General features: G+C 47.4%; 1 non-coding gene across 1 annotated transcript; it reads right to left on the bottom strand.

Annotated features, from left to right (window-relative positions):
- Nucleotides 1–46,241: 46,241 nt before the first annotated feature.
- Nucleotides 46,242–46,379, bottom strand: LOC119932741. Its single transcript, XR_005452480.1, has one exon. It is a non-coding gene; the product is annotated as a small nucleolar RNA SNORA7 (small nucleolar RNA).
- Between the last annotated feature and the right edge of the window lie 25,710 nt (nucleotides 46,380–72,089).

Here is a 72,089-nt window from a genome sequence, read left to right as displayed (position 1 = left end):
AATCTAAGTGGGACCAAACCGATTCATTGATCTACTTGTTCAAACAAGATGGCTTAACCCAACACCACCCAGCACTACCCAATCAATGACTGGTATTCACTGAGCACTTACTGTGTGCAGAGCGCTCTACTATTCATACATTCAGTCAGTCATATTTATTGAGCAATTACTGTGTGCAGAGCACTGTACTAAGCACTTAGAAAGTACAAGTCAGCAACATATAGAGATGGTCCATACTGAACAACAGGCTCACAGTCTAGAAGGGGGAGACAGACAACAAAACAATACATGTAGACAGGTGTCAAAATCGTCAAAACAAATAGAATTATAGCTATATGCACATCATTAACAAAATAAATTGAATAGTTAATGTGTACAAGTAAAATGAATAGAGTGATAAATCTGTACAAATATATGCACGTGCTGTGGGGAGGGGAAGGAGGCAGGGTGGGGGGAGGGAGAGGAAGAGAGGAAAAAGGGGGCTCAGTCTGGGAAGGCCTCCTGGATGAGGTGAGTTCTCAATAAGGCTTTGAAGGGAGGAAGAGAGCTAGTTTGGAGGATGTGTGGAGGGAAGACATTCCAGGCCAGGGAAAGGACGTGGGCAGGGGGTCGATGGCCGGACAGGCAAGAACGAGGCCCAGTGAGGAGGTTAGTGGCAGAGGAGCAGAGGGTGCGGGCTGAGCTGCAGAAGGAGAGAGGGGAGGGGAGGTAGGAGGCGGTGAGGTGATGGAGAGCCTTGAAGCCGAGAGTGAGGAGTTTTTGCTTGATTCGTAGGTTGACAGGCAACCACTGGAGATTTTTGAGGAGGGGAGTGACATGCCCAGAGCATTTCTGTACAAAGATAATCCAGGCAGCAGAGTGAAGAATAGACTGAAGCGTGGAGAGACGGGGGATGGGAGATCGGAGTGGAGGCCGATGCAGTAATCCAGTCAGGATAGGATGAGAGATTGAACCAGCAAGGGAGCGGTTTGGATGCGGAGGAAAGGGTGGATCTTGGCTGTTTTCTGGAGGTGAGATCGGCAGGTTCTGGTGATGGATTGGATGTGCGGAGTGAACAAAGAGAGCAGAGTCGAGGATTCATTCATTCATTCATTCAATCGTATTTATTACACACTTCCTGTGTGCAGAGCACTGTACTAAGCACTTGGGAAGTACAAGTTGGCAACATATAGAGATGGTCCGTACCCAACAATGGGCTCACAGTCTAGTTGGGGGAGACAGACAACAAAACAAAACATGTGGACAGGTGTCAAGTCATCAGAACAAATAGAATTAAAGTTAAATGCATATCATTAACACAATAATGATGGCTTTTAAGTGCTTACTATGTGCAAAGCACTATTCTAAGCGTTGGGGAGGTTACAAAGTGATCAGGTGGTCCCACAGGGGGCTCACAGTTTTAATCCCCATTTTCATAGATGAGGTAACTGAGGCACAGAGAAATTAAGTGACTTGCCCAAAGTCACACAGCTGACAAGTGGCGGAGCTGGGATTTGAACCCATGATCTCTGACTCCAAAGCCCGGGCTCTTTCCACTGAGCCACACTGCATCTCTGACACCAAGGATGACACCAAGTTTGCAGGCTTGTGAGCCAGGAAGGATGGTAATGCCATCTACAGTGACGGGAAAGTCAAGGAGAGGACAGGGTTTGGGAGGGAAGATAAGGATTTCAGTCTTGAACATATTGAGTTTTAGATGGCGGGCAGACATCCAGATGGAGATGTCCTGAAGGCAGGAGGAGATACGAGCCTGGAGGAAGGGAGAGACAGCAGGGGTGGAGATTTGGATGTAAATTTGGGTCCAAAAGCGGTTTCCAACTTTAAAACTTTAGCTATTTCTCACACACAGCTCCAGTGGTAGTGCAGAGTTGTTGGCTTGTGTGCACGTGTGTGCCAGGCTGATCCCTATAAAGTTCTGGGAATAAAAGATTATGGGCCTCCTCTTTGAGACAAAAGTAGGTACAACTTCAGCTCTCTTCACACACTCAATGGTGACTTGATAGATGTGCTGATCTCCTAATCCCTCAGCCTCAGCTGAATGCCTGGAATGATTTTATCTTGTTATAAGGCAACTCTTGTCTTCTATCCCCAGCTCTCACTGACTTCATGAATCCTGATTCAGAGGAGAAGTTGAAGATTTTATCCCGTCCTTACCAAACCAGCCCCTAGCTACAAGAAGCAAGATATCATTCAAACCTATTACTTCCGGTGTTGAAATGAAATGTCACCCTATGTTACTTTTAATATGTGAAGATGCACAACCTCTGACTCAAATTTTTATTTTAGAAGTGAGCAAATTTTCACAACCAAAGCAGGCAGCAGCATAACAGAAGACATTTGGAAAATTATTCTGGGAGCTGATAGTGATCAGGTGATAAATTTGGGGATATTTATATGGATGGGGCAGCCTTGCTATTCAGGAGGAAGATAGAGAGCTACTCTATCCATTCATTAAATTGTATTTATTGAGCACTTGCTGTGTACTAAGCACTTGGGAGAGTACAATATAACATCAAACACATTCCCTTCCCACAACATGCTCACAGTCTAGAGGGGGAGACAGACATTAATATAAATCAATCAATCAAAAGATGAATAAATTACAGACATATGGAGTGGGGAAGGGAGGGAGGATGAATGAGGAAGCGAGTTTGAGCAGTGCATAGGGTAGTGGGAAAAGAGGAGAGGAGGGCTCATTCAGTGAAGGCTTTCTGGAGGAGATGTGTCTTCAATAAGACTTTGAATTGAGGGAGAGCAATTATCTGTCTGATGTGAGGAGGGAGGGCATACCAGGCCAGAGACAGGATGTGGGTGAGAGAGGTTGGCAGCGAGATAGACAAGATCGAGGTACAATGAGAAAGCTAGCACCAGAGGAAGGAAGTAATTAAGAATCTATTTCGATAGCTTGTAAAGCCTGGAAGGATTGTCATTTATTCATTAATTTATTCAATCGTATTTATTGAGCACTTACTGTGTGCAAAGCACTATACTAAACACTTGAGAGAGTACTATATAACTATAAGCAGACACATTCCCTGTCCACAAGGAACTCACAGTCTAGAGCAGGAGACAAACATTAATATAAATATAAATGGATAAATTACTGTTACATAAGTGCTTTGGGGCTGGGAGGGGGATGAATAAAGGGAGCACATTAGGGTGACACAGAAGGGAATGGGAGAAGAGGAAAGGAGGGCTTAGACAGGAAAGGCCTCTTGGTGAAAGGAAGCTTGATAAAAGCAATTCCATTTGTGGCTTAATAACAGAAGAGTAATAATCACCTACACCATGACAGACAAGTATAGTTTACAGGTAGGACAGATTTTCCAAAACTCAGGAATGATCAAAAAGACATTCTGGGAATATTTGGTATGTCATGGACTAATTTACCAACTTTTCTGTGGCTGCAGTAGGCTTGGGAATTCATCACAAAACACATATTTTATTGGGGTAGGTCAATCGTATTTACTGAGTGCTCACTGTGTGCAGAACACTGTACTACACTTAGGTGAGTACAATAAAACAGATACATTCTCTGCCCATTACGAGCGAACAGTCTAAAGGGGTGGGGCAATGGAGAAACTGGGAACAGAGGAGGTGACTTCAAGGCTTCTCTTCCATCCCCAAGACACCCTGCTAGCTCATGCCGTAGTTGAACGTGCCAGAGCTCCTCTGATCTCAGAAGCTAATCAGGGTCCGGCCTGGTTGCTACTTGGATGAGAGACAGCCCGGGAATACCGGGTGCTGTAGGCTTTATATTAAAGGAAATAGCGTGGCTTAGTGGAAAGAGTCTGGGCTTGGGAGTCAGAGGTTATGGGTTCTAATCCCACCCTTGCCACTTGTCAGCTGTGTGACTTTGGGCAGGTCACTTAACTTCTCTGTTCCTCAGTTACATTGTAAAATGGGGATGAAAACTATGAGCCCCACGTGGGACAACCTGAATACCTTGTATCTACCCCAGCACTTACAGCAGTGCTTGGCACATAGTAAGCGCTTAATAAATACCATCATTATTATTATTACTGACTGGAGGGTAGTGTTTCTCAAGACAGCACCAACATGATAGACCACTCTTCCCTTGCTCCCTCCAGGCAGGAGCCTGGGGGTTGTCATAGAGCCTGCAGATCATACTCATGTTCCCAGGACATAGACAGCCATGACGTCTTTGCTTATAACCAGCTCCTGCAGCTAGCTCTGGCTGCCTCTGTGTAGAATGGTTTGCATCTAATAACCTTGGATCTACCTCAGAGCTTAGAACAGTACTTGGCACATAGTAAGCCCTTAAATACCATCATTATCATTGTTATTATTTATGCAAGAAGCAGCATGGCTTAGTAGGCAGAGTACGGGCTTAGGAGTCAGAGGCTGTGTGTTCTTATCCCGGCTCCGCCACCTGTCTGCTGTGTCACCTTGGGCAAGTCACTTTACTTCTCTCGGCCTCAGTTCCATCGTTTGTAAAATGGGGATTAAGAATGTGAGTCCTATGTGGGACAACCTGATTACCTTGTAGCTACCTCAGCTCTTAGAACAATGCTTGGCACTTAACAAATACCACAAGTATTATTATTATTACTAATGGAGGTAGTAGTAGCAGTAAAAGTCACTTGTCTACTAGTTTTGTGTCATTGTCTGTCTCCCCCTTCTAGACTGAGACCATTGTTGGGTAGGGACCGTCTCTCTATGTTGCTAACTTGTACTTCCCAAGCACTTAGTACAGTATTCTGCACACAGTAAGTGCTCAATAAATATGATTGAATGAATGAATGAACCATAGTAGTAGTATTCGTTGAGCAAGCAACCCTGGAAATTAGGCACAGGACTAAACACTTGCAAAAAGTAAAACAAGAAGGTGAACATTTTCTCTACCCACAGGGACCTTACATTCTAATAGGGGAGAGACAGGCAGAGAAATATGTGCAAGTAAAGTGGAAATAAATACTTTAGTGTACAACTGAATAAACACAATAACCAAGAGTTATCCACAGCTGAACAAAGTCAGTGCCGAAAACAGGCCTCCTGAAAGTGAGTCCATAGATGCCCCCACCATTGATCCTGGCATAAATCATTCTAGAAAGCATTTCACATTTCATCATTTCCCCAATTTTAAATTTATCAGTGTGGATATCTGGTTTTTTGACTTTTCTAAGTTCACTGGTGAAACCCCATCTAGTGCGGAGAAAATTACTGTGGTATTTTTTGTTTTGGCTTTCACAGGTCACAAAGTCCTTGTCGGAACTGAATTATTGTCTGAGAGAATGGAATATGAAGCTTGACTTTGGAATGATTTAGCCTCACATCTCTAGAACTAAGGATGAGTCCAACTAGCAGATGGAAGGCATTTAGCCGCTAATTTCTAGTGAGTATTGACATGCCGCACTTTCACTGTTTTAATTTCTCATTCCTCTCTCATTTTGCCCTTTCTCATGAAAATTTAAAAACTCTAATAGAGGAGGGGGGATGAGAATGGTTTGACTAGGGATCATGAAATTTTAATTGACAATAACAAATATAGGTTGGAAAAAAGTATGAAAATACGAACTTCTAATAATGTTTACCAAGTCTCTTAGTGTTTTCTGTGACATGAATAACAAATTTTCTGTCCCATTAAAGGTATGTTGCTTGGATAAAAATGGAAAGATCACCTGTGTCTTCAAAGCTTTGACTGAAGTATTCTGCTCCAGAAACCTGGGGAATCATTTGAAATTATATTGGCCATTCATTTGTTATTGGTTTGTGAGTCTTCCATTGGTAGAGGCTTTAGTGATGCAGATGCTGCTGATCTGTAGTTCTTGATGGGGTCTCATCTCTTTCATAAACTATTCATTTGGGATTTAAGCTCCTTTCCCCAAAGCTGAGATGAACTTTTGGCCTTATGGTGCAAAGTCCCTATAGCATTGATAAAGGAGACTGCACATGCTTTGCAAGTGCAACCCCAGACTGAGCCTCCCTTTTCCTCTGCTCCTCCTCCCCTCCCCATCACCCCTACTCCCTCCCTCTGCTCTACCCACTTCCTGCCCCACTGCAGCACTTGGGTATATTTGTACATATTTATTATTCTATTTATTTTATTAATGATGTGTATCTATAATTCCATTTATCTACTTCGATGCTATTGATGCCCATCTACTTGTTTTGTTTCGTTGTCTGTCTCCCCCTCCTAGCTTGTGAGCCCGTTTTTGGTACAGATTGTCTCCCTCTGTTGCCAAACTGTACTTTCCAAGCTCTTAGTACAGTGCTCTGCACACAGTAAGTGCTCAATAAATACGATTGACTGAATTAAGTTATACTGATTTTCAAATGTATATAAGGACAATGCAGCGTGGCTCAACAGAAAGAGCACGGGCTTAGGAGTCAGCAGTCATGGGTTCAAATCCCAGCTCCGCCAATTGTCAGCTGTGTGACTTTGGGCAAGTCACTTAACTTCTCTGGGCTCAGTTACCTCATCTGTAAAATGGGTATGAAGACTGTGAGCCCCACGTGGGACAATCTGATCACCTGGTATTCTCCCCAGTGCTTAGAACAGTGCTTTGCACATATAAGTGCTTAACAAATGCCATCATCATCATCATCATCATCCCATTACTGGTTTGGACCAATGATCCCAAAAGTCCAAAATGTTCAAGTACTTAATATGTGCCTATCACTGTACTAAGCACTGGGGTAGATACAAGTTAGTCAGGTTGGACACAGTCCCTGTCCCACATAGGGCTCACACTCTTAACCCCCATTTTACAGATGAGGGAACTGAGGCACAGAGAAGTAAAGTGACTTGCCCAAGGTCACATAACAGACAAGTGTTGGAGTAACAATTAGATCCCAAGTCCTTCTGACTCCCAAGACTGTGCTCTACCCATTAGGCCATTCTGGTTCCTCTTTGCTAAGCACTTACTCTGTGTCAAACTCTGTTGTACGTGCTGAGATAGGCACAACATAATTAGGATAGACACGGTCCCTATCGCGCATGGGGCTCACAGACTAAGTAGGAGGGAGAACAGGTATCATCATTTTACAGTTGAGGAAACAGAGGCACGGATAAGTGACATGACTTGCCTAAGGTCACACGGCAAGCAATGGGCAGAGCAGGGATTAGAATCCAGGTCCTTGCAACTCCTAGGCCTGTGTGCTGCCTCTCAGGGCAGTGAGGGTGGATGGGAGGGGAAGGGAAGCACTTGTTATGGATGTTACCCCATGAGTAAATTGCCAAATATATCCAAGGCTCAGATTATTTGAGTAGCACTGGGGTTCATTTCCAGAATAAGCAGGTGTGTGTGTGTGTGTGTGTGTGTGTGTGGTGGGGGGGATGTGTTTGTGTATTTTCCATATAAAAATCACAGTCCTGGAACACTCAACCTTTTCAAGCTTGGGGGTGAAATTAGGAGTGGACTATCAGATTCCTACTTACTTTTGGGCTTAGAAACTGGATATGGAGAAAGAACACTTGTTTGGAGGTGGCAAGGAAAACTTTGAGTGTCTTTTCCCTTCTATCCCAGGGATGTCCTATCTTTTCCTTGGTTATGGCCTGTGAATAGACCTTGCTGACCTCCCTGCTTCCTGTCTCTCCCCTTTCGGTCCATGCTTCACTTTGCTGCATGGATCGTTTTTCTGAAAAACCTTTCAGGTCATGTCCCCCAGCTCCTCAGAAACGGCTGACGATTGCCTATCCACCTTCATGTCAAACAGAAAGTCCTTACTTTAAGGCAATCAATCAGCTCTCTCCCTCCTACCTAACCTGGCAGATCTCTACTACAACCCAGTCGGCACACTCCCTTCCTTTCTGCATCCACTAGGCACTTGTCTGTGTACGCCTTGAGTGTTCTGATACTCATCCTAGTCCCACAGCATTTTTGTACATCTCCTTATACTCTCCCATTTCCCGTATTCTAAAAAATATCTAGCTCCCCTGTCTACTGTGAACCCCTTGTGGGAAGGTAGTGTGCCTTCCAACTCTCAGGTGTTGCACTTTTCCAAGGGCTCAGTACGGTTTTCTGCACCCAGTAAAGACTTAATAAATATCATTGATTGATTAGTTGATAGAGGAGCAGGGTTTCATTCTCCATGTGGCTCAAGTCCAAAAGCAACAGCCTTCCCAGGGTTCTAAGGTTAATAATACTAATTATAATTAATTAAGAGAGTTAAGTGCTTTGTGTCAAACTTTTAACTGCTGGGGTAGATACAAGGTAATCAGGTTGGACACAGTCCCTGTCCCACACTGGGCTCACAGTCTTAATCCCCATTTTACATATGAGGCAACTGAGGCACAGAGAAGCAAAGTGATCTGACCATGGTTACACAGCAGACAGGTGGATGTACTAGGATTAGAACCCATGACCTTCTGACTCCCAAGCCCGTGCTCTATCCACTAGGCCACGTTGAGAGGGTGGGTTCGGTTCTCATATTCATTGCTCGCTTCCCTGCACATCCAGTGATTGAAAGAGTTTCTCTGACACAGCTGAGTTGCCTCTCCTATCATTTAATACATTAAACAGTAATATAAACAATTATGATAATAATGCGAGAGGCCACACAAAATTACAAGCTGAATCATAATGTAAAAGATTATTTAAATCACAGTACTGTAATAATAAGAATAATGGCATTTATTAAGTGCTTACTATGTGCAAAGCACTGTTTTAAGTGCTGGGGAGGTTACAGGGTGATCAGGTTGTCCCACGGGGGGCTCACAGTCTTCATCCCCATTTTACAGATGAGGGAACTGAGGCCCAGAGAAGTTAAGTGACTTGCCCAAAGTCACACAGCTGACAATTGGTGGAGCTGGGATTTGAACCCGTGACCTCTGACTCCAAAGCCCGGGCTCTTTCCACTGAGCCACGCTACTTCTCAGCTACTAACCTTTAGTAGCTGAACCTATGGCAATCCATTGATTTTTGCATAATAATAGCAAATTTGTAGGACGATATATTCTAGAGAAAAAGTGAAAGAACTTCAGGCACGGATAAGGCCATTTGAAACTGTCTACATAATGAAGGCTTCATACTGGTAATGACAGCAGGATAATGAGATGTTAATCCACCCAACATTTAATAGATTTACTTTAAAAATGAGTAAGATTTGACAGTTTTAACAAATAGAAAACCGTAGCAGGCTTTTGACAGCTGTACAGATGGAAGGTTGGAGTAAGAACTGAAACTCCACTTTAGAATTTTTCTTCCAGACCAGTGGACAGCTCGAATAGCTGTCCTGAAACTCCCTGATATTTTTAGCTCTGCATGAAATGAGGAGAATCTTCATGGCAGATGTGTGAGGAGAAACAAGGTTGAAACTGTTTTTCAGGTGGATTGATAATGTGATGAGAAAGCTAAATGGCATTTGATAAAGGTGGGCTCTAGCAGCTTTGTTGACAAGCTCAAACATAATAATAATAATTGTGGTATTTGTCAAATGCTTTCTAGTGCCAGGCACTGTACTAAGCACTGGGGTAGCTACAAGCTCATCGGGTTGGACACAGTCCCTGGGCCACACGGGACTCCCAAGTCTTATACCTAGTTTATAGATGAGGTAACAGGCGCAGAGAAGTGAAGTGATTTGCTCAAAGTCCCACAGCAGGCAAGTGATGGAACCAGGATTGAACCCAGGTCTTTCAGATTAGCAGGGCCTGTTCTATCCATCAGGTCACAATGCATCTCTACCACATCTGCCACAAACCTTGATACCAACTTTTTTGGCAACTCCCAGCCCTGTACCTCTTTCTAAAGTCCCAGTGATGTCTCTCATTGGACCAAAGCTACAGTCTGAGGGTGCACTTTCATTTCAATTCAACTTTAACATGGCCACCACTTGATATTCTTCCAGTGTGCTCCAACTATTTTTAGGTCTGGGTTGACAGGACACTGCAGGTCTGCATGGAGAGTTGCTTTAAGTCAGGGAAAATGGTCTATGAATAATCGGAATGACTACCAAATTTAGCAATGGCGTTTGATGGGGAATATCCAGGCTCCATCACTAGTCTGTTTTATAACCTTAGGCAAGTCACTTAAATTTTCTGGGCCTCAGTAACCTCATCTACAAAAATGGGGATTCAGTACTCATTATCCCTCCTACTCAGCCTATGAGCCCCATATGGGACCTGGTTTTCTTGTATCCACCCCAGCGCTTAGAGCAGTGTTTGGCCCATATTGGGGGCTTAATGAATACCACAGTTGTCTCCCCCTTCTAGACTGTGAGCCCACTGTTGGGTAGGGACTGTCTCTATATGTTGCCAACTTGTACTTCCCAAGCGCTTAGTACAGTGCTCTGCACACAGTAAGCGCTCAATAAATACGATTGATGATGATGATGATGATGAAAGAGCCCAGGCTTGGGGGCCAGAGTTCATGAGTTCTAATCCCGGGTCCACCATTTGTCAGTTGTGGGACTTTGAGCAAGTCAATTCAGTTCTCTGGGACTCAGTTACCTCATCTGTAAAATGGGGATTAAGACTGTGAGCCCCATGTGGGATAACCTGATTACCATGTATCTATCCCAGTACTTAGAACAGTGCTTGGCACATAGTAAGCGCTTAAAAAACACTACCATTATTATTATTATTTTAAATAAATTGACCTACTGTCGATTGGGTATAAAATAGGCTATCCAACTGTTTTTAGGAACCAAGCCCATTATAATTATCATTATCCTTATTATTGTCATTGTTATCATCATTACTCTGATTACATTTTTTCAGAGCTTACTATGTGTCAAATAATAATTATAATAATAACTGAATTCATTAAGTGCTTACTATGTGCAAAGTACTGTTCTAAGCGCTGGGGAGCTTACAAGGTGATCAGGTTGTCCCATGGGGGGCTCACAGTCTTAATCCCCATTTTACAGATGAGGTAACTGAGGCCTGGATTAAGTGACTTGCCCAAAGTCACACAGCTGACAATTGGTAGAGTTGGGATTTGAACCTATGACCTCTGACTCCAAAGCCCATGCTCTTTCCACTGAGCCACACGCTGGGGTAGAATCATGTTAATCACGTTGGACCTAATCCCTGCCCCACATGGAGCTCACAGTCTTAGTATGAGGGGGAATGAACAGGTATTTAATCCCCATTTTACAGTTGAAGGAACTGAGACATAGAGAAGTGAAGTGACTTGCCCAGTGACACACAGCAGGCAACTGGCAAAGCAAGGATTAGAACCTAGGTTCTCTGAGCCCACTGTTGGGTAGGGACCGTCTATATATGTTGCATATTTGTATTTCCCAAGTGCTTAGTACAGCGCTCCGCACACAGTAAGCATTCAATAAATACAACTGAATGAGTGAACAAATGATTCCCAGGACCACGATCTTTTCACTAAGCCATGCTGCTTCTCTTCTTATGAGAAAATAGAAAGCAGTATGTCATACTGGATAGAGCACAGAGGACGAGACAGAGGGATCTGGGTTCTAATCCTAGCTCCACTTCTTGTCTTTTGTGTGTTCTTGGGCAAATCAATTCACTACCTGGGCCTCAGTTACAACATCTGTAAGGCTGGGAGTCCCATGTGAGACAGGGACTGTGTCCAACCTGATGAGCTTGAACCTACTTCAGTGCATAGTAGAGTACTTGACACTTAGTAAGAACTTAACAAATTACATTAAAAAAACCATTTCAACTTAAAATGCAGTTTTCAGTGACCAGTGTGTCAAAAACCAGGGATCATATATACTAACTCTACTGTATTCTCCCAAGAGATTAGTATAGATTTTGGCACAAAATAGTCACCCAATAAATATTACTAATTGATTGGCACATGCTACATGCTTCATAAAAGAATGACATAATGCCCTGGAGGTAACAGCACAGTAAAAGACAATCTTTACATTCATACTATTTGGAAGAGACTTTTAATGCATTATTATTTTTAGCTACACCTGGAAAAATTAATAATAATGAAAAGTAATAATAATGACATTTTTTAATATGCTTACTATGTCCTAAGCAGTGGAGTAGATTCACAATAATGAGATCAGATGTGGTCCCTGGTTCAGAGGGGACTCATAGTCTAAAAGCAGCAAAGAAGCAGAAGAGAAACAGCGTGACTCAATGTAAAGAGCCCAGGCTTGGGTGTCAGAGGTCATAGGTTCTAATCCTGGCTCTGTCATGTGTCTGCTGTGTAACGCTGGGCAAGTTACTTCACTTCTCTGAGCCTCAGTTCCCTCATCTGTAAAATGGGGATTAAGACTGTGAGCCTCATATGGGAGAACCTGATCACCTTGTATCCCTCCCAGTGCTTAGAACAGCATCTAACAAATGCCACCATTATTATTATTATTTAAAAGGTTGGAGAACAGGTATTTTACCCCCATTTTGCAGATGAGAAAACTGAGGCACAAATGAAATACGTGAATTGTCCATGGTCTCACAGAAGGCAAATATGCGAGCCAGGACTAGAACCTGAGTCTTTTGACCCCTGGGTTTGGGCTCTTTGTGCCGGGCCACAATGAGTTCATTTATTCATTCACTCAATCGTATTTAGTGAGCGCTTACTGTGTGCACAACACTGCCTGGGGTGAAAGATTGCTCAGACCCAAGAATAACATTGTATTTTCATGTTCTTTGGAATTTGCTAACAACTAGAAGGAGAATACACCAAGTAAACCATGAACGGAAAATATGGTTATCTCTACATGCTTAAGCAGTAACTGGTAAAATAGAAGATAAGAGAATGAGGCCCGGGCTTACCTAGAGCCATGAGGAGAACATAGCAGTAAGACATGACCTTATCTATTCTCAATAGATAAGAATCTGTAAATACACCTACCCACTTGATAACTATAGGTTATTTGGTGCTGGTTACATTACCACAATCTGTGATTAGAATCAAATTTTTAATATGAAGTGGCAAATTAACTGCAGTTGCCCAGGATACAGAAGCCCTTACTCTGACAATTAACAAAAATAAAACAAGAAAGACAAGAGTTGGTGGGTGAGAAGTGTGAACCCCAGACCTCCGTCTTGAAGGGACCTCCATTTTCAAGGTGAATTTCCTTTATTTCAGTGGCATTCGTTCATTCAATCATATTTACTGAGCACTTAATGTGTGCAGAGCACTGTACTTGGAACTGTACTTGTACTGTACTGTGCTTGGAAAGTAAAATTTTGGAAACAAATAGAGACAATCCCTACTTAACAATGGGCTCACAATCTAGAAGTGGGGAGGCAGATAACAAAATAAAACAAGTAGACAGTCATCAATAGCATCAGTAAAAATGAATAGAAATGGTTCAGTGGAAAGAGCATGGGCTTGCAAGTCCGAGGTTATGGGTTCGAATAACAGCTCCACCACTTGTCAGCTGTATGACCTTGGACAAGCCACTTCCCTTCTCTGTGCCTCAGTTACCTCTTCTGTAAAATGGGGATTAAGACTGTGAGCCCCACATGGGACAACCTCATCACCTGGTATCCCCCAGCGCTTAGAACAGTGCTTCACACATAGTAAGCGCTTAACAAATGCCATAATTACTATTAATACAGATAAATACACATCATTAATAAAATGAATAGAATAATAAAATAATAAATATGTACATATATACACAAGTGCTGTGGGGCAGGGAGAGGGGTAGAGCAGAGGGAGGGAGTAGAGGTGATGGGGAGGGGAAGATGAGCAAAGGAAAAGGGGGGATCAGACTGGGAAGGCCTCCTGGGGGAGGTGAGCTCTCAGTAGGGCTTTGAAGGGAGGAAGTGTGCTAGTTTGGCAGATTTGAGGAGGGAGGGCATTCCACGCTAGAGATAGGATGTGGGCCAGGTGTCGATGGAAGGACAAGTGAGAACGAGGCACAGTGAAGAGGTTAGAGGCAGGAGAGCGGAGTGTGCAGGCTGGGCTGTAGAAGGAGGGAAAGGAGGTGAGGTAGGAGAGGGCTAGGTGATAGAAAGTTTTGAAGCCAATAGTGAGGAATTTTTGATTGATATATGCAACTGCACAGACTATAATAATAATAATAATAATAATGGCATTTGTTAAGCGCTTACTATGTGCAAAGCACTGTTCTAAGCGCTGGGAAGGATACAAAGTGATCAGGTTGTCCCACTTAGGGTTCACAGTCTTAATCCCCAACTAGGCCCCATCTTCAAATTCCTCCCTAAACCCACCTTGTCCAACAAACAGACTAGTAATCTGACTGCTTAATTTGTAAATATTCTTATGCTTGTCTCCCTCAGTAGAGTGTAAATTCCTTGTGGGTAGAGGAAGTGTCTCCTGTATCTATTGGACTTTCCCAAGCACTAAACACAATGCATTACACCCAGTTGGTGTTCCATAAATAGTGGATTTTAAGCTTGTTGTTGGCAAGGAATGTGTCTGTTATAGTGTTGTGTTCATTCATTCATTCAATCGTATTTATTGAGCACTTATTGTATGCAAAGCACTGTTCTAAGCACTTGGGATAGTACAGTATAACAACAGACATATTCCTGCTCACATTAAGCTTAAAGTCTTGTGGGGGGGAGGGGAGACAGCATTATTATGAATAAATAAGTACATAAATACATGAATTGCAGATGTACAGCTCACCTCCTCCAGGAGGCCTTCCCAGACTGAGCCCCCTCCTTTTTCTCCCTGTCCTCCCCCTCTCCATCCCCCCACCTTACCTCCTTCCCTTCCCCACAGCACCTATATATATGTATATATGTTTGTACATATTTATTACTCTATTTATTTTACTTGTACATACTTATTCTACTTATTTTATTTTGTTAATATGTTTTGCTTTGTTCTCTGTCTCCCCCTTCTAGACTGTGAGCCCACTGTTGGGTAGGGACCGTCTCTATGTGTTGCCAACTTGTACTTCCCAAGCGCTTAATACAGTGCTCTGCACACAGTAAGCGCTCAGTAAATACGATTGAATGTATACTTATGTGCTTTGGGGAGGGAAGGGAGAATGAATGAAGGAGCAAGTAAGAGCAGCACAGAAAGGAATGGGAGAGGAGGGGAGGAGCATTTAGTCAGGGGAGGCTTCTTGGGGGAGATGTGCCTTCAATAAGCTTTTGAAGTCGCGGCGAGCAATTATCTGCCTGAAATGAGGAGGGAGGGGGTTCCAGGCCAGAGGTAGCATATGGGCGAAAAGTCGGTGGTAAAATAGATGAGATCTAGGTACAGTGAGAAGGTTAGTTTGTGGTGTGTTGTATTGTACTCTTCCAAGCGCTTAGTACTGTGCTCTGTGGACTAAATGCTCAATAAATATGACTGATTGAAGTAGTAGTAGCATTCTTTGACTGCCCACTTGAGATGGTGGATGTTACTAGGAGCATGGAAGTACAGCACAAGAAAGTGCTATGTACCTTTCTGTCAAAATGATTTCACGATAATGAGGGAGGCAAACGTAAAATGATTTATGACAGTTAATAAACATAAATCAAACAGACATAGGGACATAATAATAATAATAATGATAATAATAATAATGATAGCACTATAATTAATGCCAAATGGCTCCCAAACCCATGCTCTTTTCGCTGAGCCACACTGCTTCTCATGAATGTCAATTGTTAAGAGCTAGAGTTGACTGAAGGATGATATGGCTCAAGGTACAGGGAATTCTTCTGGAGAAGGTTTGTTGGACAAGGTGGGTTTAGGGAGGAATTTGAAGATGGGGAGAGCTCTCACACAGCAATCCTTTGAACACCAGCCTGTTCACTGTACCTTCATCTCACCTACCTCAACACCAACCCCTTGCCCACATCATCTATTTCCTTCATATTTGAGAGACTACCGCTCTCCTCACCTTCAAAGCCCCACAAACATCACACCTCCTCTAGGAAGCCTTCTCTGATTTAGGCCTTCATTTCTATTCTCCCTCCTCCTTAGACTGTGAGCCCCATGTGGGATAGAGATTATGTCCTACTTGGTTGGCTTGCATCTATCCCAGAGCTTAATACATTGCCTAGGACATAGTAAACACTTAGCAAGCACCATAAGTAATATAATAATAATAATAATAATAATGTCATTTATTAAGCACTGACTATGTTCAAAGCACTGTTCTAAGCACTGGGGAGGTTACAAGGTGATCAGGTTGTCTCATGTGGGGCTCACAGTCCTAATCCCCATTTTACAAATGAGGGAACTGAGGTACAGGGAAGTAAAATGACTTGCCCAAAGTCACACAGCTAACAAGTGGCAGAGCCAGGGTTTGAACCCATGACCTCTGACTCCAAAGCCCGGGCTCTTTCCACTGAGCCACGCTGCTTATTAAGTGGTCTACAAGTCATTTTCCTGCATGTATTCCTGAATGTGTTCCCAATAGAAAAAAAGTTGTCCTCTTCCAAGAAATGCATCATCATCATTATCATTATTATCATCATCACCATTTTTATATATTTGCGAAGTACTTTGTGTCAAGCACTGTTCTAAAGCCCTGGGGTTGAAACAAGTTAATACAGTTGCACACAGTCCCAGTCCCAGGAGCTAAATAGGAGGGAGAATTTAATCCCCATTTTACAATTGAGGATTGTGGCTAGACACCCAGGCAAGCACTTGGAGACTCAAAGCCTCTCTTCCAGCTGTTATGTTGGATCCCTCCAGTTCTGGCCTCTCTCCCTTCTCTTCTGACCTGACCCCATTGTAGACTTTACCCTGGAGAAAAGGTATTTTCTTCTTTTTGTCCTAGACTAATATAAAGGCACAATAGAAATATAGAATTCTAACTAAATTTACGAGTGGACTAAAGTGCTCAATATCCCCTTGTGTGAAAGAACATTGCTGTTATTTCAGCAATCTCATTTCATGTACCCACTAAATATAAAATATGCCTGAGATCCTTTAGGCTAGTCAGTTCTCATTTATTATGGACACACCACCTTCTTTGAATGTGTGTGTTTTATGCCTGGGATATTTTTTCATTCACCACTTCTTGTTTTTTTTAATTGACTGAACCATTGAAGATTTGACTAATTAGCATGCCATTTCTCAGGATGTCAAAAATGAAAATGCTCCATCACCTGTTGCGCTTCTGGCAGTACCACATCTGCTGCAGTCTCACCCCAAGTCTCCGGATGGGATGAGTTACTTGCCGGTCTAAAAAGAGTAATATCCAGCACTTCCTTCTCTGGTCTGAAACTTGGTCCTGAGTCCCACCATGTGCCCATGATTCACTTCCACCCAACCTCTAGCATTGCCCCTGGTGGGCGTTAAATAAAGGCTATTTCTCCTTCGACTACGTACGTGCCTTGACCCATTCATTTCTCAACACATTTTGATAATTACTGTTTCATTTGTGGACCTTTACACTGAAGGTGTTTTTGCTGTTTTGTTTCATGGTATTTTTTAAGCATTACTATGTGTCAGGACTGTTCTAAGTGCTGGGGTAGATGCATTTTTATCATGTTGACACAATCCAGACTGAGCCCCCCTTTCCCTCTCCTCCTCCCCATCCCCCCCACCCTACCTCCTTCCCCTCTCCACAGCACCTGTACATGTGTTTGTACAGATTTACTACTCTATTTATTTTACTTGCACATATTTACTATTCCATTTTGTTAATTAATGATGTACAACTAGCTTTAATTCTATTTGTTCTGATGACTTGACACCTGACCACATGTTTTGTTTTGTTGTCTGTCTCCCCCTTCTAGACTGTGAGCCCGTTGTTGGGTAGCGACCGTCTCTATACTTTGCCGACTTGTACTTCCCAAGCACTTAGTACAGTACTCTGCACACAGTAAGCGATCAATAAATATGATTGAATGAATGCATGAATCCCTCTCCCATATAGGGCTCACGGTCAGAGTTGCCTCGTCCATTACTTTTAGTCCTAGGGGTTAGGATTCCTAGAGCCTGGGACTGTGGCCGACCTGATTATCTTGTATCTACCTAGCTGCTTAGTACAGTGCTTGACACATAGTAAGCGCCCGGCTTAGTGGATAGAGCATGGGCCTGGGAATCAGAAGGACCTGGGCTCTAATCCCAGCTCTGCCACATGTCTGTTGTGTGACTGGATAAGTCACATCACGTCTCTGGGCCTCAGTTATCTGGTGTGATCCGCCAAGCTAGCTCTCTTCCTCCCTTCAAAGCCCTACTGAGAGCTCAACTCCTCCAGGAGGCCTTCCCAGACTGAGCCCCTTTTTTTCCTCTCCTCCTCCTCATCCCCTCGCCCTACCTCCTTCCCCTCCCCACAGCACTTGTATATACTTGTACAGATTTATTTCTCTATTTATTTTACTTGTACATATTTACTATCCTATTTATTTTGTTAATGATGTGCATATAGCTATAATTCTATTTTTTCTGAAGGTTTTGACCCATGTCTACCTGTTTTGTTGTCTGTCTTCCCCTTCTTGACTGTGAGTCCCTTGTTTGGTAGGGACCGTTTCTATATGTTACCAACTTGTACTTCCCAAGCGCTTAGTACAATTCTCTGCACACAGTAAGTACCCAATAAATACGATTGAATGAATGACTGTGAGCCCCATATAGGACAAGGACTGTGTTTAACCTGATTAGCTTGTATCTACCGCAATGCTTAGAACAGTGCTTGGCACCTACTAAGGGCTTAGCCATTATTATTATAGTTAAATACTGCTATTATTGGTAGACTGATTATTAATGTTTATGTCCCCCTTCTAGACTGTGAGCCCGCTGTTGGCTAGGGACCGTCTCTATATGTTGCCAACTTGTACTTCCCAAGCACTTAGTAAGTGCTCAATAAATACAACTGAATGAATGACTGAATCGTTATTCATAATTAGGTTGTAAAGAATGGACACTGCTGTAAAGTAATGAAGGTGATTTGGAAAAGAAGCCAAAAAGAGAATGGATGTGGGAAATCTTATCTTTCTGAGGCAAGCAGGGAAAACTGAAAAAGACAACTTGAAAATATTCATTATAGCAAAAGGTGATAATGAATTATGTTCCCCTTCACTGAGGGAGTTAGTTTAGTGAAAAGAGCATAAAGGTGGAAGTAAGGAGGCCTGAGTTCTAGTGCCAGTTGTGTCACTGGCCTGTCGTGTGAGTCTAGGCAAGACACTTAAATTCTTTGGGCCTTAGGCTTCTCAGGTGTACAATGGGGATAAAATGCTTGCCCCCCTTACCTCAAAGATTGGAAACCCAGAACTGCGTCCAATCTGATTATTTTAGAAATACTGCAGTACATAGCAGAGTGGCCTGTCATGTGACCAGCATTTAAATCATCATCATCACTGTGATTCTTGGTGAGCACATACCATTCACCATGTACTGAGCATTGGGGTTGAATCAAGATAATCGGGTCAGATTCAGTCACTGTCCCACATGAAACTCATTGTCGAAGTGGGAGAAAGAACAGGTGGTCTTATCCCCATATTGCAGATGCAAAGACTTAGGCACAGAGAAGTGCCCAGGGACATTCAACAGACAAGTAGTAGATACATGCTCTTTTCACTAGACCATGGTATCCAAGTTTTGAATGGTCCAGGCTTGGAAAGAGGAGTCATGGAGACACAGATACATATACACACACACACACACACACACAGAGTGATGTCCAGATTAGGAAAAAAATTGGCAGTAATGAATCTCATTTTATGTGGAATGATGGTCCTTAAAAATGATTGGATGAACCCCTGTCATTTCACATAGTTTATCGCCAACTGGCAAGTCATCAACTGCCCTTTTGATATGTGTGTTGTCAGAGAATATTAATTGTTTGGGGCATATTTGCTAGGCTTTAAATTAGAAAAAAAGGTGCATTTTTACCCTAGTCTTTTCTTACGAATTCCCTGGGTAAGTGAGAAGGAGGAGCAAGAAAGGGTCCTAGCAAAAAAACCTCCAAAGAACTTTAATCTGAATGTGGGATATGTTATAGGGTAATCTTCCTTTCTGAATACTTTAAGGAATAGAATAAAAGTTTCTACTCCAACCTGCCTCAAGGCAGAGCCCAACTGGAAAAGAGACTAAAGGCTCATTTAATCTGAGACGATTATGCAATTTTTATAGTCACTGCTATGGACTGGAGGGGCTGAGGAAGGTGTTTAAAGCTGAACTGGTGTAATAGAGTTTAGAAAAAATAGTCTGGAACAGGGATGGCCCCAAATATCAGTTTTGACTACATTAAAACAACATCGAAGCAGCTAGGGAATGCTGCTTAGACAGCTCCAGCTAATGAGGACAGTGATATCTTAAATCATTTTTAAAGACTTCAGAAGCATAGTTAGGACTGTGGATCTGGCCACCGGAAGCAATATGGTGACAAGTGTTTTCACAAAAGTGGAATTCCTTCCAGGAAAATAAGTTGAGCCTTCATTGACTGTGGCCATTGTATTCTCACTGTGGAGAGGTTCTTGGGATTTTTGACTGACACACTATTTGAGGGAAGCGGCAATCACTGGGAATAATTTTCACAATAATTTCCATCTGGGTCAGGCATCATGGGGAAATCATTATCATCATCATCATCCATGTTACTTATTGAGCACTTACTGTTGCCAAGCACTATACTAAGAGCTTGGGAGATTAAGGTACAACAGAGTTGATAGATATGTTCCCTGCCCAGAGTGGGCTCATAGCCTAAAGTGGGAGACATATATTCAGATAAATAAATCGTCTATAGATTGATACATAAGTTTTGGGGCGCTGAGGGTGGGGTGAATAAAGGGTACCCCTTCCAAATACTGTAAGGGAATAGAATAAAAGCCCAACTTTGACCTTCCTCTGGGCAATGGGGAAAATCTTTTCCTGTGAATTTGCCAGTACTTGATAATGCTTTACTGATTAATGATGCTCCCATTTTTATGGTATTTGTTGAGTGACCTCCTGCTTGCCAAATCCAACGGCTCATATTCTGTCCTAATCCTCCTCGACCTCTCAGCTGCCTTTGACACTGTGGACCACCCCCTTCTCCTCAACACGCTATCTGACCTTGGCTTCACAGACTCCGTCCTCTCCTGGTTCTCCTCTTATCTCTCCAGTCGTTCTTTCTCAGTCTCTTTTGCAGGCTCCTCCTCCCCCTCCCATCCTCTTACTGTGGGGGTTCCCCAAGGTTCAGTGCTTGGTCCTCTTCTGTTCTCAATCTACACTCACTCCCTTGGTGACCTCATTCGCTCCCACGGCTTCAACTAGCATCTCTACGCTGATGACACCCAGATCTACATCTCTGCCCCTGCTCTCTCCCCCTCCCTCCAGGCTCGCATCTCCTCCTGCCTTCAGGACATCTCCATCTGGATGTCCGCCCGCCACCTAAACCTCAACATGTCGAAGACTGAGCTCCTTGTCTTCCCTCCCAAACCTTGTCCTCTCCCTGACTTTCCCATCTCTGTTGACGGCACTACCATCCTTCCCGTCTCACAAGCCCGCAACCTTAGTGTCATCCTCGACTCCGCTCTCTCATTCACCCCTCACATTCAAGCCGTCACCAAAACCTGCCGGTCTCAGCTCCGCAACATTGCCAAGATCCGCCCTTTCCTCTCCATCCAAACCGCTACCCTGCTCATTCAAGCTCTCATCCTATCCCGTCTGGACTACTGCACCAGCCTTCTCTCTGATCTCCCAACCTCGTGTCTCTCTTCACTTCAATCCATACTTCATGCTGCTGCCCGGATTATCTTTGTCCAGAAACGCTCTGGGCATATTACTCCCCTCCTCAAAAACCTCCAACGGCTACCAATCAATCTGCGCATCAGGCAGAAACTCCTCACCCTGGGCTTCAAGGCTCTCCATCACCTCGCCCCCTCCTACCTCACCTCCCTTCTCTCCTTCTACAGCCCACCCCACACCCTACGCTCCTCTGCCGCTAATCTCACCGTGCCTCGTTCTCGCCTGTCCCGCCATCGACCCCCCGGCCCACGTCATCCCCCGGGCCTGGAATGCCCTCCCTCTGCCAATCCGCCAAGCTAGCTCTCTTCCTCCCTTCAAAGCCCTACTGAGAGCTCACCTCCTCCAGGAGGCCTTCCCAGACTGAGCCCCTTCCTTCCTCTCCCCCTCGTCCCCCTCTCCATCCCCCCATCTTACCTCCCCACAGCACCTGTATATATGTATTTATGTTTGTACATATTTATTACTCTATTTATTTAGTTATCTTACTTGTACATATCTATTCTATTTATTTTATTTTGTTAGTACGTTTGGTTTTGTTCTCTGTTTTTGTTCCCTTTTAGACTGTGAGCCCACTGTTGGGTAGGGACTGTCTCCATATGTTGCCAACTTGTACTTCCCAAGCGCTTAGTACAGTGCTCTGCACACAGTAAGCGCTCAATAAATACGATTGATTGATTGATTCCTCTCTACCCAATCTTGATGATCAGATTACTGCTCTCAACTCTACCCTCTCTACTCAGCTCAACTCGCTCACTCCCCTTCCCCTTCGCTGCTCTTGTACCACTAACCCACAGCACCTGTATATATGTTTGTACAGATTTATTACTGAATTTATTTTACTTGTACGTATTTACTATTCCATTTATTTTGTCAATCATGTGCATCTAGCTTTACTTCTTTTATTCTGATGACTTGACACCTGACCACATGTTTTGTTTTGTTGTCTGTCTCCCCCTTCTAGACTGTGAGACCGTTGTTGGGTAGGGACTGTCTCTAGATGTTGCCATCTTGTACTTCCCAAATGCTTAGTACAGTGCTCTGTATACAGTAAGCGCTCAATAAATAGGATTGAAGGCATGAATAGGGCAGATACAAGATAAACATGTCCCACATGGGTCTCACAGTCTAAGAAGGAGGGCCAACAGGTATGGAATCCCCATTGTGCAGTTGAGGGAATTGAGGCACAGAGGAGTGAAGAGACTTGCCCAAGGTCACTCAGTGGGCAGGTGGTGGGATCAGGATGAGAACACAGGTCCTTCTGACTCCCAGGCCAGGGCAGTCTGCACTCTGCCAGACAGAACCCACCTTGGCTCCAGTGGCACTGAGTTGACAAAGACCTGGCGATTCCCTAAATAATAATAATAATAATAATGATGGCATTTGTTAAGCGCTTACTATGTGCAAAGCACTGTTCTAAGCGCTGGGGGGATACAAGGTGATCAGGTTGTCCCACGTGGGGCTCACAGTCTTAATCCCCATTTTACAGATGAGGTAACTGAGGCTCAGAGAAGTTAAGTGACTTGCCCAAGGTCACACAGCAGACATGTGGCGGAGCCGGGATTCGAACCCATGACCTCTGACTCCAAAGCCCGGGCTCTTTCCACAGAGCCACGCTGCTGCTAAATGAGTCGGGTACCACTTTACTGAGAAGCAGGTATTCTGAGGGAGCGTGTGAGAGTGTTGTCAAAGATAAGAAAAGGATATTGGACCCACCCTTCAACATTAATCAATCCATCAATCAATGCAATTTTTTAAGCGCTAACTGGATGCAGAGCCCTGAATTCAGCACTCAGGTGAGTACCATACAACAGAGTGGGTTAAGACATTCCCTGCCCACGTTGAGCTTACAGTACAGAAGGGGAGACGGACATTAAAATAATGGAGTTATGGATAAGCCATCAGCAAGTACAAATCAGGGCACATTACTGTTTCACTTCCAGGTGAAATGATGAATGGCACAGCTGCCAAAGGCTTTGGAAATCAAGAAAGGGCTAGAGAAATTAAAAACCCGAACAGTCCTCTAGGTGGCCCGCTCCCGCAATCCACACAAGCACTCAGCATACACCATTGAATGCTTGATTGAGTACCACATGGTGTAGTGGATAGAGCACGGGTCTTGGAGTCAGAAGGTCATGGGTTCTAATCCCTGTTCTGCCACTCGTCTGCTGTGTGACCTTGGGCGAGTCTCTTCACTTCTTTGGGCCTCAGTTACCTCATCTGTAAAATGGGAATTAAGACTGTGAACCCGACATGGGACAGACACTGTGTCCAACTGGATTTGTTTGTATCCTTCCCAGAGCTCAGTACACTGACTACAGGCTTAGTGGATAATGCATGGGCCTGGTATACACCACAGTGCTTAGTTCAGCGCCTAGCACATAGTGAACGCTTAACAAATACCAGAATTATCATTATTACCACTACTACTGATGTTACTGCTATGGCTACCTCTATTACTACTGCTACTACTACTACTACTATGACAACTATTTATCAATCAAATTTATTGAACACATTGTGTGCAGACCATTGTATAAAAGAGCTTGGGAGAGTACCATCCAACAGAGTTGGTAGACACACTTCTGGCCAACAAGGAGCTGAAGTCTAGAGAAGATAGACAATATAACAATAAATGATGGTCTTGTACATAAGTGCTGTGAGGCTGGGGTGAATATCAAGTGCTACTACTAATACTTTTACCGTTATCACTGTCTTCTGTTCCTTCTCCTCCTCCTCCCTCTTCTCCATCTTCTTCTCCTCTACCTGTTTCTCTTCCTTCTTCTTCCTCTTCTTCTCCTCCTCCACCTTCTTCTTCTCTTGCTCTCCTCTTACTCTTCTTCATCCTGGTTCTCCTTCTCCTCCTCTTCATCTTCCTTCTCCCCCGTTACTCTTCTTTCTGTTTCTTCTCCTCCTCCTCCTCTTCCTCCTCCTTCACAGGCTGGATATTTTGCCAATATCACCTCTTGTGGAAAAGAGAAAGAAAAATTCAGATCTCTGGAGTGCCCAAAGGAAGGAGAATTAAGAAGCAAGATTCCAGGGCCATCTTACCCTATCCCACTGCTAGTAGTAGCCATGGTAATAATAATAATAATAATAATAATGCTATTTATTAAGTGCTTACTATGTGCCAAGCACTGTTATAAGCCCAGTAATAAGTATGGTACCTGGTTAGCGCTTACTATGTGCCAGGCACTGTAGAAGGCACTGGGGTGGCTACAAGCAAATCAGGTTGGACACAGTTCTTGACCCAAGTGGGACTCACAGGCTTATTTCTCATTTTACAGATGAGGTAACTGAGGCACAGAGAAGTGAAGTGACTTGCCTAAGGTCACACAGCAAACAAGTGGCGGACCTGGAATTAGGACCCATGACCTTCTGAGTCCCAGGCCTGGGCTCTATCACTATGCCATTCTGCTTCCAGTAGAAGTTATAATAGCAGTAGTAGTAGCTGCAATAGTAATCGGGGCAGCAGTAGTAGCAGCAGGGGATTGATTGACTGGTGTTACTCCTCTGGCTAACTTGGATTGTAAGTCTAGTGGAATACACTCATTACTGGGTACCTTATTGAGCTAATGGCACTCAAAGGTTAAATAACTACTTTAGATGTTGCTCGTTTTGTTTTTTTAATAGTCCTATATAATAGAACATCATATGTTGTTTATATAGCATCAGCCAAATCAAACCTTTGTGGCCCAGACACCTACACATGCTTATTCTTTCTGTCTCCTCAGAATTAAGGCCTTCCGAGGAGGCCTTCCCAGGCTGAGCCCCCTCCTTCCTCTTCCCCTCCTCTCCATACCCCCTCCCGCCTTACCTCCTTCCCTTCCCCACAGCACCTGTATATATGTTTGTACGTATTTATTACTCAATTTATTTATTTTACTTGTACATATGTATTCTATTTATTTTATTCTGTTAATATGTTTTGTTTTGTTCTTTGTCTCCCCCTTCTAGACAGTGAGCCCCCTGTTGGGTAGGGACCGTCTCTATATGTTGCCAACTTGTACCTCCCAAGCGCTTAGTACAGTGCTCTGCACACAGTAAGTGCTCAATAAATACGATTGAATGAATGAATGAATGAAATGAGTAGTAGCATTCATTTATTCAATCATCTTTATTCAGCCCTTATCGTGTGCAAAGCACTACACTAAGTGCTTGGAAAGTACAATTTAGCCACAAATAGAGACATTCCCTGCCCACAAAAGGCTCACAGTCTAGAAAGGGGGAGACAGGCATCACAACGAGTAAACTGGAATCGATAGCCCAATATAAATAGAATTATAGATGAATACACATCATTAATATACATAATTCCAGTTAAAATGATGGCATTTGTTAAGCTCTTACTGTGTGCCAAGCAGGACTCTCTCCTCGACCCCCTCCAGTCTGGCTTCCGTCCCCTATATTCCACGGAAGCGCATGCGCAGCGCTCTGCAGAGCGGGTCCCCCTTCTCCCCCTGCTCGGGCTCCGACTGCGCATGCGCCGGGCCCTCCAGGACGGGCCTCCCCCCGCCCCCTCCGAGGCGCGCTCCGACTGCGCATGCTCCGCCCTCTCCAGGGCGGGGGCCCCCTCCTCCCCTCGCCGAGGCTCCGACTGCGCATGCGCCCCGCGCCGAGCTCCCTGCCTTCTCCCTGTTTCCCGGGCTCCGACTGCGCATGCGCCGCAATCTCCAGGGCTGAAGATAGAGGTATGGGGACTGTATCGTTCATTCATTCATTCAATCAATCGTATTTATTTATTGAGCGATTACTGTGTGCAGAGCACTGTACTAAGCGCTTGGGAATAGGATAGTATATAGTATATTACAGTATAACGAAGAAGTGTGGTTCAGTGGCAAGAGCCCGGGCTTTGTCAGAGTCAGAGTTCAGGGGTTCAAATCCCGGCTCCACCACTTGTCAGCTGTGTGACCTTGGCAAGCGGGCCGGGCCTTGGTGGGCCGCCGGGGTCAGAGGGCAGAAGTGGATCTGGCAGATCCTGAAGGGTGCCTCGTTGTACCTAGAGAGTGGGCAGATTTGATGCTGGGGGTCCTGGGGAGCTCAGGTTCCGGGAAGACCACGCTGCTGGACACGCTGTCGGGGCGGCTGAGGCAGCAGGGGACACTGGTGGGTGGGAGAAATGTATGTGAACGGCCACCAGCCGCGCCCCGACCAGTTTCAGGATTGCATCTCCTACGCCCTGCAGGAGGACACTTTTCTGGGCTACCTCACCATCCGGGAAACCCTGACGTACACAGCGCGGCTGACCATCGGCACCAGCTCCCCTGACTTCTGCAGGAAGGTAGAATCGGGGATGGTGCAGCCGAGCCTCAGCCAGGTGGTGGACACGCTGATCGGGAGCCGTGTGACCGGAGACATTTCTGATGGCGAAAGGCGTCGTGTGTCCATCGCAGCCCAACTCCTCCGGGATCCAGGTTCCAGGAAGACCACGCTGCTGGACATGCTGTCGGGGCGGCTGAGGCAGCAGGGGACACTGGTGGGAGACCTGTGTGTGAATGGCCACCAGCCGCGCCCCAACCAGTTTCAGGATTGCATCTCCTATGCCCTGCAGGAGGACGCTTTTCTGGGCTACCTCACCATCCGGGAGACCCTGACGTACACAGCGCAGCTGGCCATCGGCACCAGCTCCCCTGACTTCTGCAGGAAGGTAGAATCGGGGATGGTGGAGCTGAGCCTCGGCCACGTGGTGGACACGCTGATCGGGAGGAGGCAGAAACTCCTCACCCTGGGCTTCAAGGCTCTCCATCATCTCGCCCCCTCCTACCTCACCTCTCTTCTCTCCTTCTACAGCCCAGCCCGCACCCTCCGCTCCTCCGCCGCTAATCTCCTCACCGTACCTCGTTCTCGCCTGTCCCGCCATCGACCCCCGGCCCACGTCATCCCCCGGGCCTGGAATGCCCTCCCTCTGCCCATCCGCCAAGCTAGCTCTCTTCCTCCCTTCAAGGCCCTGCTGAGAGCTCACCTCCTCCAGGAGGCCTTCCCAGATTGAGCCCCTTCCTTCCTCTCCCCCTCGTCCCCCCTCCATCCCCCCCATCTTTCCTCCTTCCCTTCCCCACAGCACCTGTATATATGTATATATGTTTGTACATATTTATTACTCTATTTATTAATTTATTTATTTTACTTGTACATATCTATTCTATTTATTTTATTTTGTTAGTATGTTTGGTTTTGTTCTCTGTCTCCCCCTTTTAGACTGTGAGCCCAATGTTGGGTAGGGATTGTCTCTATATGTTGCCAATTTGTACTTCCCAAGCGCTTAGTACAGTGCTCTGCACATAGTAAGCGCTCAATAAATATGATTGATTGATTGATTGATTTCTGATGGCGAAGGGCGTCGTGTGTTCATCGCGGCCCAACTCCTCCGGGATCCAGCCCAGCCCACACCCTCCGCTCCTCTTCCGCTAATCTCCTCACCCCTTGCCTCATTCTCGCCTGTCCCGCCGTCAACCCCCGGCCCACGTCATCCCCCTGGCCTGGAATGCCCTCCCTCCGCACATCCGCCAAGCTAGCTCTCTTCCTCCCTTTAAGGCCCTACTGAGAGCTCACCTCCTCCAGGAGGCCTTCCCAGACTGAGCCCCCTCCTTCCTCTCCCCCTCCTCCTCCTCTCCATCCCCCCCGCCTTACCTCCTTCCCCTCCCCACAGCACCTGTATATATGTACATATGTTTGTATGTACAAACATTACAAATATTACTCTATTTTATTTGTACATATTTATTTATTTTATTTTGTTAATATGTTTGGTTTTGTTCTCTGTCTCCCCCTTCTAGACTGTGAGCCCACTGTTGGGTAGGGACCGTCTCGATATGTTGCCAACTTGTACTTCCCAAGCGCTTAGTACAGTGCTCTGCACACAGTAAGCGCTCAATAAATACGATTGAATGAATAAATCCTCGACTCCGCTCTCTCATTCACCCCTCACATCCAAGCCATCACCAAAGCCTGCCGGTCTCAGCTCCGCAACATTGCCAGGATCTGCCCTTTCCTCTCCATCCAAACCGCTACCCTCCTCGTACAAGCTCTCAACCTATCCTGTCTGGACTACTGCATCAGCCTCCTCTCTGATCTCCCATCCTCGTGTCTCTCCCCACTTCAATCCATACTTCACGCCGCTGCCCAGATTGTCTTTATCCAGAAACGCTCTGGGCATGTTACTCCCCTCCTCAAAACTCTCCAGTGGCTACCAATCAATCTGTGCATCAGGCAGAAACTCCTCACCCTTGGCTTCAAGGCTCTCCATCACCGCGCCCCCGCCTACCTCACCTCCCTTCTCTCCTTCTACACCCCAGCCCGCACCCTCCGCTCCTCTGCCGCTAATCAATCGATCGTATTTATTGAGCGCTTATTGTGTGCAAAGCATTGTACTAAGCGCTTGGGAAGTACAAGTTGGCAACATATACAGTCCCTACCCAACAGTGGGCTCACAGTCTATCTCCTCACCGTGCTTCGTTCTCGCCTGTCCCGCCGTCGACCCCTGGCCCACGTCCTCCCCCGGGCCTGGAATACCCTCCCTCCCAACATCCGCCAAGCTAGCTCTCTCCCTCCCTTCAAGGCCCTACTGGGAGCTCACTTCCTCCAGGAGGCCTTCCCAGACACTGAGCCCCCTCCTTCCTCTCCCCCTTGTCCCCCTCTCCATCCCCCCGTCTTACCTCCTTCCCTTCCCCACAGCACCTGTATATATGTATATATGTTTGTATATATTTATTACTCTATTTATTTTACTTGTATATATCTATTCTATTTATTTTATTTTGTTAGTATGTTTGGTTTTGTTCTCTGTCTCCCCCCTCTAGGCTGCGAGCCCACCGTTGTGTAGGGACTGTCTCTATATGTTGCCAACTTGTACTTCCCAAGCGCTTAGTACAGTGCTCTGCACACAGTAAGCACTCAATAAATATGATTGACTGATTGATTGATTGATTGCTCTAAGCACTGGGGGAGATACAAGGTAATTAGGTTGTCCCACGTGGGGCACACAGCCTTCATCCCCATTTTACAGGTGAGGTAACTGAGGCCCAGAGAAGTTAAGTAACTTGCCCAAAGTCACAAAGCTGACAAGCAGTGGAGACGGGATTAGAGCCCATGACCTCTGACTCCCAAATCCTTGCTATTTTAGCTAAACCACGCTACTTCTCTAATCTTGAAGATTTCGCCTGATAGGTCGTAGTTCAAAATGGGATAATCCTTAATGGAACAGTGAACCCCATATTATTGAAAAGCAGCATGGTTTAGTGGATAGAGCCCTGGCCTGGCAGCCAGAAGGACTGGAGTTCTAATCCCGGCTCTGCCAGTTGTCTACCGTGTGGCCTTTAGTAAGTCACTTAGCTTCCCTGTGCCTCAGTTACTTCAGGTGTAAATGGGGATTAAGATTGTGAGCCCCATGTTGGACGGGGACTATGTCCACCCTGATTTCCTGTATCTATCCCTGTTCTAAGAGCAGTTCCAGACACGTAGTAAGCATTTAACAAATGCCACAATTATTATTTTTATTATTATTATGAGAAGCAGCATGGCTCAGTGGAAAGAGCCCAGGCTTTGGAGTCAGAGGTTCAAATCCCGCCACTTGTCTATATCTGCTGTGTGCCTTTGGGCAAGTCACTTAACTTCTCTGTGCCTCAGTTCCCTCATCTGTAAAATGAGGATTAAGACTGAGCCCCCCATGGGACAACCAGATCATCTTGTAACCTCCCCAGCGCTTAGAACAGTACTCTGCACATGATAAGCGCTTAATAAATGTTATCATTATCATTGTTATTATTACCTGTCCTAGCACTTTTAGTGCAGTGTTTGGCACACTGTCAAACCTTACCAAATGCCATAGATATAATAATAATAATAATAATGACATTTATTAAGTGCTTACTATGTGCAAAGCACTGTTCTAAGCGCTGGGGAGGTTAAAGGTGATCAGGTTGTCCCACAGGGGGCTCACAGTCTTAATCCCCATTTTGCAGATGAGGTAACTGAGGCACAGAGAAGTTATGTGACTTGCCCTAAGTTACACAGCTGACAATTGGCGGAGCCGGGATCTGAACCCATGACCTATGACTCCAAAGCCCGGGCTCTATCCACTGAGCCAAGCTGCTTCTTTAAAGAGTGTAAGCTCTTTGTGGGCAGGGAAGGTGTCACTTCATTATTCTGTACTTCCCAAGAACTTAGGACGGTGCACTGACTGTAAGCTTGTTGTGGGCAGGGATTGTGTCTGTTTATTGTTGTGTCATGCTCTCCCAAGCACTTAGTACACTGCTCTGCACACAATAAGCGCTCAATAAATATGATGTAGTGGATAGAGCACGGGCCTGGAAGTCAGAAATTCATGGGTTCATTCATTCAATCATTCATTCAATCGTATTTATTGAGCGCTTACTGTGTGCAGAGCATTGTACTAAGCGCTTGGGAAGTACAAGTCGGCAACACAAGTCGGTTCTAATCCCAGCTCTGCCACTTGCCTGCTGTGTGACCTTGGGTAAGTTACTTCACTTCTCTGGGCCTCAGTTACCTCATCTGCAAAATGAGGAATTGAAACTGTGAGCTCCCCATGGGACAGGGACTATGTCCATCCTAATTTGCTTGTATCCACCCCAGTGCTTAGAACAGTGCCTAACACAGAGTATGCACTTAACAGATACCATCATTATTATTATTAAGACTGAATGAATGAAAGTGGCTACCCAATAAATTGTTACTACTACTGTAGCACTTTACTCCTGGAAATTACAAAACATATCATAAACATCATCAGGTGGCAAATATTAACAGCAGAAAATTATCCAGAGGGAGTTATGCTATAACTTATAGACAGCAAATGACAAGCCAGGGGAAAAAAATCCCAAGCAAATTAGATTTTTCTTCTTTTGTGGGCTGACCATTCAGATCAACAGGCAATTGCAGAATCATGTGTTGGAGAGGTGTGGGCCCTCCAGGAAATATACCTCATGTCTAGTTCTCAAAAGTTCAAGTTTATAGTCTGTAAGCATGAGTTCCTTTTATATTCAGAACTGCGGATACAATAGTGAAAGAAAGAGATGAATTGTTCGGCAGCTCCAAGCCAGGACTGTCTCTATAGATTACAATCAACACTCTGAATTGAATTATAATCAGAAGCAATTTGGAAACACAGCAGCTAAAGGTGCATGGGCCTAAACAGCTTCATACACCTGATTACACTTGAAAAATTAGAGTGCTTCACGAATGTTATGAGGATGTTGAAAACGCGGGAACAAACTAACATCCTATCATCTAGCTGTGCCCAGCTGCCTGGTCAAACTAAATTTCCCCCTGTTATTTTTTCCTTTTCAGCCACCAGGAAATGTTAATGTTTATATCTATTACATATGTATATGTATACATACACATACATATGCACATGTTTATGGTATATCCAAATCAAAGAACTTGTGATCCTGGGAGGAGAGCTATAGTGTTGATCCCAAGCCCTGCCCACCATGTAGACTAGTATGGCATAGTGGATAGAGCACGGGCCTGGGAGTGAGAAGGTCATGGGTTCATATCCCAGCTTTGCCACCTGTCTGCTGTGTGACCTTGGACAATTATAAAAATTATAAGAATTGTTTGGTGCTTTGATCTTTTCTGTATTCCGAGCAGTGGGTGTGGATGGGAGGTTGGGGAGAGAAGCACAGCATGACATAATGGATAGAGCACAGGCCTAGGAGTCAGAATGACCTGGCTTCCATGCCTAGCTCTGCCACTTGCCCTCTGTGTCACCTGAGGCAAGTCACTTCACTTCTCTGTGCCTCAGATTCCTCATCTGTAAAATGGGTTTTAAGACTGTGATCCCCGCTTGAGACTGTGTCCAACCTGATCAGCTTGTAGCTACCGCAGTGCTTAGAACACTGCCTGCCACAGAGTAATAGCTTAAAAATACCATCAAAAGGAAGAGAGAGGACAAAGGGACCAGACGGGAATTCAACGGTCTCCTCACAGACCCCTGAGTGGGTGATGGCCATGGTCCTTTCCCAGGTCCCACGAGCCTGAGGCCATGCACTCCAGACAAGCTCTACCCCTTTAGAGTATCTCTTCCACGCCCCCGCCCCCCACGCCTCAGCAACCTTCTACCTCAACAGTCATCTCCATGGCAACGGAGATCCCTACATTGGCCGCTCCCCCCAGGGACGCTGTCTGACCCCGAGGACTGACCAGACAAGAGTTTGTTCTCCAGGCCACACCGGTTTGAATCGGCCAAACCTGCGTGAGACATCTCAAATTCTCTCAGAGAGTCTGTGACCCGTTGCTGCGCTGGGTGAGGGCAGTCTCTGAGGGCTTGTGGACAGGGGTATCCCTCAGGGAGAAGGGGGCCTCGGGGAGGCTGGAAATGGAGGATGCAAGCTCAGGGAAGGGTCCCAGAGGCCAGACCTGCCCTGCAAAGGTGGGGGAGGGGGATGGTCTCGTTCCCTGCCACTCTGGCATGTGGTTTCCCAAGACCAGTGATCCCACTACTGGAGTGGCAGGATGGGGAGGGCATTGACTGAGCACTTCCTGTGGACAGAGCACTGTACTGAGTTCTGGGAGAGCTCTCCCAGCTGGGAATCAGGTCCAGCAATCTCCCCTCAGGATCTCCTTGTCGACAGCATGTCAGTGCGGGGAGGTCCTGGGGCAGAAACAGCAGGAGCAACAAAATGATAAAACACAACACGGGCAGCCCGGAGGGGGCCGATGTTGAGGGGGCTGGGGGTATGGGCACGGGGGACGGACGAAAGTGGAGGAGACTGAGGGGTCGCCGCCCTCCCCACTGATGGCAGATTTTCCTGCCCAGTGGTTTTCTTCTCAGAGCCACCATGGCAGACTTGGAGGAGGCAGCCCCTCACCCAGAGGCAAATCCTTAAGGCTCTGCAGAGAGTAACGTAACTATGAGGGGCAAGAGAAGGAAGACCTGGGACTGGCAGCTGGGAGGGAAGGAGGTGGCTGGGAGAGGAGGGGGGAAAGAGACAGTCAAAGGGAATGGTCTTACTTTCTTCCCTTTTATTCATTCATTCAATCATATTGATCGAGCATTTACTATTCTCAGAACACTGTACTAAGCGCTTAGGAAAGTTTGATACAGCAATAAAGAGAGACAGTCCCTGCTCACAGCGAGCTCACAGTCTAGAGTGGGGCAGGTAGATGACAATACAAGCAAACAGACCTCAATAAAAATAATAAAAGCAGTGTAACTTAGTGGATAAAACATGGGCCTGGGAGTCAGAGGACCCAGTTCCACTCCCAGCTCTGCCAGTTGTCTGCTGTTTGACTTTGGGAAAGTCACTTACCTTCTCTGGGCCTCAGTTATGTTATCTGCAAAATGGGGATTAAGGCTATGCGTCCCATGGACTGTGTCCAACCGATTAATTTGCATCTAATCCCAGTGCTCAGTACAGTGACTGGCACATAGTAAACGCTTATCAAACACAGTGAAATATATATATATTTATAGTATATATAAATATACTCACACACTCATACAGAGAGAGAGAGAGAGAGAGAGAGGGAGAGAGGGAGAGAGAAGCAGCATGGCATAGTGGATAGAGCACGGGCCTGGGAGTCAGAAGGTTATTCATTCATTCATTCAATCATATTTATTGAGCCCTTACTGTGAGCAGAGCAGTGTACCATGCGCTTGGGAAGTATACGTTGGCAACGTATAGAGACAGTCCCTACACAATATAGGGCTCAAAGTCTAGGAAGAGGAGACAGACAACAAAACAAAACATATAAACAAAATAAATAGAATAGTAGATACGTACAAGTAAAATAGAGTAATAAATACGTCCAAAGGTCATGGGTTCTAATTCCAGCTTGGCCACTTGTTTGCTGTGTGACCTGGGGCAGGTCACTTCATTTCTCTGGGCTTCAGTTACCTCGTCTGTAAAATGAGGATTGAGACTGTGAGCCAGCCCCACATGGGACAGGGACTGTGTCCAACACGATTTCCTTGTATCAACCCCAGTGCTTAGTGCAGTGCCTGGCACATAGTTAAGCGCTTAACAAATACCATCATTATTATATGTTGAGCAAATACTGACTGCAGAGCACTGTTCTGAGCACTTGCCCACTTCCTGGGGGCCTCAGCTGGGAGGGCTCTGAGGGGAGAGTCAGTCTGCAGGAAAGAATCCGACGACGGGGAGAATCACTTGGAGTGGGAGTGGACCAGGAGGGGACTGGGCCAGAGAGGGAGTGGGCTGGAAGGGAAGAGGGCCAGAGGGCATTTGGTCTGGCAGGGAGGATCGACAGGGGAGGTCTGGGCTTAACAATAATAATAATAATGTTGGTATTTGTTAAACCCTTAGTATGTGCAAAGCACTGTTCTAAGCGCTGAGGGCAAACAGGACCTAGCCAGCCCAGGATGGGCTTCACCCATCCAAAGGAATCAAACCCACTGTGCTGGGGGCCCATGGGGTCATGAGGTGTGTCCCCCCTCAGAGCCCCCTCTAGGACCTGTCCTCTACCTGACTCACCCCAAAGGGCCCCATCCCATCCTTACCCCGCCTCCATCATTGCCCCTTCCCAACCGTGAGTGACCTCGTCACTGATTCCCCCGACACTCTGTGCGTTGCTTCGGTGATTTTCCCCTCCATGACTGCTTTCTGGGCCCCACCCATAGCAACCGCCCCCCCCATCCCAAAAAGGTAGTGGTGTCCCCTCCTGACGGACACCACTGGGCAGGGCAGGAGGAGGGCGGGGTCTGTTTAACATGGCACCTCCAGGATTAATGGGAACACGGCAGCAACGTTAGGGCCAAGTGCTGCAGCGGAATGTTCGGCAGAGAAAGACCTCCCCGAGGGGGCTCAGGGAGGGAGATGTTGTGGGGGGCAAGCGGTGGGGCCGTCTGATGGGCCTTGGGCCGGTCAAGGGTCGTGGATGGAAGCAGAGGCCCTGCTCAGTTCAGGCTGGAGCCAGGGGAGGTGGGATGGAAAGACGATGCCCAGGAGCCCCCAGACCCTAATTCTCTGTTGTTTTGGCCTCCACAGTATCCATCATCTGTTGGCCAGGTTGCATCACAGGGAATTCCGGTGGATCTGTCAAATCTTGCCAAAGGAGGAACAGGGGGTGGAAGAGAGTGTGAAGGAGGAAGGAGAGGAGGAAAAAGTAATGATGGAGCAGGAAGTGGAATGGAGAGGTAATGAGGTGGAGGAAGAGAAGGAAGAGAAGGTGGAGGAGGAGAAAGTAGAGTATGTCGACAAGGAAGAGGAGAAGTGGGAGAAGGAGGGGAAGAATGGGGAGGAAGAGGAAGAGGAGGGAGAGAAGGAGGAAGAGAAGAAAGAGGAGGAGGAGAAGGAAGAGCAGAAGGAGGAAGAGAAGAAAGAGAAGGAGGAAGTGAAGAAAATGGAGGACAAGGAAGAGGTAGAGAAGAAAGAGGAAGGAAAGGAGGAGGTAGAGCAGAAGGAGGAGGAGAAGGAGGGGGTAGAGCAGAAGGAGGAAGAGAAGAATGTGGAAGAGATGGAGGAGGAAGAGCAGAAGGCGGAAGAGAAGAAAGAGGAGAAGGTGGAGGAGGTAGAGAGGAAGGAAGAGGAAAAGAAGGAGCAGGAGGAGGAAAAGGAGGAAGAGAAAAAGCAAGAGAAGAGGAAGGAGGAGAAGATGGATGACGGGGAGAAGGACGAGGAGGAAGCCAAAAATGAGGACGAATTTGAGATGGAGCCACCAGGCATGCCTTCGCTCATAGTCCCCATGTCCACATCGATGTTCTGCGGTGTGGGCTTTTTCATCCTGAGGCCAGCGATAATATGGCCACAAGAGGAAGCAGGCTGCAGACCCCTGCAGAGGAGAAGGGGGCAGGGCTGCATGTCAAGTATCTGGAGGTGGTTGAGACAGTCTGTCCAAAGGAAGAACAGGGTGAAACCTTCCGACTGGCAGTGAATTGTTCTGGATCCAAGGAACATCCAGGGATCATGTCCTTGCTCCCCCAGGATCTGACTTCAAGCAGCCCTCCTGGCCGCCACCACTGCGCTCGCCTTTGTTGGACTCAGATTGAGGGGCAGAGAGGGGAACCCAGGACTATGAATACCCTGGAGCCCACCCAGGACCCTCCTCTGTGCCCCTGTAGAGAGAGTCGCTGCTGCAGCATGGTGGCCCTCGTCTGCCAAGGCCACCTTCCTCACCCTTTTTTCCCCCTGGCGACATCTCTACAGCCACGAGCTGCCACGTCCATCTCATCATCCCTCTCTTCTCCCCGGTGACATCACTGTGGCCCAGGGCAGCAGTGGCTGCCATCTTCCTCGCCCAGTTCTTTTCCCTGGTGTATCCCTGTGGAGCCCACTGGTGGCTGCCATCTTCCTCCCCCTTCCCTTCTTCTTCACGTTGTCCCTGTGGCCCAGGGTGAGCCCCAACTCGGGCAGGGGCACTGTGTCCTGTCATCATCCCCATGCTGCGCTGTTCCTCCCACTCCCTTATCTGCAGCGCCCCCTGAAAGCCTCTCACATGGAACCGTTGTCCCTACAGAGACTCATTCCAGGGCACCTGGCCCCCAACCTCTGCGAAGTGCCCCCAGGACCTGACGAGTCCCAAGCCTGACTGCCTGGTCAGGCCGGCTCCAGCAGCCTGGGCCCACCCCAGACACCGAGAGGTCGGGGTGCCAGCCTCGCTCTGGCTCCAGAGCCCCACCCAAGGCTTCTCCTCCAGCCTCAGTCACTGCATGATGCCTTTGGCTCCCTCCCCATCACTTCCTGGAAGGGACCCTAGTGGCCCCCCGGCCCTGACTCTCAGCCCCAGGTTTGCCTTCTCATGCCCGTGGTTCCTCCTCCTCCACGCTGGTTTCCCCACTGCCTGAAAGATCCCCAATCCGGAACAGATCCCAGGGACATCGCCTGCCTTCCCACACAAGGTCCCAGCTCACCGCAATGGACATTTAGCCCCGATTGAGGTTGGTCCAGACGAGGGGTGTCAGAGCCATCCCAGCCAGACACTCCAAGATGCCGCTGTCATTTCCCATCGGTGCGATTCAACAAGAGAGTGTGATGGCCTCCTCAATGACCGCCTACAGGGTCCTCCCTCCTGCAGGTCCTTCCCATCCTGCCCGCTCCACCCTCGCCCCACAATCACGTCTCATCTCCTCCTGGCAGATGTCACCCCTTGTCGAGGCAGGAGGAACTTGGCGGGACCTGGACTTCTTCCCTTTTGTGTGGAGCAGTGGCTGCCATCTTCCTTCCCTCTCTCTTTTCCTCCATGTTTGTCACCGTGGCCCAGGGCGGGCTTGGCTGTGCAGGGACATTGTGCTGCATCCTTATCCCTTGGTTCTATTGCTCGCCCCCCATTCCTCTGCCCCACTCTTTTATAGCAGCCCATATGGACCTCACATTGGAGCAGCTGGCCCTACGGAGCCTCTCCCCAGGGGGCCGGACCCCCAGCCCATGTGCAGAACGCTCTGCCCCGCACCCTACCAAGAGTTCCAGGTCCAACTTCCCAGACAGACCGGCTCCAGCAGCCCAGGACCGCCACAACTTCCACAGCCCGCCTACGGCATCTCCTAAAGCCGCTGCCACCCTGGGACACCTCCGGTCCCCTTCATCACCACATGGGAGGGATCCTCTGGCCCCGACCCCCGACTCCAATCGTTCCTGCCTCCTGCCCAGGACGTGGCCCGACCTGCCTCACGGCCCCACCGTCCGAGAGACTGCCCCGTCTTCCAGGGTGACCCCTGGTGACCCCACCTGATTTCTCACTTGAGGTCCCTCCTCCTCCCAGTGGATCTTCCACCCAGGCTGAGGCCGGTCCAGCGGACGATTCTGATAACCAGGAGCCCGGCGGTCGCCTGAACCGGCCGCTTCACGCCATCGTCGTTAGAACTCGGGATGACCTGGGTTTGCTCAAGTCGCACATCAGCTAACCTGAACCGGTCCTTTGCATCCTTACAGTGTTGTTTTAAAATTGAATTATTCCTGCATAATGTACATTGTTCAAATATATTGAAAATACTATTTGTGTCTCATGCTGCACTGAATGCTGGAGCAGAGAAGATTTATTCAGATTACCTACAGTCCCTGTCCCACATGGGTCTCACAGTCTAGTTGGGAAAGAGGAGAGCTAATTCACCCCTCCATTTTACAGATGGGGAAAGTGAGGCCCAAAAAAGCTAAATGACTTGCCTGAAGTCTTACAGGTTGTAGAGGGAGATATAGAACCCAGGTCCTCCGACTCCAAATTTGGCCAACAACCACCTCCCAGTAGTTTATTGGCTTACCCATCCACCGGGGCTGAGACCAGTGGACTCTGGCCCTCACAGCAAAGACTCTAGGCTACCCAGCTGGGGAGATGCCCGGTCCCAGGGGAGGGATTTCTGCTCCTGACTGCATCCAGGCCTCGGGGCCAACAATTGTCTCGGTGGACGCCTGATCTGACATCTGGAATGACACATACCGGCTCCAGCCATGTGGGCCGACGAGCAGATGGGATGTCCCGGGTCTGCCTAAACTAGACTATTTCTCTGTGGGGCCCGGGGCGGGAGCCCACACCTCTCTTCTCCTCCAATCACATTCCTCCCCACTCACTGTAAACGGGTATTGGGGCTAAACCGCAGAACTCGGCAGCTGCGTCAGGGGCTGAAGGCCAAAATCACCAGGTCTTCAAATGTCTGGGGTCCTAACCAGCCTGGCCAGAGGGCAGATGAGGTGGAAGCTGAATTTTCCCCGGGGCATCAAACCAGATAACCGCCCATTGACTCCAGAGGACATCAGGGCCCCCATCTGCTTCATGAGCCGGTTTTCTTAAAATTTCAATTTTTTCCTTCTCTTGCCCTGCTCTCTTTTCTCCCGCATATTATCAATTCCTCGTTTATTCATATTAACGTCTGTCTGCCCTCTCAGGGTCACGCCTGGAGAGTTTCCTGTACTCTTTCAGTCTGACTAAGGGAGGGAGAGGCAAACAGACGCCTAGCCATTCCATTCATAGCTTGGGCAGTGGCTAGTGAGTTGGAAGGCAATCTGCTACAAGTCCAAACTCACCCATGCTGGGCAACAGCGGCATGGGAGGGAGTTGAGGGTAGAGACTCTTGGTTGGCTGCGCAGAAGGAGGCAGTGGCAAACAACCTCCAGATTTTTACCAAGAAAGTTCTATGGATCCACTACAGGAACGATGGTAGATGGAGGTGGGGTGTTCTGGGAGAGACGTGTCCATGGTGTCGCTAGGAGTCTGAGGTGACTCGATGGTATAAGATGAGACAAGGATGTCTGTCTCCCAAACTAGAGTGCAATCTCATTATTGGCAGGGAATGTACCTGCTACTTCTGATGTATTGCAGTAATTTGGTAACCGCTTATTATGTGTCAGGCACTTTACTAAACCCTGGTACTCTCCAAAGTGTTTAGTATAGCACTCTTCACATTTTCATTGTTCAGTAAATGAGATAGATTGATTGATTGATTTTCCCCTTCCCCTTCCTCATTCCCCATTCCCCTGGCAAGATTCCTTGGGGCAGAGAACAAGACCGGGCAACAGGAAAGTCAGCAACTGGGACTTACCCAGTCTGGAGCCCACTGGGCTAGAGATTAGACAAGATTCCTGCCCTCATGGAGCTGACAATCTACTGTCTGTGCAGAGCACAGTACTCAGCGCTTGGGTGACTATTTTGTTGTGTGACCTTGGGCAATTCACTTAACTGCTCTATGCCTCATTTGCCTGACCTGGAAAATGGGGATTTAAACTGTGAGCTCCATCTGGCACAACCTGATTACCTTGTATCTACTCCAACGCTTAAAACAGTGTTTTGCACATAGTAAGCACTTAACAAAGACCATCATTATTATTGTTATCACAATAGAGTTAGAAAACAAGATCCTTGTCATCAATAGTAATAATAACAATCGTGGTATTTGTTAAGTGCTTACTATGTGCCAAGCATTGTAGTAAGTACTGGGGTGGTGTCACCCGTTGTCCCGGGAGACAGGTTCAATCAGTTATCGCTGCGGCGAGAGAAAAAGAGAGACAGAGAGAAAGAAAGAGAGAGAGAGACAGAGACAGAGAGAGAGAGAAAGAGAGAGAGAGAGAAAGACAGAGAGAGAGAGAAAGACAGAGAGAGAGAGAGAGAGAGAGAGAGAGAGAGGCCAGGGGCAGAAAGCGTGAGTTTAATGTAAAATTTATTCTGCAAGGCAAATTGAATTATGTAGTTGTTTAGATGCAATGGGTTGAACTTCCCTTTCAGGAAAAATGTAATTAATTAGTAATATTAGAGCTTCCCTAACAGGAGGAACACACATAAGCATTACTCGCGCATGGCAGAACCCCCAGGTCACACCCAGGAGGAATTCCATTTCAGTTTGTTTGCACTCATGTGCACGTCCCACTCAGGAGGAATTCACTTGAGTTACACATCCATGGGGGAAGTCCCTAGCTCCCGCCACGAGGATTTTCCATTTGGGAGGAATCCATACATTCGTTCCATACCCATGGTGAAGCGCCTGACTTCCATCACCACGAGCAACCAGTGGGACGGAACAATTCCCCATCCCAGGGCTCCTTATTTCAGGCAGAGCAGGCTTCTCACGCTCTGGACAGAGGTGCCCTGCAGCCATCCGCTGCAAGTCTCGATCCTCTGCCTAGAGGGCCAGAGGCCACATGTATTTTTCCTCTGTGCTCCTAGGCCGTTCCAGCTTCCGGCCTTAGTTTATCCAATCTCTGCCTTCCCTCTCCTCCATACCTAATTGGATTGGCACGGGGGTGAGGGACACCTTCCGTATTCACAGCTTGGGCTACCAATCTAGCAGTTTGGGTTGTGGGGGCTGTATCATTCATTCATTCATTCATTCAATCATATTTATTGAGCGCTTACTGTGTGCAGAACACTGTACTAAGCGCTTGGGAAGTACAAGTTGGCAACATATAGAGAAGGTCCCTACCCAACAGCGGGCTCACAGTCTAGAATGGGGAGGCAGACAACAAAACAAAACAAAACATATTAACAAAATAAAATAAATAGAATAGTACTATTAGGATAGTAAATAGAATAGTATCCCACCCTCAATTCCCAATTCTGCCTGCTGGCTCTGGTGACCACGAGATAACATTTGACCTTATGATGGCTGGTACCCAAGGATCACCTTGGGACAGGTGAATGCAAGCAAATTGGGTAGGAGACAGTCATGTCCCGCTCAGGGCTCACCGTCTTAATCCCCATTGTACAGATCAAGGAACTGAGGCCCAGAGAAGTGAAGTGACTTGACCAAGGCCACACAGCAGACAGGTGGAGGAGCCGGGATTAGAACTCATGACCTCTTGACTCCCAGGCCCGTGCTCTATCTACTATGCAATGCTGCTTCTCGAAGACCCTACAGGCTAGTGGGTGAAAACGTCTGCACTAAGCATCTGGGAGATCACGGTAGAGTTAGTAGGCACGATCCTTGCCCTCAAAGAGCTTACAGTCTGCTGGGTGCAGAACACTGTATCCAACATTTAGGAAAGTACAATAGAGTTAACGGATACAAATCCCTGCCCTCAAGGAGCTGACAGCCCACTGCTTGCAGAGCAATGTACTGAACGCTTAGGAGAGGACATTAGAGTTTGTATAATAGCAGGCCACCCTAGTCCACATGAGGGCCGGATGCCTCAAAAGGCCCTGCTGTCCCACAGTCTGGCACTTGTCTCTCAGGACGCCCGCCCGAGGCCTTATCGGATCAGAGCCTGGTCACAGGGCTCCCCAACAACCTCCACCCTCAGGAACAATCCGTCTGGGTGGCAAGGAGCCCTCCATGTCTGCCATGGTTACTCTGGGACCCAGCGGGCCCTGACCATGCAGCACACAAGCCTACCCCTCGGGCCCAGGGGAGAGGGCCTCCTCAGGGCCCAGGACCACCACCAGTCTTGGACCGGCCCCTCAGACCTCACCACCACTGGGCTCGGCAGAAGGTGCCTCACTCACTGTCTCCAAAGTATACACACAAACACACACACAAAACATAACGACCTCTGCAGAACACTCTTCCTCCAAGTCCTGGAGCAATTGGGTTTGTAAATGGGCAGAATGAGACACGGTCAATAATTCAATTCCAACTCAACATTGAGGAGAGTCACCTAAAGACTGCTGTAGCCAGAGACACCTTCCCTCTCCAAAAGTCCAAACAATTGCAGCCCCTTGGTGGAGGTTCCTGTAACCCAACGTTGGGGCTGGGGTCCCCAGGGCCCTCTCCCCCAACTCTCACTTCACTTCCCACAGCAGGGATTTTCAGCAAGAGATGCAGTACGGGGCCTGACCTGGAGGACTTCTCTAGCTCTCACGTCCGGGACACTCCCCTCATCGAGTACCAATCCAAGGGCTAGGGTGATGAGAAAGGAAGTGGGAGAAGAGGAAAGAAGAGCCTACTTGGGGCAGGCCTCTTGGAGAAGATATGCCTTCAGTGAGGCTTCGAAGGTGAAGAGAGTAATCATCTGTTGGTTATGAAGGGGGGAGAGAATTCCAGACCAGAGGGAAGGGGTCGGTAGCAAGATTGATGAGGCTGAGGTACAGTGAGAAGGTTGGCATTAGAGGAGCGAGGTGAGGGCAGGCTCAGTTGTAGTAGGAGTGAAGCTAGGTTAGATAGGCAGGGGCAAGGTGATAGAGTGCTTGCTTTCAAGCCAATGGTCAGGAGTTTCTGTTTGATACAAAGGTGGATGGGTAACCACTGGGTTTCCTAGAGGAGTGGGGAAACATGGACTGAATGGTTTTGTAGAAAAATGATTCAGGCAGCAGACTGAAGAATGGTCTGATGTGAGGAAAGACCGGAGGCATGGAGGTCAGCAAGAAGGCTGAAGCAGTAATCAAGTCTTTTCTTATGCTGTCGAGTCATCTCCGACCTACAGTGACTTCATAGACACATCTCTCCTCGCATGTCCCACCTCCATGTACATTCATTCTGGGAGTGTATCCATAGAATTTTCTTGTAAAAATATAGAAGTGATTTACCTTTGCCTTCTTCTGGACAGTAATAATAATAATAACAATTATAAGAATAATTAGAATAAGAATTGTATGGAAGCAGCGTGGCTCATTGGAAGCAGAATGGCTCATTTGCCAGAGCCCGGACTTGGGAGTCGCTACCTTAGGGCTTGCTAGCCACCACCCAAGCTAGGAATGGAATGGGTAGGCCTCTGCTTGACTCTCCCTCTTGTATCCAAGACTGAAAAGGTGCTTAGTACAGTGCTGTGCACACAGTAAGCACTCAATAAATGCGATTGAATGAAATAGTACTGGAAACTCCAGGTGTGATCCTGAGAGGGGAGTAAACAAGGCAGCGTAGGATAAATGCTTGGATTAACATAGTAGTAGTTTGGATAGAGAGGAATGGGCAGATTTAGTGGTTCGATTGATACAGTGCAAGTGCACAATGAATATTATTGATGTGTTGCTTGAGCCATACTGCTTCTCTCTCTAGGGCAGTGAGAGGCAAATCCAATTTTGGTCTTGGTTCCAATCTTATACCGTTCTTTTCCCAGGAATATTGGTTGAACTGATGACTGAACTACTGATGATAAACACTTTTAATGGAACTGCCCCAATCTTTGATTTATTTTCAAATATGTTCATAGTAACTAGACAACCATCTCTGTTGGGCAGTCTAAGTATCTGTCCACTAATAGGTTGATTTTCCTCTACTCCACCTCCCATCACCCCTACTCCCTCCCTCTACTCTACTCCTCCCCCGCCCCACAGCACTTGTGTATATATGTACACATTTATTATTCTATTTATTTTACTAATGATGTGTGTATATCTATGATTCTATTTCTTTATTTTGATGCTATCATTGTCTGTCGACTTATTTTCTTTTTTTGCCTGTCTCCCCCCCTCTGGACTGTTAGCCCTTTGTTGGGTAGGGATTGTCTCTATCTTTTGCCTAATTGTACTTTCCAAGCACTTAGTACAGTGTTCTGCACACAGTAAGCACTCAATAAATACGACAATGAATTTTGTTGACCTCTTGGGGGGGGTCTCAGCTTCTTCATGTAGGAGTAGCAAGGCCAAGGAGAAAGAGTAAGGGTCTGGGATTCAGGAAACCTGGATTCTAATCAACTCTGCTGCTTGCCCGGCAGCGTGACCTTAGTCAAGCCACTTAACCTCTCCGTGCCTCAGTCTCCTCATCTGTAAAATGAAGCTGAAAAACCTGTTCTGGACTGTTATCACATTAATCCAAGCATATATCCTATCCTGCCATAATTACTGCATCAGCCTCTTTGCTGACCTCCCTGCCTCTGGTTTCTCCCCACTGCCGTCCATAGGTCACTCTGCTGTCCGGATCATCTTTCAACAGAAATGTTCCGTCCCTGGATCCTCAGTCCTCAAGAACCTCCAGTGATTGCCTCTCCACTTCTGCATCAAACAGGAACCCCTTAACATATGTTTTAAAGCACTCAATCACCTTGTCCTTACCTTACCTTGCTGCTTTCCTACTGCAAACCTGCTCAAACCACGCGCACTCTTCAAACGCCAACTTACTCACTGTTCGTTTATCTTGTTTATCTCACCACCGATTCACTTCCATGCCCTGCCTCGGGCCTGGAACAGCTTTCCCAGACTGAGCCCCCTTTTTCCTCCCCTCCTCCCCATCCCCCACAGTCCTACCTTCTTCCCCTCCCCCTAGCGCTTGTATATATATCTATATATATCTATATATATCTATATAGATATATATACAGATGTATTACTCTATTTTACTGGTACAAATTAACTAGTCTATTAATTTTGTTAAGAATGTGCATACAGCTAAAATTACATTTGTTCTGAGGATTTTGACACCTGTCTCCATGTAATGTTTTGTTGTCTGCCTCCCCCTTCTAAACTGTGAGCCCATTGTTGGGTAGGGACCGTCTCATTGCCAACTTGTACTTCCCCAGGACTTAGTACAGTGTTCTGCACACAGTAAGCACTCAATAAATACGATTGAATGAGTGAATGAATGAATGGAACACCCTCTCTCTTCATATCCGGCAGACAATTACTCTCCACATCTTAATAATAATAATGGTACTCGTTAAGTGCTTACTATGTGCCATGTACTATTCTAAGCACTGCAGTAGATAAAAGGTAATCAGGTTGTCACGCATGGAACTCACAGTCTTTTAATCTTTTTTTAATGGCATTTATTAAGTGCTTACTATGTGCAAAGCACTGTTCTAAGCGCTGGGGAGGTTACAAGGGGATCAGGTGGGGGCTCACAGTCTTAATCCCCATTTTACAGATGAGGGAACTGAGGCCCAGAGAAGTGAAGTGACTTGCCCGATGTCACTCAACTGACAAGTAGTGGGGCTGGGATTTGAACCCATGACGTCTGATTCCAAAGCCTGTACTCTTTCCACTGACCCACGCTGCTTCTCTAAAAATCTAAAAATCCTTAGATCTAAAAATCGTACAAGCCTTATTGAAGGCATATCTCCATCATGGGGCCTTTCTTGCCTAAGCCCTCATTTCCTCTTCTCCCAATCCCTCCTGTGTCCCTCTTGCACTTGGATTTGCTCTCTTCCTTCTCCCCTCCATCAGCCCCATGGCATTGTGTACTTACCTGTAATTTATTTATCTATATTAACGTCTGTCTCCTTCTCAAGACTATAAGCCGACTGTGGGCAGGGAATGTGACTTGTCATGCATTTAAGCTATCTCTGACCCACAGCAACACCACAGACACTTCTCTCTCCAAACACCCCACCTCCATCTGCCATCATCCTGGAAGTGTATCCACTGAGTCTTCTTGGTAAAAATCCTCAAGTGGTTTACCATTGCCTCTTTCCATGCAGTGAACTTAAGCCTCCAATCTCGACTCTCCCCCATGCTGCTGATGTCCAGCTAAAGGGAGTTTTCTCTTGCAGCAGATTGCGGTCCAGTTGCTAGCCGCTGCCCAAACTAGGAATGGAATGGATATACCTCTGCTTGACTCTCCCTCCCATAGCTGAGACTGGTAGAGTACTGGAAACTCTCCAGGTGCGACACTGAGAGGGGTTGGAATGTGTCTACCAATTCTTTTATATTGCTTTATTTCATTCTCCCAAATGCTTACCACAGCATTAGAGATGCAGCGTGGCCTGGTGGATAAAGCCCATTTCCTGGAAGCAGAAGGACCTTGGTTCTAAGTCCCGCTCTGCCACCTGTCTTCTGTGTGACCATGGGCCATTTACGTTACTTCTCTGTGCCTCAGTTACCTCATCTGTAAAGGACTGTGAGCCCTATGTGGGACAGAGACTGTGCCCAACCTGATTAGCTTGTATCTACCCCAGTTCTTAGTACAGTGCCTGGTACATAGTAAGCACTTAAAAATACCCTAATCATTATTATTGCTATGCCCACAGTAAGCACTCAAAAACTACGAACAATTGTTCTCTCTCCTCCTTTACTGTGAGCTTCGTGTAGGAGGGGGACTGTCTAATATGATTGTCTCATATCTAATAAAGAATAGCTGTAGCATCTTTTAAGCACTTACTATGTGCTAAGCACCAGAGACGAAAGTGAAATCGAGAAGCAGCATGGCTCAGTGGAAACAATACGGACTTGGGAGTCAGAGGTCATGTTTCCTAATCCTGGTACTGCCACTTGTCAGCTGCATGACACTGGGCAAGTCACTTCACTTCTCTGTGACTCAGGTACCACATCTGCAAAATGGGGATTGACAGTGAGCCCCACGTGGGACACCTTGCTTGCCTTCTGTCTACCCCAGCACTTAGAACAGTGCTTGGCATATAGTAAGTGCTTAACAAATACCATCATTATTAATGTTATTTCCTATTCCCTGCCAGTACAGTACAGTGCTCTGCACACAGAAAGTGTTTAATATATACTAAGATGCATACATTAGATAGATGCACACAGTTTCTCCTAACTGCCACCCACATCTGGTCCACCTCCTACCCCTTACTCATGCTACTCATTGGCCTTCCCCTCCACATATAAATCTTCCAGACCCCAGTCCCAAGCCATCGTCAAAGTGCTCCTCAAATTCCACATCCTCAAAAAAGACTTCGCCAATGAATTCCCAATAGCCCAAGTCATAGCTGGTCAACATCCACCTAGTTTCTGCAGGAAAATTTGGGAGGAAGAGGGGAAGATTGTGGATATTAATTAATTCATCCATTAATCAATTGCATTTATTGGATCTTATTGTGTTCAGAACACTATACTAAGTACTTGGAAGAGTACAATACAATGGAGTTGGTAAACACGATCTCTCCCACAATTGTAGTGGAGAGAGTAATTATCTGGCAGACTTGAGAAGGGAGGGCCGTCTGGGCCAGAGGTAGGAGGCGGGCCAGGGTTTGGCAGCGAGATGGGTGAGATGGAGGCACAGTGAGAAGGTTAGCACCAGAGGAGCGAAGTGTGCGGGCTGGATTGTAGGAGGAGAGAAGCAAGGTGAGGTAGGAGGGGGCAAGGTATTGGAGAGCTTTAAAGTCAATGGTGGGGAGTTTTTGTTGGATACAGAGGTGGTTCCCTGCCCACACAAGCTGACAGTCTTGAGGGGAAAGTGATGTTAATATAAATGAAAAAGCTGTAGTATGTAAAAAATGATTGTAAGGCCAAGGATGGAGTGAATAAATCAATACTGGGCTAATGATAATAATGTAATAATTACGGCATTTGTTAAGTGCTTACTATGTGTCAAGAACCATTCTATGCACTGAGGTAGATACAAAGTAATCAGGTTGTCCCACTTGAGGCTCAGTCTTAACCCCCATTTTATAGATGAGGTAAATGAGACACAGAGAAGTTAAGTGAATTGCCCAAGGTCACACAGCAGACAGTGGCAGAGCCTGGATTAGAAAGCATGTCATCTGACACCCAAACCCATGCTCTTTCCAATGAGCAACCTTGCTAGTTCTTTGAGGGTAAGGATCCCCTTCTAGACTTTGAGCCTGTTGTTGGGTAGGGACCGTCTCTATATGTTGCCAATTTGTATTTCCCAAGTGTACAGTACTCTGCACACAGTAAGCGCTCAATAAATACGATTGAATGAATGAATGAATGAATCATGTCTACCAACCCCATTGGATCTTTCCCAAGCGCTATGTACAAAGGTCTGCACACAATAGAATCAATAAAATCAAATCAATAGAATAAAAGGTCTCCAGTGGTTACCTATAATCCTTCATATGAAGCAAAAACTCCTCACTCTTGGCTTCAAAGCTCTCCATCACTTTGCCCCCTCCCACCTCACCTCCCATCTATCATTCATTCACTCATTCAATTGTATTTATTGATCGCTTACTGTGTGCAGAGCACTGTACTAAGTGCTTGGGAAGTACAAGTTGGCAACACGCAACTTTCTACAGCCCATCCCACACACTCCGCTCCTCTGCCGCTAACATCCTCACTGTGCCTCCTTCTTGCCTGTCCCACCTTCAGCCCCCAGCCCACTTCCTACCTCTGGGCCTGGAATTCCCTCCCTACTCACATCGGCCAAACTAGCTCACTCCCTCCCTTCAAAGCACTACTGAGAGCCCACCACCTCCAGGAGACCTTCCAAGACTGAGCCCCCCTTTTTCTCTGCTCGTCCTCCTCTCCCCATCACCCCTAGTCTCTCCCTCTGCTCTACCCCTCTCCCCACCCTACGACTCTGGTGTACATATATATTATTCTGTTCATTTTATTAATGATATGCATATACCTATAATTCTATTTATTTATTTTAATACTATTGGTTCCTGTCTACTTGTTTTGTTTTGTTTTGCTAAGCCCAAGTTGTGGGGTAGGGATTGTCTCTATCTAGCAGCAGCATGGCTCAGTGGAATGAGCACAGGCTTGGGAGTCAGAGGTCATGGGTTCCTATCCCGGCTCCACCACATGTTTGCTGTGTGACCTTGGGTAAGTATAATGGGGATTAAGACTGTGAGCCCCAAGTGGGACAACCTAATCACCTTGTATCCCCCCAGCACTTAGAACAGTGCTTCACACATAGTAAATCCTTAACAAATTCCATCACTATTATTATTGCTATCTGTTACCAAATTGTACTTTCCAAGAGCTCAGTACAGTTCTCTTCACACAGTAAGCGCTCAATGAATACGATTGAATGAATGAATGGATGGTAAATTTCTTGAGGGCAGGGATCATGTCTACTAACCTTATTGTACTCCCTCAAACACTTAATACAGTGCTTTGCACACAATAACTATCAATGATTGAATGACTATTACCACATTAATCCAACCATATATCCTATCCTGCCATAATTACTGTATCAGCCTCCTTGCTGACCTCCCTGGTCAGTCTGCTGCCAGGATAATTTTTTTTGACAGAAATATTCTGTCCATGGTTCCTAATGCCTCAGGAACCTCCAGTGATTGCCTCTCCACTTCTGCATCAAACAGGAACTCCTTATCATATGTTTAAAAGCACTCAATCACCTTGGCCCTACCTTACCTTACTGCTCTCCTACTGCAAACCTGCTCAAACAATGCACTCCTCTAATGCCAACCTACTCACTGTTCATTGATCTTTTTTAATCTCTCCACCAATCTCACTACCATGCCCTGCCTCGGGCCTGGAACAGCCTTCCCAGACTGAGCCACCTTTTTCCTCTCCTCTTCCTCATCACCCCTAGCCCTACCTCATTCCCCTCCCCAAAGCACTTGCATATATTTGTACAGATTTATTACTCTATTTATTTTACTTGTACATATTTTTCTAGTCAATAATTTTGTTAATGATGTGCATATAGCTATAATTCTTTCATTGATTCATTCAATTGTATTTATTGAGTGCTTACTGTGTGCAGAGCACTGTACTAAGCGCTTGGGAAGTACAAATAGGCAACATATAGAGATGGTCCCTACCCAACAGCGGGCTAACAGTCTAGAAGGGGGAGACAGAGAACTAAACCAAACATATTAACAAAATAAAATAAATAGAATAGATATGTACAAGTAAAATAAATAAATAGAGAAATAAGTATGTACAAACATATGTACATATATACGGTGCTGTGGGGAAGAGAAGGAGGTAAGGTGGGGGGGATGGAGAGGGGGAGGAAGGGGAGAGGAAGGAAGAGGCTCAGTCTGGGAAGGCCTCCTAGAGGAGGAGGTGAGCTCTCAGTAGGGCCTTGAAGGGAGGAAGAGAGCTTGATTGGCGAATGTGGGGTGGGAGGGCATTCCAGGCCAGGGGGATGACGTGGGCCAAGGGTCGACGGCGGGACAGGCAAGAACGAGGCACGGCGAGGAGATCAGTGGCAGAGGAGCTCAGTGACCCTATAGTCACAGTGAGGCTTGACCCATCTACAGAATTAAGGGTTCTGGGTCTTCTCAGTCCCAGTCAAATCAGACAGAACTACAGCCCTGCACATTTCCCTAGCCCCTGTTCTCCTGTGGGTGGCAGTTACTTGTACATCTTTACTATTCTATTTCTTTTATTTTGTTAATGTTTTGTTGTCTGTCTCCCCCTTCTAGACTGTGAGCCCGCTGTTGGGTAGGGACCGTCTCTATATGTTGCCAACTTGGACTTCCCAAGCGCTTAGTACAGTGCTCTGCACACAGTAAGCGCTCAATAAAGACGATTGAATAAGTGAATGAACTACATCACTCTTCTTCCTCCCTATTATTCTCTTTCTCTCTCCTTCTCTCTCTCTCTCTCTCTCTCTCTCTCTCTCTCTCTCTCTCTCTCTCACACACACACACACACACACACACACACACACACCGCCCCCTCCCCAGGGGTAGCAATGCAGCCCACTCAGTAATGGAGTAAATCTGGGCGTTGAAATTGCCCACAGTGTAAGAGGGATGATCCTCGAGGCCGAGGAAAGGCACTGATCAGCTGCTATGGAGAGATTCCCCTGGTCCCTGAAACCCGAACCATCCTCTGGTCTGAGAGCTGCAGCCTGCCCCCTGGTGGCAATAATCGTTATTCTGGGAGGCTGTGGCTCTCTATCGCCCCCTGATGACCTCTGCCTTGTTCACGAAAGCTGCGTCTCGTGGCAATACACTAGAGTGTAGTGCTGCGGTACAGCGGGAGACTTGTTCTGGGATGTTGCTCCTCTCTAATAATAATAGTGATGGCATTTGCTAGGCGCTTACTATGTGCCAAGCACTGTTCCATGTGCTACTAGGCATTGTTCTGTGAAGCCGTGCCACTCTATCATCCATTCAGGGCATCTGGCGTCGGCCTGGGAGCCTGCCCTTCCGTGGTTCCGTGAGGCTGATGCTCTCTATCACCTTCCGATGGCACTGATTTTGTTTTTCCATGGTGTTTGTGAAACACTTCCTATGTCCCAGGCACCGAACTGGGATAGAGATTAATTCATCAGGTGGGACACAGTCCAGGTCCCACGTGGGGCTCACGATCTTAATCCTCATTGGGTTCTAATCCCACCTCTGCCACATGTCTGCTGTGTGACCTTGGGCAAGTCACTTCACTTCTCTGAGCCTCAGTTACTTCATCTGTAAAATGGAGGTTAAGATTGTGAGCTCCATGTGGGATAGGGACTGTGCTGGACCTGATTACCTTGTATCTACCCCACCGCTTAGTATAGTGCTTGGCATGTACTGGTCTGCTGTGTTACCTTGGGAAGATCACTTCACTTCTCTGGTCCTCAGTGCCCTCATCTGTAAAACGGGGATTAAGGCTGTGAGTCCCGCGTGAGACTGGGACTTTGTTCAACCTGCTCAACCAGGGCTTCTTACAGAGCCTTGCACATGGTAAGTGCTGAACAAATGCCATTAAAAGAAATAACTGTTGCTGCTGCTGCTCCTCCTCCTCCTAATCCCCATTCCCAGTGCTCATGACTGCTGAGACAACAGAAGCACAAACCCTGGTGAGCTGCTGGCCTTGGCAGCTACAGGGAGTTCTTGGCACCTGCTCTCAGAGTTAGTGAGCCAGGGAGTGTCTGAGGGAGGAGTCCATCATCACTTCTATTGAGCACTGAGTGTGTACAGACCACTGTACAAAGAGCTGGGTAGAGGTCAATCTAAACAGAATCGGTAGACGTTGCCAGCCCGTAATGACCTTACAGTCTAGGGGGTAGACATTAATATAGATAAATTATGGTTATGGACATAAGTGCTGTGGAGCTGAGGGGGGGTCCATAAACGGGGGGCAGAGGCGACACAGAAGGGAGTGGGGGAAGAGGAAATGAGATTAGGACTAGTGTGACAAGAGTTACAGGCTGGAGGGTGGTGTAATGAGGGTGGCGGGGACTGGGGGGTGAATCTTGGGTCCAGGCCTTATTGCCGAGCAATCTGAGCGGCATTAACAACGAACATCTGTGATGGAATAACACATCCCACCATGAAATCTGAAGCCAAGGACGCGGAAGAGGAGAGCCTGCGGACTACTTTCAAGAAACTAAGAGTGGACGGGGCAGGGTGAGTAAGGACATGATGGACGGATCAGTCTCCCTTCCTAAATGACAGGGGTGGCCCCGCTCCTGAGGCTAGAGAAGCAGCAGGCAAAGTTACTAGAGCACGGGCCTGGGAGTCAGAAGGACATGGGTTCTAGTCACCAGCCCACTCCACTTGTCTGCTACGTGACCTCGGGCAAGTCACTTCACTTCTCTGGGCCTCTGTTACTGTATCTGTAAAATAGGGATTAAGGCTGTATGCCCTATCTGGGGCAGGGACTGTGTCCATCCCAATTTCCTTGCATCTATCCTAGAGCATAGTACAGTTCTTAGTACATAGTAAAATTTTAACAAATACCAAAAGTATTATTACGCATAATGCTTCCCACGCTGGTGCCCCCAGTAGCGCCGTGCTTTCAAAACAGGTGCGTTTGAATCGCAGCACTTCCCGATCACACTTGTGGTCTTGCCATGCTTGACCAGTCACCCCAGAGATTTCCTCGGGGTGCGGTTTCGGCTGCTTTCACGATACTCCAATAAGCACCTTGCCCCTGCTGACCACCATTAAATAGTAATGATGATTATGGTATTTGTTAAGCGCTTACTATGTGCCAAGCACTGTGCTATGCACTGGGGTAGATGACCCTTGGGGGTCATCAGGTTGTCCCACAAGGGGCTCAGAGACTTAAGCCCCATTTTCCAGGTGAGGGAACTGAGGCACAAAGAAGTTAAGTGGCTTGCCCAAGGTCACACAGCAGACAAGTGGTCCAAGCCCATACTCTTTCCTCCAGGCCACTCTGCTTCTCGAGGTGTTAAACACCTCTTTTGCATTTTGTCAGCAGTAGGGGAACCAGTAAAATGTAAACTAGCTTCTTTCCTTCCAGAAAGAAGGAATTCCTTCTACAATTCGTTGCTCTCGCACATGCACAAACCTGGAACCCAATCTTATGAACGAGATGATGATTGTGGAATTTTAAGTGCTTACCGTGTGACAAGCACTGAATGAAGCTTTGGAAACCAGACCCAGCTGAGCACCTCGAATCACTTTCATTTCCAGAATCGGAAAGGACAAAACATGGTAAACATTCAGGGTATCTTCTTGGGGTTATTTTCAAACCCTAATTTGTCAAGACAGTGGGGTTGCAAGCTTTGTATTTCCTCATGTGAGAAGTGACTTTCCCAAAGTCACAGAGCTGATAAACAGTGGAGCAGGATTAGAACGCAGGTCCTTCTGACTCCCAGGCCTGGCCTCTCTCCACTAGGCCACACTGCTTCTACCCCTTTCTCCACTCCTCAGAATGCCAGGTGCTGGCTACACGGTTGGCCACACGCCACACTACGTGACTTGCCACCCTCTGGTGGCATGGCCGCCCCTGTTGGGATAATTCATTCATTCATTCATTCATTCATTCATTCAATCGTATTTGTTGAGCGCTTACTGTGTGAAGAGCACTGTACTAAGCGCTTGGGAAGTACAAGTAGGCAACATATAGAGGCAGTCCCTACCCAACAGTGGGCTCACAGTCTGGAAGGGGGAGACAGACAACAAGACAAAACACATTAACAAAATAAAATAAATAGAATAAATATGTACAAATAAAATCAATCAATAAACAGAGTAATAAATGCGTACAAACATATATACATATATACAGGTGGTGTGGGGAGGGGAAGGAGGTAAGGCGGCGGGATAGGGAGGGGGAGGGGGAGGAAGGGGAGGGGAAGGAGGGGGTTCAGTCTGGGAAGGCCTCCTGGAGGAGGTGAGCTCTCAGTAGTGCTTTGAAGGGAGGAAGAGAGCTAGCTTGGCAGATATGCAGAGGGAGGGCATTCCAGGCCACGGTGAGGACGTGGGCCGGGGGTCGACAGCGCAACAAGCGAGAACGAGGCACGGCGAGGAGATTAGCGGCAGAGGAGCGGAGGGTGCGGGATGGGATGTAGAAGGAGAGAAGGGAGGTGAGGGAGGAGGGGGCGAGGTGATGGAGAGCCTTGAAGCCGAGGGTGAGGAGGTTTTGCCTGATGCGTAGAGTTTTCGCCTGCAATGGTATTTATTGAGTGCTTACTGTGCACAGAGCCCTCTAGTAAGTGCTTGGCAGAGGATAACAGAGCAAAGAGCACAGGCCTGGGAGTCAGAAGGATCTGGATTCTAATTCTGATTTTGCCACTTGCCTGCTGTGTGATCTTGAGCAAGTCACTTGACTTCTCTGGGCCTCAGTTCCTTCCTCTGTAAAATGGGGATTCAACACACGGACTGGGTCCAAGCTGATGACCTGGCATCTGCCCCAGCATTTAGAACGGTGCCTGATACAGTGCTTATAATTGCCATTTAAAAACAAATATCATAAAAAAGAGAGAGACTGATGACGATAATGATGACGATGGCATTAAGCGCTGACTATCTGTCAGGCACAGTATTAACTGCTGGGATGGTTACGGGCAAACCAAGATGGACACAGTTCCTGTGAAGTAGCTGGGGCACAGAGAAGTGAAGTGTCTTGCACAGGGTCACACAGCAGACAAGTGGTAGAACTGGGATAAGAACCCATGACCTTCTGACTCCTAGGCCCGTGCTCTATCCACTATGTCATGTTGTTTCCCCAGCATGCTGGAGCTCTAATCCCAGTCACTGGCCTTCTCTGTGTGACCTTGGACAAGTCTTCTCTTTGCCTTAGTTTTTCATCTGCAAAATGGTGGTTAAATACCTTTTCTTCTTCCCTGTTAATTAATGAATGTGGTTTTAATTATGGTACTCATTAAGCATTTACTCGGTGCCAAGCACTGTTCTAAGCACTGAGGTAGATACAAGGTCATCAGGTGGCCCACAGTCCCACGTGGGACTCACAGTCTAAGTAAAAGGGAGTAGGATCGAATCCCCATTTTACAGATGGGATAACTGAGGCACAGAGAAGTGTTAGGCTGCATTTCCTACGGGGGACAGAGATTGTATCTGATTATATCTACCACAGCGCTTGGCACAATGCTTGGCACTTAGCTGTTTGAAGAAACAATGTGGGACAGTGAGTAGAGCACAGGCCTGGGAACCAGCAAGACCTGGGTTCTACTCCCAGCTCTGCCACTTGTCTTCTGTGTGACCTAGGGCAAGTCACTTCACTTCTCTTTAAAATGGGGATTAAGACTGTATGCCCTATGTGGGACAGGGTCTAGGTCCAACCCGATTAGCTTCTGTCTACCTCAGCATTTGGAACAGTGCTTTACACCTACTAAGTGTTTAAATACCATCACCATTATTAGTATTATGAAGAGGACTAGGGGAAAGGGGGAAGGAGGACAAGGAGGAGAGGACAGAGGAGGAGGAGAGGGAGGGGCAGGCTGAGCGGGAGCAGGTGATTTGTCCTCTCAAAGGAGTGGAGCTCGATATTTCAGGGATTGAGGAGGTGATGGAAAAGGAAGCAGAGGGAGCTGTTATAAATGACCCATCTAGGGTTTTGGGCAGGAATGGTAAGAAGTGAGCAACGGATGGGAATACAGGGCGGGGGGTTTTCTTGTTGTTGTTTAAAACTAGGGGAAGTTTGGGGCATATTTGAAAGCAGTGGGGGAGGAATTGAATCGGCACAGAGGAACTGGTTGAAGATGCCAACCAGTCCTTAACTAGAAGAAAAGTGGATGCAAGTGTCCAGGTGGTGTGAAGGCAGAGCCATCTAAGGCAAAGTTTGAGGGGTTGGACTTCTAAATTAGGCAGATGTGATGTAGCTGGGAAGGATAATAATAATAGTAATGATAATGATAGTAATGGCGTTTGCTAAGCGCTTACTATGTGACGGCATTGTTCTAAGCACTGGGGTAGAAACAAGGTTATCAGGTTGTCCCACGTGGGGCTCACAGTCTTAATCCCCATTTTACAGATGAGGGAACTGAGGCACAGGGAAGTCAAGTGACTTACCCAAAATCACACAGCAGACAAGCGGAGGAGCCAGGATTAGAATCCACAAACTCTGACTCCCAAGCCCGGGCTCTTTCCACTAAGCCACGCTGCTTCTCCGTGAGGGATGAGGGTGGATGTGGGGTGGGTGGGAAAATTTGGGGTCAGGGTAAGTCCAGTGGCTTCAGGGTCACTAGTCTTTGATAGTAGGAGGAGTATTTAGTACATATTTCCAAAGTGCACAGCATGGTATTAAGCACTGACAGTTGCCTCGGCGATAAGGAGGGAGTTGGGGGCACTGGAATTCTAAGGCAGGAGTTCAAAGTCCAGAGGAGATGGTAAAGGCACTAGACTTGGGAGTCCACGAGCCAGGGGAATAATTGTCACTGAGCAGAAGAGAGAGAAAAGTGTAATTCCTTCTCACCGGCTCTGAGATGGTTGAGGTGATCCTAGTGCCTGGATTCCCCCTAAAAGCACTCCGTGGCATGAGTGGTCTGATAGTGCTCCTGCAAGTTGAGAAGGAAATGGGAGCAGATGCAAAGTCCCTGTATCTCTTGGGTCTCACGGTCTAAGTAGAGGAGAGAACAGGTATCGAATCCCAGTTTTGCAGTTGAGGAAATGGAGGCCCAGAGTAGTGAAGTGACTTACCCAAGGTCACACAGCAATCAAGTGGCAGAGGCCAGAATTAGAATCCAGGCCCTCTGACTCCAAGGCCCAGATTCTTTCTGCGAGCTTCTTTGAAATCATCGGGAATTTCACAGTGTTCGAAGATCAGTCTGCCAATATTTGGGGAATCCGTGTGAGTCGTCCTCCCTCCCTGTGGCCAGCTGAGGAAAGGTCTAACCGACCAGTCTTCCGTGATCTGGACTGGACTTCTGGGTAGGAATCAACCCACCCAGAAGGTTCTCTCTCTGGCCAGATTCCTCATCAACTGGGAAGGTTTGCAGGCTCAGGTTTTGATGACACTTCATTGGGACAAAGCATCCAGAGTGCGAACTTGGGCAAGTCCCTTTACTTCTCTGGTCCTCATTTCCCTCATCTGTAAAATGGGGATTTAAGACCGTGAGCCCCCTATGGGATGAACCTCACCCAACTTGGCTAGCTTGTATCGACCTCAGCACCGAGTTCTGTGCTTGACACATAGGAAGTCCCTAACTAGACTGTAAGCTCGTTGGGGACAGGGAATGTGCCTGTTTAGTGTTATGTTGTACTCTCCAAAGGGCTTAACACAGGGCTCTGCACACAGTAGGCGCTCAATAAATACGGTTGACTAACAAGTACCACTTTAAAAAAACGTGTTTTATGATTCTCTTACACTATCAGATTGGATTCCCTGATCGTATCAGATATGAAAGAGGGAGGGCATCCCAGGCCAGAGGCAGGACGTGGAGGAAGGTCAGCGGCGAGGCAGACGAGAACGAGGTCCACTGAGAAGGTTGGCATTAGAGCAACCAAGTGTGCGGGGTGGGTTGTAGCCGAAGAGCAGCGAGGCAAGGTAGGATGGGAGGTAAGTAGCAAGTAATATGGAAGATGATCCCAGGACATTCTCCAGCAGATCATTTTCTTCGGGGAAGTAAAGTGTGGGAAGAATTCTTGGAATCTTTTTAAGTGGAGTTGCTCCCGTGGATGAAGTTGCTCCAGCAGTTGCGGCGGCTGCCGAGGTGGCTGCTGTGGGCGTAGTGACTGTGGACTCTGAGCTGGGGGGAACCTGAGACTCTTCTCCTGTAGCCACGCACCCTGTTATTCTTGCTGCAGTAATCGCTGCCCTCCCTTCTCTGGCCCCTGCGTTTTTATTTTTCATGGGTCCCAAGCTGTCTGTCACCGGAAGCCCCTGGGGGTCAGGGACTGTCATCTCATTCAGGTATTTATTTCCAGTGCTTGGCACGGTGCGATTTTGACCTCATTCGTTAAGAGCTTTCTATGTGTCAGGCAAGTAGGAGGGTGAACAAGCACTGAATCCCCAGTTTGCAGCACGGGCCTGGGAGTCAGAAGGACTGGATCCTAATCCTAGCTCTGCCACTTGTCTGCTGGGTGACCCTGGCCAAGTCATTTTGCTTCTCTTGGCCTCAGTTCCCTCACCCGTACAATAGGGATTAAGACCGTGAGCCCCACGAGTGGGACACGGACTGCATCCAATCCTGTTTGCCTGCCTCTGCTCCCGTGCTCAGGTACAGCATCTGGCACATAGTAAACGCTTAACAAATGCCACAGTTATTGTGACTATTATAATTATTATTGTTTAGCAGTTGAGGAAACTAAGGCTCAGTGACTGGCCCAAGGTCACAAAGCAGGCAAACAGTAGAACTGGGATTAGAACCCAGCCCCGTGCTTTATCCATGGGGTCACACCGCCTCCCGGTGCTTGGCACACAGTAAGTGCTTAATCAATACTACTGCTTCTACTGGGAAGCAGCATTGCCTAGTGGCTAGAGCCCAGGCCTGGGAATCAGAAGGACAAGGGTTCCACTTGTCTGCTGGGTGACCTTGGGCAAGTCACTTCACTTTTCTGGGCCTTGGTTCCCTCATCTGGAAAACGGGAATTGAGACAGTGAGCCCTATGTGGGGCAGGGACTGTGTCCAACCCCCAGTTAGCTTGTATCTACCCCAGTACTAACAGCGCATGGCACAAAGTAAGCATTGAACAAATACCACCGTTATCGTTAGCATTATCACCAAGGTTTGGCACCCTCCAGATGACGCTTCCTGCCCTGCTGCCCTCCCCCAAGGGGGTCTCCTCTACTTCTACTGCCCCCATCTCCCAGGAAAATTGAGAAGTCAGCATGCTCCTCCTCTCCCAGTTACGCTACCTCCTTCTCCCTTCGAAGGCTGGACACGGTCCCTGTCCCACAAGGGGCTCATCGTCTTGATCCCCATAACAATAATAATAAATATGGAGGCATTTGCTCAGCACTTACAATGGGCCAGGCACCACACTAAGCGCTGGCGTGGATACAGGCAAATCGGCTTGAATGCAATCCCTGTCCCACGGGGGGCTCCCGGTCTTAATCCCCATTTTACAGATGAGGGAACTGAGGCCCAGAGTAGTGAAGTGACTCGCCCAAGGTAAAACAGCCAACAGGTGGCCGAGCAGGGATTACAACCCAGGTCCTTCTGACTCCCAGGTCAGTGCGCTATCCACTTGCCTGCTGTGCGACCTAGGGCAAGTCACTACATTTCTCTGCCTCGGTTCCCTTGTCTACCAAATGGGGATGACATGAGATGAGGAGGAGGCAGGAGAGGGCGGGAGACAGGGTGAGGATGAAGGGAGGAGGTGCCCATGATGGAATGTGGGGGGGGCTTCATGGGCCACAGTGACATGGAGGCTTTTAAGGGGAGGGCATCGTGTGGCTGGGGGACAGGTCAGCTTGGCAGGCAGCAATCAGAAAGTGGGTAACTGTATTTGGGCAGCAACCTTTGGGAAGATCGGTTGGTCAAGAAGGAGGAGAGAGAACATCGCTCGTCTCTTTGGGCAAAAAAATTGCCCCAGGGTCACATAAGATGAGATCTCTATAGTCCCACCGGTGCGTACTGATCTTTTTCGCTGGGCTCCTGAGCACCAGAAAAATCTCATTATCAGATAATTATCAGCGTAGTCTAGTGGATAGAGCACAGGCCTGGGAGTCGGAAGTACGTGGCACTGGGGTTGATTCAAACTTCCATGTTGGTCACAGTACATGTCCCACATGGGGTTCACAGTCCCCAAATTACAGATGAGGTAACTGAGACACAGAGAAGGTAAGTGACTTCCCCAAGGTCCCGCAGCAGACCAGTGGCAGAGCTGGGACTAGAATACAGGTCCTTCTGACTCCGAGGCCCGTGTTCCATCCACTAGGCCGGGCAGCTGCTTAGAACGGTGCTTGGCACATAGTAAGAGCTTAACAAATACCACCATTATTATTCCTAGTTGAGCAGATATTAGTTATTATTAATGCCACCTCTGATTCTAGATTGCAAGCTCGTACACTAGACTGTGAGTTCATTATGGGCAGAGAACGCATCTGCTGATTCTGTTGGATTGTACTTTCCCAAGTTCTTAGCACAGTGCTCTGCCCATAGAAAGTACTCAATACATTCCATCGACAGAACGATTTAGACACCTCCCCCACGACCTTGGAGGGGAGGATTCTGCACAGAATAATCTTAGCCAGGAGACCCCCCTGGCTTGGGTTGGGTTTGGGTCGGATCAAACCACTGGGAACAGTTCATGTCCCCGGGGGCCGGGTGGAGATTCGCGCGGTAGAACCAGGACCTACAGGCAGGTGGCGCCCGAGGCTCGGGAAAGGCCGGCAAGGCTCACTCTCAGCCAGTTCCTCCGGAATCCAACAAGGATCAATCGATCCATCAATCAATCGTATTCATTGAACGCTCCCAATGTGCAGATCACTATGCTAAGCGCTTGGGGGGTGGGTACAATACCACAGAGTTGGTAAACACGTTCCCTGCCCACAACAACCTTGCAGTCTAGAGAAGGGGTCAGTCCGACAGTCAATGGTATTCATTGAGTGCGTCAGTCCGACGGTCAACGGTATTCATTGAGTGCTGAGCACTGTGCTGAGCGCTTGGGAGAGTACACAATAACAGAGTTGGTAGACTCTGCCCACAACCACCCTGCCCACAACCACCTTACCGTCTAGAGAGGGAGTCAGTCAGTCAACTGTACTTATTGAGTGCTTACTGTGCAGAACACTATACTAAGCTCTTGGGAGAGGAGTTAGTAGCTCCTAACTACCAAATAGTGAGTTAGTAGTAGCTACCGAGTAGCTACTAACTACCGAGTTAGTAGACACATTTCCTGCTCACAAGGAGCTTACACACAAGCGGTGGAGACAGATATTTAAGTAACTTGCAGATATACACATAATCAATCGATCCATCAATGGAATTCATTGAGCACTTACCCTGTGCTGAGCACCACACCAAGCCCTCGGGAGCGGACCGTCCGACAGAATCAGCGGACGCGTTCCCTGCCCAAGGTGCCTCCAATCTAAAGGGGGAGGCGAACGTCAATGTAAAGAAATAATTACTAATATTCAATTTCAAAAAGAAAAGTACTATGGGGCTGTGGTTGGGGGCGGATAAAGTCCTCTAGACTGTAAGCTGGATCATGGATTTCTGAATCGCAATTTTGCCCAAATTTCAACTTGGCACTCCAATTGATGAGTCAAAACTTGAGGAGCCGGAGACAGGGGAATGTCAAATGACTCTGTCCCTCCTCCTCCGATGGGGTTCTGGGAATCGAAAAGTCCAGCTTGCCAGGGTGATGCTGGTTTAGAAATGCCCAGATGCGGAGAGTGTCATTCCAAATGGAGTCGCCAAGGTTCCGGGAGTCAGAAGGACTTGGGTTCTAATCCTGGCACTGCCACTTGTCTGCTGCCATTTGACCTTAGGCAAGTCACCTCACTTCTCTGGCCCTCACTTCCCTCATCTGGAAAATGGGGATGAAGACTGTGTGCTCCATGGGGGTCGGGGACTGTGTCCAACCGGATTAGCTTGGATCTACCCCAGACCTTAGTACAGTGCCTGGCATAGTAAGCCATCAGCTTTGGATCTACCTCAGTGCCTGGCTCAGAGCAAGCACCTAACAAATACCAGTGAAAACTAAAAATAAAAAGGAAAGGGGCAGAGAACCGGTGAAAGTGACTGCAAAGCCCAGTTTCTGCCTTCTCCGCAGGGGAAAGCACTGCCTCTCTAAGTGTGCAGTTGACTCCTCGCTAACCACCGGATTCCATCGAATGCCCTTAGGCATTTCGCTTCCCAGAATCACAGGTGAGCCGGACACTCTCTCCAAGGGAAGACCTAAATTTTGACACTCTGCCCCCACTCAACACCATCCCCCACCCGCCGGGGTCAGGGCAAGATGTCTTCTAAGAGCAAAAGACAATGGACTGTCATTGGCCCGGAAGCAGCTGGAAGTAATGCTTGACCAGCAGCAGATGGGAAAGGCTGGGGGGAAAAGCCCGTGGCTGCTGCTGCTCACCCTTCTGGGTAAGGGCAACTGTGTCCACCGAGGCTGAGGGCACCGACCCAGGCGACTCTCAGTCCCTACTTGGCTGCTCGCTGGCCTCTGAAGGGAAGGGAGGAAGCGGGATAGTCCTGGCGGAAGACCTTTTGGCTGGGGAACGCCCCGGACGGGCCGGCCCCTTAAGGTCCTGAACAACTGGACCGATAATCACGCGGGAGGAAATTCTCAAGAACACTAGGCTGAGGGTTTCCATAGTGTCAGAGATCTCACTTCCTCTGGGTTGAGGGTTTAACAGAACCAGGATCCTTTGTGCTCAGTGTTTCTCTGTATGACAAACTGAATATCATGGTGTGTTATTACTATTCATAATAATAATAGTAATAATAATGATAATATTTGTTAAGTGCTTACTATGTGCCAGGCACTGTACTAGGCACTGGGGTAGAAACAAGACCATCTGGTTCAGTTCCTGTCAATCAATCAATCAATCGTATTTTTTGAGCGCTTATTGTGTGCAGAGCACTGTACTAAGGAGTTGGGAAGTACAAGTTGGCAACACATAGAGACAGTCCCTACCCAACAGTGGGCTCACAGTCCAAAAGGGGGAGACAGAGAACAAAACCAAACATACTAACAAAATAAAATCAATAGAATAGATAAGTACAAGTAGAACAAATAAATAAATAAATAGAGTAATAAATATGTACAAACATATATACATATATACAGATGCTGTGGGGAAGAGAAGGAGGTAAGATGGGGGGATGAGGGGGACGAAGGGGAGAGGAAGGGAAGGGCTCAATCTGGGAAGGCCTCCTGGGGGCCTGCAAAAAAAAAGTATAGTCACTTTTCACATTTACTCCTACTTAGAAATGCAAGATTAAACCCCGTTATTAGTGAACACGATTGGGTATAGGCAGCTTGTGTTGTAGTACTGCTATTGTACATGGAAACTTGAAATTTCATGAAGCACCTAGATAGGAGAGTTTGGGTGTCAGAGAGGTTTCAATGCAAGTGACATTTCCAGGGTGGAGTGGGTGGAGAAAACGCACAGTCTCTCAGCATATTCACTTTCACTTAACAGGCTAGAAGATAAATGACTCATGTAGCGGAATGAGTCTTTGCTGCACCATGCGAGGCCAGGATCAGTGTAGAAACCGTTTCTTCTTTGCTGTTGTACATGGACATGAACCTTTGAATTTTCCAGCAGAGTTCAAATGGCATTTCGTGCTATAAGCGTTACAACGCTTTAACATGAATAACAGCAACATGCATTCCTAGGTCACTTTCCTCCATAACGAGGTAAGAGCAAAGTGATACAAGCAGAACCTTAGATTATTGATGTACTGCATACTACAGTCAAAGGCTCGGTGTATGAGTCTTGTATTTCACTACCATTATTTGACATGGAACTCCCAATTAGCTTTTCCCAAATGTCATGAAGTGTCATGACCCAAATGTCATGAAGTGTCCCAAATGTCAATTAGTTTTTCTTGCCAGAGGGGTTGCACCGTTTTACAGAATGGAGAAAACGCCTATTCACCTCTCGCTTTCCCTCTTAAGAGAAAAGATGAAAAATGACTCCTTCAGAAGACTAGACTACTTATGTGTTGAAGGCTGCATGGCAAGGATCAGGGTAGATCTCATCTGTTACTGTAATGCAGGCTAGAAGACACGGCAGATGAGTGCTAAAAGTTGCGGAGTCTCTTTTACTACATTGTCCTATACAACTGAAGGGATGCACCTCAGCAGTTGAAATTGAATACAGGAACTCCCAGTTAGCGTTTTGTGTCAGAGAACTTTCAAGGTAAGTGAGTTTTACAGAATGGAGAAAACGTCCATTCTCATCTCACTTCCAGTTTTACTAAAGAGACTAGAAGAAAAATGACGCATGCGGAACACAACACTCCATAAGTAGTCACACTGCAAGGCAAAGCATTGATAGCGTCTGTTACTCTATGGCTGAATGTGAAACTGAACATTTGAAAATTCAGGAAATTTCGTGCCTTACGCTTTCCAAAGCAAGTGACCTTGGCAGGACTAGGAGAAACACATATTCAAGAAATATGCGTATTTAAATTGCCGACAAAACAGGATAGAAGGTAAACGGCCCAGGCAAAAAGAGCTTCCTAACGGCCTGTCAGAGGGCTTTCGACACAAGTGCCATTTACAGAGTGGAGAAACGTACAGTCTCTCAGCACATTCAGGGTTACTTTATCTTCAGGCTAGAAGATAAATGACTCATGCAGGGGAAAGTCTCCTTCTGTGCTGAACAATGCGAGGCAAGAATCAGTGTAGCTATTATCTGCTACTCTATCACTGTGGCACAATAGATCAAAATTCAAAGGAACCTATGAATTTTCCAACAGAGTTCATATGGCATTTCGTGCCATACAGGTTACGTCGCAGGTGTCAACTCATCAGAATAAATAGGAGTAAAGCTAGATGCACATCATTAACAAAATAAAATGAATAGAATACTAAATATGGACAAGTAAAATAAATAGAGTAATAAATCTGTACAAACATATACAGATGCGTTGGGGAGGGGAAGGAGGTAAGGTGGGGGGGTGGGGAGGGGGAAAAGAAGGAAGGGGCTCAGTCTGGGAAGGCCTTCTGGAGGAGGTGAGCTCTCAATAGGGCTTTGTAGGGAGGAAGAGAGCTAGCTTGGCAGATCAATCAATCAATCAATCAATCATATTTATTGAGCACTTACTGTGTGCAGAGCACTGTACTAAGCGCTTGGGAAGTACAAATTGGCAACATATAGAGACAGTCCCTACCTAACAGTGGGCTCACAGTCTAAAAGGGGGAGACAGAGAAGAAAACCAAACATACTAACAAAATAAAATAAATAGACTAGATATGTACAAGTAAAATTAATAAATAAACAAATAGAGTAATAAATATGTACAAACATATATACATATATACAGGTGCTGTGGGGAAGGGAAGGAGGTAAGATGTGGGGGATGGAGAGGGGGACGAGGGGGAAAGGAAAGAAGGGGCTCAGTCTGGGAAGGCCTCCTGGAGGAGGTGAGCTCTCAATAGGGCTTTGTAGGGAGGAAGAGAGTTAGCTTGGCAAATGTGCGGAGGGAGGGCATTCCAGGCCAGGGGGAGGGCATGGACCGGGGGTCGATGGCGGGAGAGATCACAGTCTTAATCCCCATTTTCCAGATGAGGTACTGAGGCAAATCATTCATGTGATTGAATGAATGAATTGTACCCCACCAACTGCTTCGCATAGTGCTCTGCACACAGTAATTCTCCAGTAAATCAGATTGACTGCTTGATTGATAAATTCTGCTCAGCCAGGGGCTTGGCCCTGTTGGTGGGATGAGGGCAGAAACCCTTTCGGGCTACTGGTGGTTTGTCCTTTGTCCAAGCATAAACTTGAACAATAACCCCAAACCGAGTGAGTGGTCACACCACCACTTGCGTGGCCGTGTGACCAATCCAACCCGCGTGTCTTGGCCCTCCTCGAACCTAACTCTCCATCAGTGACCCTGCATGGACGATCCAGCACCACTACCTCTCCCTCCCATCCCTATCCTTGACACTCCTCAAGTGACCCAGCAGGGACCGTTCAAAACCACCGACCTACCTTTCTCCTTTAAATCTTTCTGCCTCAGCTTCCGCATTTATAAAATAGGGATTTAGACTGTGAGCCCAGTGTGAGACAGGGACTGTGTACCACCCAATTATCTTGCGTCTAAGCCAGTGGTTAGTACGGTGTCTGCCAGATAATTAGTGTTTTAAAAAGACCACAGTTGTTATTGTTCTTATCAGGGAAGTTGGATATGCCGTGACTTGGATGACAACGCTCGACGACGGTCCGGAGCGGTCCATCTCGCAGTGACCCTCAAGTGCAACCGCAGAGGCTCGCATCTCCTCCTGCCTTCAGAACATATCCATCTGGATGTCTGCTCGCCACCTAAAACTCAACATGTCCAAGACTGAACTCCTTGTCTTCCCTCCCAAACCCTGCCCTCTCCCTGAATTTCCCATCTCTATTGACGGCACCGCCATCCTTCCCGTCTCACAAGCCCGCAACCTTGGTGTGACATCCTCGACTCCGCTCTCTCATTCACCCCTCACACCCAAGCCGTCACCAAAACCTGCCGGTCCCAGCTCCGCAACATTGCCAAGATCCGCCCTTTCCTCTCCATCCAAACCGCTACCCTGCTCGTTCAAGCTCTCACCCTATCCCGTCTGGACTACTGCATCAGCCTTCTCTCTGATTTCCCATCCTCATGTCTCTCCCCACTTCAATCCATACTTCATGCTGCTGTCCGGATTGTCTTTGTCCAGAAACGCTCGGGGCATGTTACTCCCCTCCTCAAAAATCTCCAGTGGCTACCAATCAATCTGCGCATCATGCAGAAACTCCTCACCCTCGGCTTCAAAGCTCTCCATCACCTCGCCCCCTCCTACCTCACCTCAATTCTCTCCTGCTACAGCCCAGCCCGCACCCTCCACTCCTCTGCCGCTAATCTCCTGACCATGCCTCGTTCTCGCCTGTCCCGCCGTCGACCCCCGGCCCACGTCATCCCCCGGGCCTGGAATGCCCTCCCTCTGTCCATCCGCAAAGCTAGCTCGAGTCCTCCCTTCAAGGTCCTACTGAGGACTCACCTCCTCCAGGAAGCCTTCCAGACTGAGCTCCATCCTTCCTCTCCCCTTCGTCCCACTCTCCATCACCCATCTTACCTCCTTCCCTTCCCCACAGCACCTGTATATAAGTATATCTGTTTGTACATATTTATTACTCTATTGATTGATTTTACTTGTACATATCCATTCTATTTATTTCATTTTGTTAGTTTGTTTGGTTTTGTTCTCTGTCTCCTCCTTTTAGACTGTGAGCCCATTGTTTGGTAGGGACTGTCTCTATATGTTGCCAACTTGTACTTCCCAAGCGCTTAGTACAGTGCTCAATAAATACGATTGATTGATTGATTGATTTGGCCAGTCTTTGGGGGATTGATCAGCATAGGTGCTGCTCTCATTTCTCTTGCCACCTGACTTTTTTTCTCACTTTTAAATTTCAGTCATTATTATAGTATCTTGGTAGGCCTCGGCTCTTTCTGTTAGGATGTGGGGATATGCAGAGAAGCAGCGTGGCTCAGAGGAAAGGGCCCGGGCTTTGGAGTCAGAGATCATGGGTTTAAATCCCGGCTCAGCCAATTGTCAGCTGTGTGACTTTGGGAAAGTCACTTAACTTCTCAGTGCCTCAGTTACCTCATCTGCTATATGGGGATTAAGACTGCGCCCACCGGCCCCCGGGGGGACAACCTGATCAGCTTGTAACCTCCCAGTGCTTAGGACAGTGCTTGTGCTTTGCACATAGTAAGTGCAAGTAAGTACCATTATTATTATTATAGTGTACTATACTGCCCCCAAGCGCAACCCCCCCTGAAGAAGCCCACTGCTGTCACCAGGGGGTGATACAGAGGTGCTGCTTCCCAGAATAAAGATTGGCGCCACCCGGGAGCAGGCTGCTGCTTGCCGTCCAGAGAATTCTTACGGCTCCAGGGGCAAGGGACATGTCTCCAGAGCAGCTGCTCAGTGTTTCTCCTCGGTCTCTTACACCGTGGGCACATTCCACCCCAGATTTACCCCATTATTAAGTGACAAGTGCATTGCTACCCCAGAGAGAGTGTGTGTTTCTGAGTTTTTGTGTGTGTGTGTGTGGGTGTGTGAATAATCGGGGAGATGATGAGTAATGAAGCGGCTGCCACTCTTGGGAGGACAGGGTCTGGGGTTCTGTGCAGGAAGGTAGTTCTGTCTGACTCGATTGGGACTGAAAAGGGCCTGGGACCTTAATTTTATTGACGGGGCAAGCTTCGCCATGTCCCTAGTCCTTCTCCAAAGTCTCAGTCCCCAGAGAAAGGACATTTCTGGGCATAATACAGAAGCTTGAGTGATCCAATTTCAGGAGGAGGACAGAGTTTCTCTGAGGGTCTCTATCCTATTTTTCTCTGAGAAACAAAGTGTACAGACTCCTACCTGAGGTCAAGGAAGCCGGGGTGCGGGCGGGAAGGACAAAAGGCAGGTATTGTACAAGAAATTGCATTCTATCTATTGTGCTGTTCTGCATCTTCAATCGATCAGTTGGATCAGAAGCGTGACAAGGACAGGGAAGCAGAGAGGGACCAGGGCGAGGAAGCAGAGGGGGACCAGTGATGACATACAGGGGGACCAGGGCCAGGAGACAAGGGAAATCCTCTGCCTCCCTGCCCTTGTTCCCCATGCTTCTTGGAACTAAAGGGGAACTTGGGCTGACAGGAACAGGGGAACCAGGGAAGGGAGGCAGAGGCAGAACCTGGGCTGGGATTTAGAAGGTAACAGATTTAGGAAAGAGGGGGAACAGGGCAGAAAGGGACCAGGGCAGGGCGACTGTGTGGGATAAGGGTGAAGAGGCAAAAGGGTACCTTGGTCGGGAGACAGGGGACAAGAGCAGAGAAGAAGAGGGTAAGCAGGACCAAGAGGTGGGGGGCAACCAGGTTAGTAAGACAGAGGCCGGCCAGGAAGCATGCGGGACCGGGGCGGTAAGGCAGAGGGGTACCTGGGCCAGGAGACCAGGGGAACAGGACCGGGATGTTGAGGGGACACCGGGCCGGGAAGCGGAGGGTGAACCCGGCATGGAGGCAGTGGGGGACGAGGGCCACGAGTCAGAAGGCTACTTGGGCCAGGAGACAAGGGGACCTGGACCGGGATTGTGGGGGACCAGGGCTGGGAGGCACAGGAGTAACTGAGCCTAGGAATTGCGGGCCAGGGCCGGGAGGCAGAGGGGGACCAATACCAGGAGCTAGAGGCGTACCTGGGGCAGGAGATACAGAGGGGCCAGGGCTGAGACGTTGGGGGGCCAGATCCAGTAGCTAGAGGAGGATCTGGATCGATAGGCAGGAGGATCAAGTCTGAGAAGCAGAGGGGCACAATGGCCAAGAAGCAGGAGGTGACCAGGTCATATAGACGCAGAGGCTGACCAGGTCCGGGAGGCAGGGGGGTACCTGGGCTGGGACGCTAAGGGGGACCAGGGTGCAGAAACAGGGGCGACAAGGGCAGAGAGGCAGAGGGGGCCCAGGGCCGGGAAGCCGAAAGGAACCAGGGCCTGAGAGCAGAGAGGGAGCAAGGCTAGGAAGCAGAGGGGTACCTAGGCTGAAAGACGGGGGACCAGGGCCGGGAGGTAGAAACAGTCCAGGGTGGGGAGGCAGAAGGTTACCAGGGCTTAGAGGTAGAGGGGAACCTGGGCCAGAAGACAGGGGATCCAAGGCCGAGAGGCAGACGGGGAGCAGGGCAGGGAGAGAGGGGGACCAGTGCTGAGAAGCAGAGGGGGACAAGTGCCGGAAGGCAGGGGGACCATGTCCAGGAGGTATACGGTAAAGAGGGTCGGTACCGAGACTTACCCAAGGGCCTGGAGGTTGCAGGAAACCAAGGCAAGGAGGCCATGGGGGACAAGGGCCAGGAAACAGAATTCTACTTGGGCCGGGAGGCATCCCCTCGACCAGGGTCGAGGAGCCGTGGGGTCAATGGCAGGGAGACAGAGGGGGCAGAGGGGGCCCAGAGCCAGGATGCCGAGGAAGACCAGGGCCAGGAGGCAGATGGGGACCAGGACAGGTAGACAGAAGGGGACCAGGTCCAGCAGACAGAGGGGTAACTGGTTGACCTTAGAGTTATGCCTAGGGTCAGGGCTACATCAAGTCTGTGGTAGAACTAGAGCTTAGTTTGGGGTTAGGGCTAAGCCAGGGTTAGGGTTAGGGCTTAGGCTAACCTTAGCTAAGGGCTAGCCGAGTCCTCTGCATGAGTCATTTCCTTTCTAGCCCGCTGAAAATAGGAGTGAATGCAATAAGCGAATTTTCTTTTATATGGTGTAAAAGACAGTTGTCTTGAAAGCCCTCCCGTGAGATATTGATCAAATGGTCACTTCATTAAGTTTGAACTGTTCATTTCTATGTAAAACTGGTACTAGATAAACAGAAGCTGCTTATAGTGGGCATTTCCTTCTCGATTGCAGCGCATCAAGGTGCCGAGCATCATTTTTCTTGTAACCTACTAAGAAGGCACGTGAAATTAGAAATCAGATCGAATGTCTGTTTTGCTCAATCCATCTAAAGCCACTTACCTTGAAACCGGTATGGCACGAAATGCCATATGTACGCTTCTTAAAATTTCTTCTCTTCATTTCCATTTACAACAGCAACAGAAGAGGTCTACACCGATCCTTGTTCTGCAGAGTAGAGTCCAACAAGACTCTAGTCTTCTGGAAAGGCCACTTTTCTTCTATCCTACTAAATACTGAATTTGAGGGAAAGTGTGTTTCCTTCTTTTCTGGAAAAGTCACTTGCATTCTCACGCTTCTACATCAAAGGCCAAATTGACCCTTCTTGAAATTTCAACCGTTCAGGGTCCATGTAGAAACTATCTAGAGTGATACTTGTCCTACACTGTACAGCCATTGAGGGAGCTACTCTTGGGCCTATGCCCTTTGCCTCTAACCTGAGAACTAAGAAAGTTGAGTGAACGTGTGTTCGCCTCCATCCCATCAAAGCCATTTGCGATGAAACCGTCTAGCAGGAAATACCAAATGAGCTCTGGAAATGGTTGGATGTTGAGTTCCAAGGTAAAATGGTAAGAGAAGATAGCTGCACTCTTGCAGATAAGATCGGGAATCTAACCTTCTGGATCTGTCGAGTTTCTTCTATTCTGCTATTTAGGTAACTTCTTCAAAAAAGGTTTGTTATGTCGCGTTGACTGTCGAAACAGAGAGCACCTATGACGCCATAAGAGTTTTGTCACTCCCAAGCTCATGGCTTTCTGTTTTATTCTGCTTTTTCTTCTTTTCACTTTTATTCTGTAGGGATCTAAGAGGGAACCTAAGATAAAGGGAGTTGGGTTGAGCAGTTTAAGCCTTTATCTAAAAACATGTATAGTTTGGTCTAATAAGTTTGCCTTTATCTCCCAACATGTATAGTGTGTTCCAGTAAGTCGCTCCGGGTGGACGTACGTGTTCTCTATACTTCTGCTTATAGGGCGCCATGCTGTAGGAGTCAAAACTAATGTCACCCCTCTCTACCAAGTCACTGAAGTACTGCATCAACATCCTTTTTGATCTCCCAGTGTCTCTCCCCACTTCTTTCTATACTTCACTCTGCTACCCGGGTTAACTTTCCAGAGAAAGATTCTGGGCATGTCATCCCCTCCTCAAAACTCTCCAGTGGTTGCCTTTCAAACTCCGTATCAAGCAAAAACTCCTAACTAATGGCTTCAAAACTCTCCATCACGTTGCCCCGTCCTACCTCACTTCGTTTCTCATTTCCTACCTCACTTCCTAGATCCCAGCCCGAACAATCCGTTTTTCTGGTGTTAACCTTCTCACTGTGCCTTGTTCTAAAGCCTGTCCCACTGTCAATACCTAGCCCATGTTCTATCCCTGGCCTGGAACGCCCTCCCTCCTCAAATCCACCAAACAATCCTATTTCTCCCCCTCAAAGCTCTGCTGAAGACTCACTTCCTCCAGGACGCCTTTCCATACTAAGCCGCCCTATGCCGGAGA

The sequence above is a fragment of the Tachyglossus aculeatus genome, chromosome 9 (assembly GCF_015852505.1).
Source record: "Tachyglossus aculeatus isolate mTacAcu1 chromosome 9, mTacAcu1.pri, whole genome shotgun sequence".
Taxonomy (NCBI): domain Eukaryota; kingdom Metazoa; phylum Chordata; class Mammalia; order Monotremata; family Tachyglossidae; genus Tachyglossus; species Tachyglossus aculeatus.
The sequence above is the reverse complement of the archived record's forward strand: the minus strand, read 5'-3'. Positions and strand labels throughout refer to the sequence as shown.